Source organism: Mytilus edulis, chromosome 8 (genome assembly GCF_963676685.1).
Source record: "Mytilus edulis chromosome 8, xbMytEdul2.2, whole genome shotgun sequence".
NCBI classification, from domain to species: domain Eukaryota; kingdom Metazoa; phylum Mollusca; class Bivalvia; order Mytilida; family Mytilidae; genus Mytilus; species Mytilus edulis.
The window spans coordinates 87078156-87150244 of NC_092351.1; the positions used below are offsets into that span (position 1 = coordinate 87078156).

Consider the following 72089-nt stretch of genomic DNA (forward strand, 5'->3'; position numbering starts at 1 on the left):
CCCTTGACCTAGGTTGACATTTATTATGTGACTCTGTCCAACATGTTGTCCAACATGTTATCTCTTAATGATCTCTAGTGGCCTCTCCTGGTACCTCTCATGTTTTACATCACTGTATAGGCAGTGATGCATGTGGCTTGAGGAGAAGGCTGATGCAATCATTAACCTTATCAGCATATTCAGGTATTCTAATCCAGAGTGATATAGGATGTGTATGATCGCGTAGAAAATTTAGAACAATTAGCATAACTTACTTTTTAATTTTAGACTGTTATTGAAAACTTTAATGTCAATATATGTATTATGAATTAACTATATAATTATGTATCACAATATATACTTGGTGTACTTTCAGATGAAATAAACATAAATTACAAAAAAAAGGATGTAGGTAAATAATGTTGTAATACAATATTATTTTGATATCAGAAAACAACTTTATTTCTAAAGAGAGGTTTTAGTTTACATCGGTAAAGAAATGATTTGTCCGTGATATAACTTAGAAATTTGTTCACAGACATCTGTGAATATTAACTTTTTAAATGTAAATCTGAGTAATAACAACTATATAAACGAAACAGTTTGGTCTTTACTTTGAAGTAAAAGAAGAAAAAAAGTTGTACTTTATTAAGATTATTTGAACTACTGTAGATATCAGCGTGTCGGAAAAACATTATTTTTTGTATGCACTGTATTCCTCTAGATGTTACTTATTATGCAGCAAATAATGATATTAATTCATTTTGTCGTGCCAAGGACAAAAGTAAAAGGAAGTAAAAAATTTCAACCGATCCTCCGTTTTATGATTTTATCGGTCCTGATTTTTTATTTATTTTTGAATGCATTATTTTAAAGAGCACATAATATAATTGGAAAATCACTCTTAGCGCTTAATAATATATAGCAATTTACATGTATTTAATAGTTATCCCATGATGACGCGGTGTGTCAGTGTAAGATCACCCCGATGGCCGGAGGCCAGAGGGTGATCTAACACTGACACACCAAGTCCGAATGGGATAACTATTTTACATCCCAGCTGTTTTAGATTAGACGAAAAATCATTTACAATTCATAAAATCAAGTTTAGAACGCCACACAACCATTACAATATAATTTATATATTACTATATAATATATACCCTTAATGACCCCCGAGCACGATGAGTAGATATCAAATAATGTCAACTCGCCCCACTGGCCAATCGGCCCACACTATATCGCCACGTTATTAAAAAAAATGCCCAACTCTTTACCGACTCGCCCAAATTTGAAAAGTGTAAAATCAAATTGAACAATCACTCTGACAACTCACTTATTAACGAAAAGGGTTGAAACCCCACTGAATACAGGTCTGCCAACTCGCCCCACTTATAAAAATATCTTGCTTCCTTTAAGTATGTTAAATTACTAATAGGTCGTATCCAGTCGTCCTGGTGTAGTGGAACGTGATGTTGCTTGATATGCTAAAGGTCTTGAGTTCGAATCCCAGCATATACACTGGATTTTTTCTACGTGAATTTTGATAGATAGTCTTTTCCGTATAATTAGTTATAAGTTTTATAGTGGATTTGGCATTCCCGCCAAAATGTTACAGAACAAAGGAAAACATGCATAACAAAGACACTCAAACTGGTGTGATCTGGTAGGGGTGATCCGGCTCAGATCACCCCTGTTAGAACAAAGGAGCTGGGATGTAACTACAATTACATCCCAGCTCCTTTGTTCTACCAGGGGTGATCTGAGCCAAATCACCCCTACCAGATTACCCCAGCTTGAGTATCTTTGTTTTGCATGCTTTCCTTTGTTCTGTAACATTTTGGAGGGAATGTCAAATCCACTATAAAGCTTACAATTTATTTTCCGAATAGACTATCAATTAAGATTTACGTAGAAAAAAATCCAGCGTCTCTGCTGGGATTCGAACTCAAGACCTTTAGCATATCAATCCTTGACACATACCACTACACAAGGACGACTGGCTACCTACTAATAGTAATTTAACGTACTTATAGGAAGCAAAATATGTTTATCAGTTGGGCGATTTGGCGAATCTTTATTCAGTGGGGTTTTAATAGTTATCAAAGGTACCAGGATTTTAATTTAGTACGCCAGACGCGCGTTTCGTCTACGCAAGACTCATCAGTGACCCTCATATCAAAATATTTATAAAGCCAAACAAGTACAAAGTTGAAGAGCATTGAGGATCCAAAATTCCAAAAAGTTGTGCCAAATACGGCTAAGGTAATATATGCCTGGGATAAGAAAATCCTTAGTTTTTCGGAAAAAACTTTAAACGTTTTAACCCTTTTCGTAAATAAGTAAGTTGTCAGACTGATTGTTCAATTTAATTTCACTTTTTTACGGAAAACAAGAGTGATACGGTTTAATATAAAGTGGCGATCTAGTATGGGTCGATTGGCCAGTGGGGCGAGTTGACATTATACAATTATGGCCTGTTGAAAAGGTGAATATCCAAAATTGTCAACACAAGAAGGTTATTTCAATGAGGGCTCAGCCCGAAGTGAAATAACTTTAAAGGGTTGACAATTTTGGATATTCATCGATTTTAAGGGGCCACAATTCTTTTATTTTACCGAACTAACAGTGGAAGGGCATATCAAACACTTACTATAGTGCCTATATTTCTAACATATAACACACAGACTGACGTTTGAAAATACATTTGTGTTCGAATTTTTCGAATTTACAACAAAAGTAGAATCTTTTTGTAAAATATTGATTGTCCTGACAATGACCGTTTATAAGAGATATTATCGGCTGCTGGCACTCTCAGCTCTATTCATGCCCAATGCCTTATTTCCTCGTCTCTCGATGGGCTTCAAGTGTAAAGTGAACGCTGCCATTTTGTTTATTTACGTCTGTGACGTCATTTTCATGGGAGGTAACTCAAGTACAAATCAACAAACTCAAAAGGTTATTCACCGGTGAATAATAGGGCTATTCACCGCTGGTGTAAATTTTTAGGGTTATTCGTCCTTCCTTGCAATTGAATGAAAAGTAACTGAATTATTCCATGTCACGTGATAAGGTTTCACCCATTAGAATTGTTTGAAATATATGTAAGGTATAATAATAATTTATATGTAATCGTGTTCGGGGGTCATAAAGGGTATACATTATATTATAATATATAAAGATTATTATGATAGTTGTGTTGCGTTCTTAACTAAATTTTATGAAATGGTAATGTGTTCTGAAACACCTGGGATGTAAAATAGTTATCTCATTCGGACTTGGTGTGTCAGAGTAAGATCACCATCTGGCCTCCTGACATTGACACACTGCGTCTTCGTGGGATAACTATTACTAAGATATTAAAGCCGTGATAAATATGCAGAATTATTTGAGAACTTTTAAAAAGATAAAAAAAAAGAGATGGACAATTCAAATCTTAATATCTAGCAAATAAAACTATTACAAAAATAACCGATGAAAAACACAAATGTTGTTAATAGTTATCAAAGGTACCAGGATTATAATTAAATACGCCAGACGCGCGTTTCGTCTACATAAGACTCATCAGTGACGCTGATATCAAAATATTTATAAAGCCAAACAAGTACGAAGTTGAAGAGCATTGAGGATCCAAAATTCCAAAAAGTTGTGCCAAATACGGCTAAGGTAATCTATTCCTGGGATAAGAAAATCCTTAGGTTTTACAAATATTTAAAGTTTTATATTCAGGAAATTTATTAAAAAGACCACATAATTGATATTCATGTCAACACCGAAGTGTTGACTACTGGGCTGGTGATACCCTCGGGGACGAAACGTCCATCAGCAGTGGCATCGACCCAGTGGTGTAAATAGTTATCAAAGGTACCAGGATTATAATTTAATACGCCAGACGCGCGTTTCGTCTACATAAGACTCATCAGTGACGCTCATATCAAAATCATATAGAAATTAGATAGAAATTCTATAATATCTAGATGATAATTCCAAATTTACTCTGATGTACAAATATTTTAAAAACTCTGATAAAGAATGTCTGAATAGATTAGTTTTCAGGTTTCAATTTCTGAACAACGTTCACAGAATGTATTTTTGGTAGTTCACTTGGAAAATCATTCAACAGATACTACAAACAATTTGTCAACTACCGATAAGAATAAATACTGTATAATAAAGAGACACACAGGCAGATTACAAACTTTACTGAAGATAAACACGAAATTATATATTTTAGCTATATTCAATTTGAGTTGTTTCAGGCTAACGGGAGATAATCAAATGTTGATCATGCTACATCTATATAAAAATGAGGCGATGTAATTTGATTTCCAATGGGGCAACTATCTATCACATTTCAAATAAAATTAAAGTATCATACATTTCTAAAGCATGATACGTCCAAAACCCAAAGTCTACAATATATAATGAATACTAGTATCCCGTAATTACGATACTTCGGTCACTTCAGGGCATTTTTCTTTCTTCAGACTTAGCTTTGTTTTCTTATTACCGTGTATTGTCAAGCTTGTTTACTCATTACATGTTATTCAGTCACAGAATGTACGATTTTGTTATAAACCTAAGCATCTGAACCTGTTTGTTTACCTTAAAATTATAATGGCGTAAAAACCATGTGACACATTGGATCATCCAGTACAATCAAATTGCTCTACTGTCAATTAGGGGATATTTTAGTCTCAGGCAATTAAATAATGAGTGTTTGTGATACTGCTTTGAAATAGTTAGCAATACATTGGGGAGGGGGTATTTAACAGGACACCTCATTATTATCAATGAAATATGACATAAATGGAATTGTATATGAATATTCAATTATTGTCAAAAACAAATATAGGTGTATATTATTTTTAATTAACTTACTCAATATTAATGAACCAAAAAATGGCATAGATATCGTTTGTTTCCCACAGTTTTTCTTTCATTTTGAATGTTTTTTTTCGCGAGAAAATCGTGTTAAGAGGTAAGGTGCTTGTCATTTTGAAAGTTTAAAAAAAACGATTTGATTGGTCTGTTTGGAGATTGATGACGCTTAATAGAACGTAAACAAAGCAATGTAGGAAGGGAGAAGGATTTTCTGAAGGTCTGTTCAAAATTTTTATAGGTATTCGGAAGTTTGGTTTGAAACGGCCATTAGAAAATCTGCATTTTTGTACAATACTTAAGAGTAACAATGAAAACATATCTTTAGAAATGTGTTTTTCTTTATCTAAAAAAAGTAGAAAAAAAACGTATCTGCACTAATTGTTTATGCTGGTATTAGCGTTGTGACGTCAATGCAGAGTTTTTCCGTGTGATAAGTACAATAACAAAGTGCGAACGAACCGACATGATGACCGGTTATAGACTACGGTAGGGTAAAACAAACTCATAAAAATTGAAGGCGTATAATGTTGTACGCTAGATGCGTGTTAGCCTATAAAGAATCATCAGTGGCGCTCGAAAAACTAAAAAGACCAAAAAAAAGTTTGATGTTAAATTAATGATATCCCTTTTAAAGGCCCCTTTAAAATCTTCGTAATTATTGAACATTAACCCGAAACCTCCTTTTTTGTTATAATTTTCATTTCAAATCCTTCCTTATTTATCCGCAAACAGTCTTTATACATTCGCTTTTATGAAGAAATGATTTGAATTTTGAAAAAAACGACAAAACTCCGCAATCAGTGGTATACTGGTAACGTGTACAAAATTTCACAAACTATTTATTTTCGTTACATTTCATTTTACTGCGGACAGAAAACGAAGGATATATATATTATTGAAGGTTTTGCTTCGGAATTTATATGAGATTTAGTTATAAGAAAGAGTACTGGTTATAACATGTATAAGAAACAGCAAGATAAAGGATAGCGGCGACAATGACACTTACGAAAATAAGTCTTTTCGATGACCTACTTAAGGGAAAGAACGATGTCGCAAGCGATTCAGCAGACGAAAAGACGATAAAAAAGCTGAAAGAAAAAAAAGAGCAGTAAAAACCAAGATGAAAGTAAATAATGCCAGGAAAAGACCTGCAGAGAATGACGGTAATTCATCGTATCACCTCTGTTAAAACCTTGCAGTTTGTTTGAACTTACCGCGTAGAAAATGAGAAACAATTCACACGAGAAAACTAAGAGCCTTGTTATAACTGACAATGCAATTTGTGAAATAAACAAAATATGACAGAATGAGCCAACGACTACTACTGAATCACAGGCTACCGACTTTTAACAGGCACATACAAACGAATCGGGTTAAACATGTTTATGAGCGCCAAAACCTTCCCCATACCTGGAAATATTAGTACAACATTAAGAACAAAATGTAAACACTAGTTTCAATATTGATTGGTATGAAGCACAACTAAACAAACAGAGATTGGGTCAACGTTAAGGGCCTCATTGAGACTTTGAGATGAAGAACATCAATAAAAGCTTTGAAAATTATGATAAATAAAGACCTATCCATGGGTCTTCAGTTAATTATTTATGTCTGGTCCTTTAATAGATTTGAAATGTGGCTAACAACGTCCTGTTGCGTTTATTCATTATATGTGCTAGTAGTGCTCTGCATCATTTTAAATCAAACTATTGTCTATCGCAACAAATATAATAATTTTAATAATTAATGGTCACAGTTTTTTGTGAAAGAGAGGCAAAATATATCAAAAGGACATTTTAACGCATAAGTCGATAATAAACTGACAACGCCATGTCTAAAAGAAAGACACACAGACAAACAATGGCACACAAAGACATCATAGAAAACTAAAAACTTAGCAACATGAACCCCATCGAACACTGGGGTGATTTCAAGTGCTCCGGAAGGATAAGAAGATTCTGATTCTCATATTGTGAGTATCTTTTCAAAAGGGGTCTTGACAATTGAGATCAATTATCGATCTTTTGTGCAACTTCCCTTGTAAAGTTAAAGTTAAGGACAACGGGATAATTTATTGCTTAAGATGTAAGTTTTCAGTAGGGTCTTATGTTTTTTGAAACATTGTTTGTTTTATCCCTCTGCTTAGTAGCATATCCATACTAGACAGACACATTTTAGATTGCTCATGTACAACATTTGTACAATGAACATTTAACATAGATTTTTTTATTTTCTTTAATGGAAAACAATTAAACGTCGTAGGTTGTATCTTGTAAGAAAGACTTTTCAGACCATAACGGATTGAAATAAAAAATGAAAACAATACGTTTTATAAATGTCATGCGTTCGAAGCGCTTTTCTGGATTAACCTTCATCATGAAAGCTCAAAGCCAAATATCTTAAAGCACAGGATTTATAAGTACAAAACAATTGAGGAGCTGTCTGTGAATTTGTTTTAATCTCCAATGTTATTCTCAAAAAAGTGAAAAAGTTCAAGATCTACGGTGCATATACACTCATTTTTTACTTGTATTTATACATGTACGATCAATGAAATCAACTCTGTTAAACTTAATGCTTTCTCAAACTGCTCAATAATCAAATGTTTGATTTTGAAATTTACACGAATGTACATATTCCACACGCGGTTAAACTTATGTAATACAGTACACTGATGACACAAATGGAATAAATGATTTTGTGTTTGAATGAAAGCTTATCGTATGGAACATTAAACACAAAAAGGTTTATTAAGCATTTTATTTAAAATACATATGAAGTGCACATCAGTGCGTTTCAAATGATAATTTATTTTGCATCACATTTTAAAATATTTGACGATCTAATAAAAGGTAAGTTTAACTCTACCTTAAATATGTTAACGATAATCCTATAACCATTGTTATCATTATTATTTTATTATTAATTATAGTACAAAACTCTATTAATCCTTTTCTGGATTAATTACTTGTTATGTAAATAAAATGACTTTTGTCATACAAGGAGCAGAACCAATTCCATTTTATTTTCCTTTTTCGTGAGGGAGATGTCAACTTCAACATGACCTAGATTTAATGACGTCATGTATCATTTGGTATCAACAATTATTTGCTTGCCCTCGATGCGATCAAGCAGCCTATATGTTAAAGAATTCACAGATAAACAGTATCAATGATTTTGCACAAGATGCGCAATAGTCAATCGAACCAAATATATTTGATATCCCAAACTGATCAAACTTAAACCTATTGATTGATAATCATTTAAAAAAATTGATACTTTCAGCCATGAGTCAAGGGAAAAGAATTTGTGTTGAAGCAGAGGTAACTATTACTGCTAATCTAAAGAAAAAGATAAAAAAATAAAACAAGAAAAACGAATCAAATAAAATATTGAAAAAACTAAATCTAGACAACAGACGATTATGAAGATACAAATACATGCTTCTAACAACAAGTGATGGAATGGGATATATTTCTACAGAACAAAGATGGGCGCGTCGTTAGGGAATAAATAATAAAAGTTTTTTATAGATACACACAAACAGCAATTAGAAAAATATATTTCAAAAGAAAATTACGAACGATTGATAGCTATATGACATACAATTGTGTACATTATTCATTGACATGATTAAGGAATCAACAAAATAATGTTGAAAACAAGAGATCAAAAGACCACAAACACCTGACTTCTTCAAAAATTATCCCCACACAGATCAAAGATAAGGTACACCTTTTTTTTAACATAATACTGTTACACACATGGGGTTACGTTACAGTCATTTAACGATGTTTATCTTGCTTAACTCGATTAAGGAGAGACAAATCGTACTAGCTTCATGTTTCACAGTCGCACAATTGAATAAGCTATGTACAATTCTTTAGAAAATTGCCAATTCAAGATTACGTAATTTGGGTTGAATTAAGACTCGAAAGGTAGCGGTGCATGTCTAGTGATGATTTTACCCTGCTGACGTGCAGCGTCTAGCTCCAGTCAAATTGGCACGACTCGTTCAGTTATTTTTGATACCCTGATTTGCATTTATATCGACTAATTTAAATGGAACAAGGGTCGATGATTGTGCATACGTACATGAACTATTTACATGCATTAACATTACGATTGTCATTAGGCTTGATAACTACAATGTATAAAGATTTAAAATAACAAAAATGAATTAGTCGAAATACCAACTAACTGTATTTTATAGAAGATAAACAAAAATATAATTGTCTAACCTAAACTTATAGTGACCTCCAAACAAATAAATACAGTTGTCGTTAATTAACTGATAAAAACAAATCTGGCATATCAGTGTGTTACCGCAAATAACAGGGTTTAGAAGATATCCTGTACACAACGTAGTTTTCAAGATGATAGTGTGTAGCATAAATAAAAGAGACGCAAAATAAAAACAACATCTGATATAACCATAAAAAAACAAATTCAAGACAAACAACAGTACATAAAACCTGAAACTTTATCCGAAACATATACAGCCCCCCCCCCCCCAAAAAAAAAGAAGAATGGAATGTTCTTTGATATGAATTTACATACATAATGCAATCTGGAAAACTTTGTTTCCGATCTTTATTTTATTCTCCGTCTTTTGTATTTTGTTATTGTTCCACAGACAACCGGTATCATATATTCTCGAAATGTTCGACAATAAACATACCATAAATTGAATCTCTAAAATATAAGAAATCAGATGTGAAGCAGGTTTAAGTGTTTGATAACTTTACAATCAATTTTTTTTCAGCCAATGATTGCAAGAAAGGAAAATAAAATTGACTTTCAAAACCGCTTTTCAGAGAGTAAGAAATATATTCAAAATATTGCTGATGTGTCGCTTATGATGGCGAACATTTCACAGTTGCGAGCAGTTTTGGGATTTGGCAAGAGTAATACTTTTTATATTCATCTGCTAACACTAATTAGTGTTTCACTAGTGTCACATACAATTTTCGTTTTTGTCAGTGTAATAAGAGGTCATTATATTAAGAAGCATCATATTGCCTTGGTTCGAGCCCAAAAGAATCAAGAGAAAATACCTGCATTAATTACTAACGTAGAGACACCATCTCCTATTAATGACGAGTCCACTCTTACACGTGATCATGATAATAACCAAGCTGGAAAACAAGAAACCAAATCCGCTAATATAGATACAAGCGAAAAAACAAGCAAACAAGGGACCATTTCAAAAAACGCCCCCAAAACAGTAAGGTTTTGTTGTTGCTGTACAAAACAGGACAGACCCGATGAATACGACGACAGTGATAACTGCCAATGTCCACATTGTCATACCGATCTGTATTTAGGTTATTTCTGTAATATTCTCGTGTTTATAACAATTTGTGCAAACATTGGAATTACTGGGATTGGAATAATAGGAGATTGCAAGCCAAACGCATGATAATCAATTCAGAAATAATGAAAAATAATGATCAGAAATTACGTAATAGAAAAAGAGTTCATATTGATATCGGACAGTTTGTAATTAAATGTATAGTATATGTATATATTTATTATAAAAAGCAATTGTGTTTGATTAACCATAATTCATGTTACTTTAACCAAGAAATAGAAATGTACATAAAACATAAGTACTAGTTGTATAACATGTATAAACATTATTTAGTGTTTTAATTTTGTTCGGCGTTCATTATCCAAACTATCGCTTTATAAAAATCATATCAGAGAGTACGTGCATATTTTAACCAAAGTTACTTTAAATCATGTAACTGATGATTTATTTTGTGTAATATGATTAAAAAGGATCACAATATTAACTTATTCTAACACAAAACTGTTCCAAATCAGTAAACAGGAAATGTTGCACCCTAATGCATATTTAGTTCGTACTGAAGGTATTCAACAGGTAAATGAAAAATTGGAGAACTTATGCACATCAAACTATGTTTGTCTAATACATTTGTTTGTGTTAAAACAGATAACATCTATGTTGATTTAAATGCGGGATAAAGGATTCATTTGATCAGAAATGTGAAACTCGATATGTTACACTTGTTTAAAATTAATATCGTTACTCCCTATTGTTTGTTCTTTATCTCCACATTTTTATTGCAGAAAAAAAATCATTTCTTTATGATTAGACGAATGAAAGTATACGTAATCGAAACAATCAAGACAATTATGAACATAAATACGAGAACAATGGACAAATACGACGGCATCAAACCAGATTTCCAGATGGAATTCTTTCTGATTGGCCCATTTCACAAGGACTGTTAAAGCTTCACTATATCTAATGGATCATGCACTGTTATGAAGGCTATGAATAGTGACGAATAATTTTTACATCTTTTTTTTTTATTTATGTGGATTTTTAAAAGTTCGCAAGGGTACTGAAACGTCTTGTAGTGTTATCAGATTATATATCCACATACTGTTAGGTACGGCTACTTTTTAATATAGGTGTCTTGTTTAATATATAAATATGGAATATGTGACATGATTACAAAATATCAAGGAGATCAAATATTTTGTAAGTTAGCGACAATAGGTCACCTTGCAGCTCATAGTATAATAGAAAGATATAAATCAATCAATAATCAAGGTAACCGTGTTCATAGAGTGTAACGATCCTGCCAATAACATCACCTACATATATTCATACAATTATTGTTTTACTTAGAATAATGAAAGATAATTTCACAGCGATTCGTTGTTAAGAAATAATGTTTAAGTTATCCTTCTTACAACTAAATGATATATTATCAAATATGTTAAATTAACACGAAAATTTTATCATACGTTTTCACATTATTTCATGGTAGCAAGGGTTTACATTCAAAATGATGTTTTGCTTTCAAACATATTTGATTGAACCAATTGCATATTTTTACCTTTGTAGGTGTTCTTTTAGCAAAACAAAATTTGGAATCCTCAATATTTACAGAAATTTAAAAAGAAAAAAAGATATCAGCATCATCATAGCATTAATTTTATTTCTATCAACATGTTATCCCTTTGAACCTGAACGAAGGGATAAGTTATAGCTTTAAACAGTCAAACATATGTCTATATGTTTATTTTAATGTGCGTGTGGATTTTGGGGGAGGATAAGTACCCGATTTGTGTCGAAGTCAAATATGGTGTATCAATAACTTATAAGAAAATACTAGAATGGATACAATTGTGTTGACCGATAAATACCCAGAAGAAAAAGTCAGTATGTGAATTGCATCCAGGATAAATATATTTTTCAGCGTTTCGCAGTATAGCGGAAAAATACTGTCTTAAAGTTTCTATAATATTATGTAAGGGTCAATGATGTATGATTCGATAGGTCTAATAGGTCAATTGACCCCTTTAGGAGTTATTGCCCTTTATAGTCAATGTTTAACCATTTTCCGTAAATCTTAATAATCTATTACAAAAAATCTTCTCCTCTGAAACTACTGGGTTAAATTAATCTAAACGTGGCCACAATCATTTTTGGGGTATTTAGTTTAAAAAATGTGTCCGGTGGCCCGGCCATCCAACCAAGATGACCGCCACGGCTAAAAATAGAACATAGGGGTAAAATGCAGTTTTTGGCTTATAACTCAAAAACCAAAGCATTTAGAGCAAATCTGACTGGAGGGTAAAATTGTTTATCAGTTCAAGATCTATCTGCCCTTAAATTTTCAGATGAATCGGACAACCCGTTGTTGGGTTGCTGTCCCTAAATTGGTAAGTTTAAGGAAATTTTGCTGTTTTGGTTATTATCTTGAATACTATTATAGATAGAGATAACCTGTAAACAGCAATAATGTTCAGAAAAGTAAGATTTACAAATAAGTCAACATGACTGAAATGGTCAATCGATCCTCTAAGGAGTTATTGTCCTTTATAGTCAATTTTTGACAATTTTCATAAAATTTGTAAATTTTTACTAACATTTTCCACTGAAACTACTTGGCCAAGTTCATTATAGATAGAGATAATTGTAAGCAGCAAGAATGTTCAGTAAAGTAAGATGTACAAACACATCACCATCACCAAAAAACAATTTTGTCATGAATCTATCTGCTTCTTTTGTTTATTATTCACATATACCAAGGGTGAGCCACACAGGCTCTTTGGAGCCTCTAGTTTTTTTTAGTTTATCCTGACTTTTTTTTACATAAGTTGTCATCCTGCCTTTTTCTTTTACTCAAAACTTCTGTCCTGTCTTTTTTCAAATTTCACCCCCCCCACCCCCCTCTCCCGTTTTTATCTTAAAAATCAAATAGTATCTCCCTTATTCTTAACTTTGATATTGCTAAAAGAGGGACGAAAGATACCAAAGGGACAGTCAAACTCATAAATCTAAAACAAACTGACAACGCCATGGCTAAAAATGAAAAAGACAAACAGAAAAACAATAGTACACATGACACAACATAGAAAACTAAAGAATAAACAACACGAACCCCACCAAAAACTAGGGGTGATCTCAGGTGCTCCGGAAGGGTAAGCAGATCCTGCTCCACATGCGGCACCCGTCGTGTTGCTTATGTGATTACAAATCCGGTAAATAGTCTAATTCGGTAGGTCAAATTCATGAAAGGGAAGGGGATTGTAGTTACGACGTGAGGAACATATCCGATATCATTTGTGAAATGGTTATTCCATAACGGTCAACCAACTCGTGATGGCGTCCGTAAAATTTACGAAGGGATGATTTCAACTTCACCATTTGGAACTCTTGATTTAATAGCTTCCTTGTGAGCAGTAACCCTCTATCAAGAAAATCATGATAGGAAATGCAAGCACGGGAATATCGTATCATTTGAGAGATATATACCCCGTATGCAGGTGCTGCTGGAATGTTGCTACTTAGAAATGGAAAGTTCACAATTGGAAAGCTGAAATCATCTCTTTTGTCGTAAAGTTTTGTCTTCAACCGACCCTCATTGTCAATTTCTAGATGTAAGTCAAGATATGAAGCTGACTTAACTGTATCTGTAGTATCCTTTATCTCCAATTCGATGGGATAGATGCGTTCCACATAGTCACCAAATTTTGAATTGTTTAGTGAAAGAACGTCATCTATATAGCGGAAAGTAGAATTAAAGGATATTGCTAACTTCTTATCTTTCTTCCTAAGAAGTTCCTGCATGAAGTCAGCCTCATAATAATAAAGAAACAAGTCTGCAAGTAGAGGGGCACAGTTTGTTCCCATTGGTATGCCGACAGTCTGTTGAAAAACACGTCCTCCGAACGTAACAAATATGTTGTCAATCAAGAAATCAAGCATCTTGATAATATCGGTTTCAGAGAATTTTTTGTTTGAATCAGAGTGATTCTTTACAAAGTAGGATTTATCCCTCCCTAAGACAAGATACTTGTATCTACGTTGGCCATTCTTTTTTATGAAGCAAAGTAATACCAGCTCTTTTAATTTGTCTTTAAGTTTGGAATGTGGAATACTTGTGTAAAGAGTAGAGAAGTCAAATGTTTTAATACTGTTACAAGATGAAAGAGAGTTAGATTGTATGTACTCTAAAAGATCTTTGGAATTTTTAAGTATCCACATCTGATTCACGCCACCTCTAGAATAGACAGTTTCACAATAACTTTGAAGCCCGTCTTTGATTGCTGATAAAATGGATGTTAATAATTTAGAAAGAGGTTTTGTGGAGCACTTGGAAGACCCAGCAATATACCGCTGTTTGTAAGGACACTTATGTAGTTTAGGTATCCAATACAGTGATGGAAGATACACATTTCTTGTTCATTTTCATATATTGTTTTGTTTTATATCTTTTAAATGTGTATTTGTGTTCTTCCGTACAGAACATGCAGATTTATTGTTTTCATTAACAGGTGTGAAGACTATTCATTTATATTTCCAGCAAGTAAAAAACTCCGTAAGAATGGTGCTAATGAGTAGCTTATTCTGACCTTGTATGTGTATTTATTGATCATGCGTTAATAACACACTTGATTTAATGATGTATTTATTTTACAAAAATTATATGTTGTGACGGGAGCCTTATTTTTATAAGGCTTTAAATGCCAGATTAGAAATGTCAAACAGACGGAGGTAAAAATCTAGAATACAATATCCTGCATGTGTTTAATGATATGAGAGGATGTAATATGTCTATTCATAAAAGGAAATGTAAGTAAATGGCATAACGCCGGCTTTAAACAATTGCAAAAAAGGAATCTGAAGGAAATCAACGAGTATATACAATATCTGAAGCGCTATATAGACAATAATAGTGCAGACTTGATACATCTGATGAGGCTTGAAACGGGGAATTGCGTGGATTTGCCGAGCTTTTCGTTTCGGGCCGAATCCTTATATCGTTTTTATGTCAGATCAATACACTATTATACTGCAACTAGAAAAAATTACATACAACACTATGGCACACCTGAACCACTTTTATTAATTAATCTTAGATAAACTAGGTTTTTATTAATTTTCTGTTACAAAACTTTGAATTTTTTGAAAAAACTAAGGATTTTCTTATCCAAGGAATAGATTACCTTAGCCGTATTTGGCACAACTGTTTGGAATTTTGGGCCCCCAATGCTCTTCAACTTTGTACTTGTGTGGCTTTACAACTATTTGATCTGAGCGTCACTGATGAGTCTTATGTAGACGAAACGCGCGTCTGGCGTAATAAATTATAATCCTGGTACCTTTGATAACTATTTATCTCAGATAAACTAGGTTTATGTCTGATAAACTAGGTTTATCTCAGATAAACTAGGTTTATATCAGATAAACTAGGTTTATCTCAGATAAACTAGGTTTATCTCAGATAAACTAAGATTATCTCAGCTTAATTCAAATTCGAGAAAATCCTAGTTTATCTCAGGAAAATACAGAAAATTCATTACCTGGAGAAAATCCCGGTTTCTCTCAAAGTATTAAGAAAATCTAGGACGACACACAAATGCAGAAACGTATAGTCATAACAAATGTGAATCCCGGGAAAAGCTTATGATCCCGACCGGTTCTCTGTCTTAAGAGACCATTAACATCTGCTTCAATTTGAAGTAACATTTCAAGAGTTTCACTTATAAAAGTAATATCGGTTGCTTGCAAAACAAGTGAACACATCTCTCCCTTTCCAAAAGTGTACATCATTGCCTTTAAAAGAGGGACGAAAGATACCAAAGGGACAGTCAAACTCATAAATCTAAAACAAACTTACAACACCATGGCTAAAAATGAAAAAGACAAACAGAAAAACAATAGTACACATGACACAACATAGAAAACTAAAGAATAAACAACAGGAATATTTTAATATTTCCCTGATTGTAAAAGATAAGTCGTTGGTCAAGCTAGGACTACCTGGTTAGAAATATACGACGAATGAAATGTGTATAACATCTTGTGGAGTCTGCATCAGGGCAGGTAAGGCTGCCATGATGGTTAACCTGTGTTCTTCATAAGGGGGGAATAAAATAAATGCGTGAAATACACTAATAATTTATTCATTTTCTAATCGCTTTAAAAAAGCGAACGGTATATTGTAAAAAGGAGTCGTTCGTCTTTTATACGATAACACTTTTGTTTCCACAAACAACTGCTTCCTAAATGACATAAATAGAGAACAATAACGTTTTAATCATGCCAAATAATATAAACGTTTTTTTCTACTGTTTTTCACGTGTTTTTGACGTAGTAAATATCAGCTTATAATTTATTCCTAATGAAATATGAAAATATCTCGTTATAAATTATGTGTTATGTGTTTAATTAAGATTCGGATCCACTTAATATTCGTGTGCATTCAAATATCTATACAGGCAAAGAGCATTTAAGTCAAGAATGAAGTAATATAATTTAATGTGATAACTTATTACTAAAAGAGGGACGAAAGATACCAAAGGGACAGTCAAACTCATAAATCTAAAACAAACTGACAACGCCATGGCTAAAAATATTACTAATTTATCATGTTTATATTTTAAGAAATATAAATAAAAAAATAATCATCGTTTAAAAAAATTGTTTGACTTGCATTAAATCTTGAATTGCATGGGTTCACATACATCCGTGTACTTTTAAAAAACAACAACTTGGGTGATTTGATTTGCAATAAATCTAAAATTGGGTTCACAGCTAGACATCTGTGTACTTTAAAAGACAACTTTATTGCTTTAACTTGCAATAAATCTAAAATTGGGTTCACAGACATCCGTGTACTTTAAAAGACAACATGGGTGATTTAAGAATATTTAAACGAAATTCTTGGGATCTATACTTTGAATTCTTGATTTAATTTAGAATGTATATGTTTAACGCAACTCAAGTTACTTTATTTGATTTTAAAGAAAACGATTAAAAGGGGCATTTATAACCAATGAGTCAAGAAAAATAAGACCCCTCCGCGGTCAAAATTAAAACGACGAGAAATAAAAGTCCACAAAAACTCCACAAAGAAACATATTGTTCATTTCTTGAAGACGATGTAAAATAATCAACTGATTTTGACAAATCATGATATATGTTTTCCAATTATTGTAACGGTAACGTTTAAATAATTGACACCTCTGACAAATAAGAATAATTTGACAAACCACAATATAAATTGAATCAAATTAGCTTAATGTAAATTGTGAGATAATCCTAGTTTATCTGAGAAAATCCTAGTTTATCTGAGAAAATCTAGGATTATCTTAAAGTGGTTCAGGCGTGCCATACAACACAATGAAATGTACAGTATCTGTTAAAACCAATCGATTGTGAATTCGTTTGAGTATTGGCTAAAATATCAACAATAAGCATGTAAACACAATGATTTTTAGGTCTTTCCTACAATTGTAAAATAATCCACATTGCAGGTTTAAGCGGGTCGTCATGAATATTTAAATATAGTTTAGGCTCTACAATGTAAAATTCATGAGGAGAAGTAATATCGGTTCGGTACTGTAGATGACATAAACATATACAATTAACGCATTTTGACAGCTCAAATAGAACGATTGCAGTATAAATTCTTATTAGAAAGTCTATAACAATTGTGAATAGATTAAATATCATCAGGAACAAATCAATATCTAGTATAATCACGTCCATGCAGTTTTCGATAGTTTTTAACAGTTACATCCATTAATTAATTCAACAGGGCGGGTGCTACTAGTTAGACATGAATTGCTGACTCTCCTCAATAATTTGTTTTTCGATATCGGTTTTGATACCTGCTGTATTCCTCAGTCTTCAGTTTGTGTTTTTGTTTGTGTTTTGTTTTTATTCGTCTTTTCGATGTTTGTCGTATTGACAATTGTATTGTCTGTTACAGGATTTTCAGAATGATTTATATTCCCTATTGGTACCTTATCAATTCTTAATAGATTTTAATGTGCTTACCATATTTGTGTTATATTCATTATTGTTAGTGATTTCATGAGATTTGATATTTAAGATATTTGTTATGTTGTGTTTTCAATATTTTCATTTAAGTTATTGGCTAAATAAATATTAAGTGTGCGGAAGATGATGAATAAAGAACCAAAAACAATTTTCACTATATAAAACATGAAAAGTATGCAAGACAAAATTGCATTTTTCTGTCACTAATATTGACCGTTATATTACAAAATACTGTAATATAAGATTAATCACAGAAAAGCTGACTTAACATTGAAAATGGATCAGTATTGATGATATACAACTATTTCAGTTTTAAAATAATAATGTTTTACTTTCTTTCACTAAATTACAAAGTGAAATAAAGAAAAACTTATTTTCAAAGGTCTGCACCAAACACTACCTATCGTTGTATTTTTGTATTGTCACATGATTTTCACAAGTATAAATATCTGAACATTAGTGACAATCTTAAGTAGAGCACAGAAGTTTTTGTTGAACAGGTAAGTTCTTATGTATATTATCTATGTGTTTTGATAATGTTGTTTGTTTGTTTATTTTTTTGGTCGTTTGTGGGTTTTTTCCCGCAATTACATTAATCCTTAACAACTCAAACAGGAGGTATATCTATCCTTAATTCAAAATTTCAATAAAAAAAAAACGTTGAGAAAAATAAATAATTATATTTGAATTGGTGAAAGCTCAGAACTTATCACCATATAAAAACATTTATTGTTCTTATTCTGCAGTCGGAATTTTGGTAATAGACAGCATTTCCATTGCAGTAGATCAAATGTATTCTCAACTAAAATTTGTAATTCTCAAATGCTAAAAGAGAATTTTTTGAAACTTTTAGAATTTTTAAGGTAAAATTATGTTGTATTCTACTAAATTTTTCAATGTGCAGAGAAAATGTTACGGCCATGTTCCATATTCGAAATATTTCTTTTATATTGCATTTGTTTTAGTATCAACATATGCTCATTTTACAAAAAAATCATACTGATTCATTTATTTCTTTGAATAGTAGATGCTGCATAATGGATTTTATTGGTTCTCAAATATTATAGATGCTCTCTCGATTATATTAATAACTTTTGTAGTTGTAAAATTGTTTTGTATAAAAAGCATTTCTTATTTCTGTATATAGCATATTTCAAAGAAGTGTCTGCCGGTAAATGAAGAAAAAAATTTAAATTGCATCTTCACCTTTGATAGATGCTGATGTAATTCTTTTAATTTCATATTGAATACCTCAACGTTGGATGCTTGATTCCAATTATTTTTATAGATGCTGGCATCCCATCACATTGGCATGATGACATCATATCAGCGTGGATGCTGGCACCCCGAAATATCGGGATGCTGGAATCCTAAAATAACTGGATGCTGGCATCCCAAAATATCCGGATGCTGGCATGTCAAAATATCTGGATGTTTGCATCCCAATATATCTGGTTGCTGGCATCCCAACATATCGGGATGCTTGCATTCCAAAATATCTGTATGCTGGCATCTCTAAATATCCGGATGCTGGCATCTCAATATATCCTGATGCTAGCATTGCTAAATATCGGGATGTTGGCATCCCAATATATCCGGATGCTGGCATCCCAAAATATCGGGATTCTGGCATCACAAACATTCAGACATATTTAAAAAAAATGATGTGGTATGATTGCCAATGATACAACTCTCCACAGGAGACCAAAATAACACAGAAATTAACACATATAGGTCGTCGTACGGCCTTCAACAATGAGCAAAGCCCATACTGCATAGTCAGCTATAAAAGGCCCTGAAATGACAATGTAAAACAATTAAAATGAGAAAACCAACGACATAAAAAAATGAACAAAAAACGTCACCTGACTTGGGACAGGCACATACATACAGAACGTGGTGGGGTTTTAGTACATTTCTTAAGGTTTTGATGTTTGTTGAATGCACATGTAAACAGTCAAGTAAACATAAAAAAAAACTACTGATGAATTCCGGGAAGATGATATGTTTTGTCTCTGTTCATGTCCAGTGGCCAGTTTAATGCATATTGAGAATGTGAAATCTTGGGTCAGAGTGTGAAATTTTTATTTGGCCAACATACTGAATCGTAAAGTGCTAGTTCACCATGTGAATGCTGGTGTCAACAATTTTATATTTATAAAACTATGTCAATGTACTAAGTTTCCAATTATTGATCAATTTTAATGTTATTTTCTGACTTTGATTACCAATTATATAAGATATGTATACATGTTATTGACTATTGTGGTCTCGAGACCATACATTTGTATATGATGACATCAGGACAACAATTTTCAAGTATGATATATATGTTCATGTTTCGAATGTTAATAGAATAAAATATTTGAAAATAATCTTTTATTGCAATAGCCTGCTGAAATGATATCAAGTTTAGTAGTTCCCAAGGCTTTCAGAAATCAACTGGACATTCCTTTTTACTGGACTAGATTCCATTTTTACAGGATAATCACACATATGATTTTGACAAAATCAAAAATTTTACTGCTCATTGTGTAAGGCATATTATCCAATTAAACGAATTTTATGAAACCAATTTTTACTGGTCTTTGCCCAATGACCACCATCCTTGGAAATGCTTGATTAACTAAGTCATCCAGTACATACACTCTACAAAACGGATTAGTGACGGTACATTTATTAAGAAGCTTAATATGAGGTGTGTTATATGTAAGCCTGCATAATAATCTTATTTTGTGTCTATGAAAAACCCATTGGCATTCAATGTATAAATTAAGGAGATTTGTTTTCCGCAAGTGCCTGTATACAATCAAACATGTACCACAATGCAATATTAAAAAAAAATTAAAAAACATAACGATACTGGTGCACAGTGTCTTTGATCTGTACGTACTGTATATTATCAGTATCTCTGGACTTGCTGTGTACATCTTCAAATGCGTCAATGCATCATGTCAGGATCTTCTAGTGCTGGAGTCTTTTATTTCATTTCAACCCTTTTCTCCATAATGACGCCTTTTGACGCCACCCCTTGTACTCCATAATGACGCCTTTTGACGCACGTGTAGTGCCTCAGTTGTAATGATTTTTCTTCGAAAAGTCTGTATCAGACATTTTAAAGTCTGTATCTAATATAAAATGGATACTCATGAGAATATTTGACTGGGATTTCATTGATGAAATATCTTTTCCGCAATGCATTAATACTTTAACCCTGATGATTTTATTTTATTAAAAAAGTCCTATTCGAATCAAGTATGTAAATAAATCCATGGGGGGAAAGGGTTTACAAAACTTAGGTTTTCTTTATTACAATCATTTTTATCTTTTTTTCTGTATTGTACAATGTTGTAATAATTCAATATTTGTTAATCATTCAATCAAATCAGTTACACGAACTTGAACTTTCTAACTTTCTATTATCATTTATTGCGAGTAATCTGTAATCAGCTGGAATCACAAATATTCTGGAGCTGTTTGGATGTTTCATCGTCCGAGTTTAACCTGTCCAATAACTATAAAGTGTTACGATACATTAATACACAACACATGAATAGTAATCAGAAAGGTGTAGTCACTTCTTATCTTTACAAATTCTAAACTAAATAATATATATGAAAGATTATCAACAATAATTGTTCGTTGTGTCATCACAACACTAGGGAACAGAAAGTAAATATTCATGTTTGATGTCATAATTATTTAGTATTAAAGATTGCTTTCTCACTCGTGATTGATAAGAATAAATACTTGGCTGCACACGAGAAACGCATTATTATTCGAGGAAAACCTTCATTTAAACTTTTTTAAACTTGAGTTTTCCACACCAATATATGCCTGATGTTTCTGTGTAGTCAAACTATTGAAATCACATTATGGAACAACATCCAGATCTATACAATATGAAAGGGAGAAAAGTGTGCAATTTCATTAATGTTTTTTTTTTAGAAATACATCCTGCATGTACTTAGTGATTTTTGTGAAATTTCATTCCCACTATAAGGGGGTATTCGGTTACATGTAACACCTTTAAAATGTGTGTTGGTTTTTTTTTCTTGAGCCTAGTCCTGGAACTTGTGTAGCGATATTAACAGTTCCCTTAAATTTCGTATTTTCTTTTCTTTCATTTGACAAATTTGCTATTGTTTTTATTATCAAGCTTTCACTGAGCTTCGTATTTTAAAAAAAGAGAAAACAATCACGAAAATATCAGTTTAAACTCATTTATGAAAAGATGACACCGAGGTATATTTGTAAGACTAGCTTGACCCATAAAACTATGTTGCATATAATTATTAATTTCTCCCAGTAAGCTAAGTACAAAATGTATATATATATTAGGGTAAATTTATTTTTAAGTCGGTAAATCTGTAATGTATGATATGCGTTTCTTTCTTTTAAATCATCGTATTTTAAACTTTACATTCACTCTGATTCATATGACTAGTATGCAGTATGAGTTGTGTTCATTGTTGAAGGCCGTATGCTGATCGTTAATTGTTTAAAACTGCTTAGTGCTATATTATTTGGTCTCAGTCCTGTGGAGACTTATCTCATTAGAAGCAATTAATCATACCATTACTCAGAGATTACTTGGACTTCAAATGGCTGTTTAACAAGAAAAGCTATGCCCATGAGTGTAGGACGTCAGAGTAATCTTTTACCAGCACAGGTCAACTGGTTTTAGAACCTTGCGTAAAAGGGTCAAACAATATATTCAATTTTCTAGACCAAAAATCAATCTCAAATCAAGTTTTTCATACTTTATATTTCTTGAATTCAAAGGCGTCTTACCAGTGATGTATTTTAATGGTTTCCCTATAGGTCGTAGCGCCAGGGGTAAACAAATTAATGTTGCGGACCCGATATTTTTATCGTCCATAGCCATATGGATGGTTGTTACTAATCTCGGTGGTGTTTACGTCGATCAGTCAAAACTATTTAAATCATACATAACGTCATGAAAGTGTATTTCAATCCGGCAAAATAACAAAAAAAATCTATGTGTATTCCATACCTATCCTATTATTGAAATGGGCTTTTTTCAAGTTTTTTTGGTAATTTTGCACTAAGCACTGTTAATGACAGAATTTGTCTCCCATAGATTCAATGTAAAAAAAACTCTCATATTAAAGTATGTCTGTCTCGGATGCTGATTGCTACCATAGGCAGATCCAGGCCCCTTCACCCTCCTTTTTCGTGTGAAAAAAACTGTTATGGCAGTCAGTGCCCCATCCTATTTATAAAAAGTTCTAGATTCAAATGGATCGAACTGCATCCCTTCTCCTGTTCCTGAGGACATTGGAGTGCGAATCCGAGATTACTCGGACTTCAAAAGGCTGTTTTTCAAGACAAGTTAGGCCCAAGACTGTATGAGCGTAGGAAGTCAGAGTAATCTCAGACGGGCGCAGGTCAAATCATCTCCTATAGAAAAATCGACATCCGATAATATATTATATACGAAACCATAACAGTTGAGTATAATTCCTAATAAATGGCTCATTCTCAGACATCTCGGACTACTGTCTGAAGTGCATGTAAAACAAACAAATCAACTTACCTGTATAAATAGCATTCTATTGCGTACATGTTTCTGTTATATTATATGATAATAAATAGCGGCATCCTAGCCAAAGAAGTGTACTTCGTCCTTCCCCTTGCAACCATGTCCACTTCGCCAATTTTAAACAAATTTTTACATGACGTCATGCGGGTGGGATTTGCCGCAATAACATGAATAAGCGCAGAAAAATAGTGCAAGCGCTTTCATTATTAAACATAAGAAAAACTAATGAATAAGAGAATATTAAAAGGGTTGTCTGTTTTCATTGATATCAAAAACTATTTATATCGGTATAAGTGATTCTAAAGAAATGATTTCTTATATTGTTTACAGTCTCTGCATGAATCTCTACGCATGATGGTAAATCACATCCTACGTCATAATATCCCTGACGTCATTAGATAAAGTGTTGGGAGGAAAACAACAAATGGATTTTTGTTGTTGTTTTGTTTGTTTGTATTACACAAAATTATGCATTGGAGTACATGTATAGAAATTCGGCCAACAGTATCAAACAAAACTTGTAAGATTACTGCATTCGGATATTTTGCGATGACTGCACTCCTACAGTTTGGGATGCCATCATCCCAATAAAACGGGATGCCAGCATCTCAATATGACGGGATGCCAGCATTCCAATATATAGGAAATCAAGAATCCTAAAAAAAATAAAAAATATTAAAAAAAAAATATGCATAACTAGCATCCCAGTAAAAGAATGATGCTGCAGTACATTACTATTTTAACAACAGCATCTACATCAAATTTTAATGCTGGAAGCATATAAAATGAAACATACAGCATACGTACTATAAAAAGATGCTACCTTATTCAAAATATGAAAGCAATTAAAAAGTTGAGAAATAATTTGACAAATTATTCGAAATTAGCATCTTTTCATTGAAATATGCTATTTCCTTGTTATTTCACGGAATGTATGAAACAAATTGTACATGAGAATTTGAAATTCTAGTTGATAACCCATTCTCAGTACATGTACATAGATAATAATATAAAATTATGGGCACTATTTTTTTTTAAAATTGCAGTTGTTTCGTTTCGTAAGGTTTGTGATTTCCAAATAGCTATCATCTCTTTTTTTTTATCACCAAAAGACAGTAAATGTCTAAATGCGACTTAATCATAAATATGTTTTACCATAGAAATGTGACATTGTCCAAATATTGAACAGAAACTGCTCTTTTTGGCATTGTATTCTTGTTATATCATTAAGAATAATGCTGAAAAAAATAAAGAAAAAAATAGTAAAAAGTCTATATCTGTTTTACTCTCATTGTATTTAAGGACTTACTTTAAGTAGCAAGCGCAAATAGCGCTTCTAAATTTAAACCTTTGTTCAGTCAAGCTAGGTATATGACTAGGTTCAACTCACTTTTGTGTTCGAAAAATGCCTGTACCAAGTATATATATATAACAATTGTATCATCATCTCAGCAGTCACTTCTCAAATGATTTATAACCAACCTTCAAAAATTGTCAGTTTCAAAATATTTATAAATTATTCAGAAACTAAGGTTTCAACTGCCTTTGGTAAAGTTATTTTATATGTATTTGCTTATTATGTTCATGTATGTGCTAGTCAGATAGCTCTCAACGGTTTATGTTTGAGTACATATATGGCTTTCGAATACTTGGCGTTGATCTCGAAGTTGAACTTCATATCAAGCTCATTATAATTAAGGTATTTTTCTTTTTAGAAAAGATACGTTCCAGGTGTTCTAAAACATCAACACAGAACCACAAAAACGGCTCTATTAGTATAAGAGCAAGGGACAAAAGCATTCTAAATAAGTTAAATGATAAATGGTGGTAAATTTAAAGTCCTCTTCTTTTTATCTTCTTCATCATGACTGTTGTTTTAAATAGAATACCTGTGAACATCCAAGATCGTGTTTTATTTCACTCAGTTGATAAAGTGATTTGAAAGATACCACAGAGACATCCAAACTAAAAAGTCGAAAAGGATCACCTCACATCACCTCGGTTTTCTTCGAGTTCGTTTTGATCAGTCTCTAGTTCTCTGTGTATGTTTATGTAGAATGATCGTCGTTTTTCTTTAAAGCCATAGAATTATCTTTTTATGTTCAAGACATTGTTTGTATGATCTCTAGATGCAATTGAAACAATTATTCAACAATAACCAGCTGACGTTGATGTTAACTACTTTAGTTCACAGTGTGTTCGTCAATTTCAAGCAAAACTTAAACTGCAATATGTTTCCAATTTCAAACAAATGTCTGAAAGTCATGTTTTTGTCTTTTATTCCTGAATCTCGGTGGTGGTCGTCTCGTTTTTTTGTAAAAAATAGTGTTTGTCCTTAGAGAATTAAATGTTTGAAGAAGATCGCTTCTAAATGTGACATAAAATGTCAATGTTTACGTTTTTTTAGTTCATATCTTGTTCTGCTACTTACCGATCCGGCTATTAAATTTACGGCTTTTATCGTTCCTTGTGAATGTAAATATGGATATGCGTTTCGAGTGTAGACAATAAATGAATTTAGTTTGTCAATGTATAAAAAAAAGATTGTACACTGACATATGTTTCTTCTCAAAAAAGCTTCATAACTTCATAATCAGACAATTTCATAGCTATTTAAGGATGTCTGCTGGTCATGTTTTTGAATTCTTGTCATATTTTCGATTTTCTCAGATTTTATCCATACAAATGTATTAAATTTTTTTTTACACGAGACCCCACTTTTGTCTTCATAAATCTGTTCAATAGATCATTTATGACCATTTGAATTTTTGTCATGAAATACTTGTTATTTTTTCTTGGTTTAAAGGGTAAAAAACAATTCCAATGTTAACAAATAGTAAAGTCTGAAGAAAACCCTTTTCACGCCATCTTCTAAATGTCTCGTATTTTGAAAACTACACACGAGACTATCGATTTTATTACTTTATTTTGTTTAAATATCAAAGTTGTTTTCATTTTAAGCAATCACATGAAATCCTTGTTATTTTAAATTAAAGCAGCAGACATCCTTAAAACGCGATAACCAAAAGTGTAAGTATCTCCCAAATAAGCCACAATAACTTACGACATTTGAATAGAAACATAATTAAGAAGAAAAAAACAGACAAAAAAGAAGGAAAAAAATAGGAACTAATCGCATATCTACCTTACCTTAATCATGATCCTATGATTTATAATTTGGACAATCCACCTAGATATCTCAGAAGTCGAAGATAGTACCTTCATTTAATTTGACCAAACCTGCTTATTATGTTAACACAAAATGAAAAAGTATTTTCTTTATTTAAATCTTAATCACAGTACGCATTTTGTTTGGTAGCATTAACAGACTAAAGGGGTATTTCTTCAATATATCAACGACAATGAAGACAATATCAATGATGACGAACATTAAGACAAATGTAAAACTTGTCTGATCAAATAAAAAAAAACTGGAATCTATGTTTACTTGAATTAGAAAATTCTTTTTGATATTTTTTTTCAATTTACCCTGTTTTCATCTCTAAAATTGGCAACCGGGGAAGTGTAAATCAAATTTTTGATAGAGAAAGAAAAGCTATGGATGAATTATTTGACCAGCATAAAAGATATTTGTACTATGACTCATAAAATTTGGACAGTTATTCGGTTTATAAATGAGTTCATCGCTCCTGATTTACATCAATAATCTCGAGAAAAACATGTTTAATCCTAATATGAGGCAGGCATTACCTGTAAATGGGGACGAAGTCTGTATGAATTATTTCAAGTTTTGTTACTTAAATATTTGTTAAAAAAAAAAACCGGAAATACCGTAACGTTTCCGATTTTGGTTCTGTTGTTAGGGATTTTAGTTGTGACGTTATTTAAATTATGACGTCATATGCAATGTAAACAAAGAAACGCTATCATCAGGTAACGTTTTTTCATATCAAGGAATTATTAAAAATGAAATTGGTATTGCGCGTTTCTTCCTATTTTATACTAGACTGATAAATATATATTTTACTCAAAGTTTCATACAAACGAGACCGGAAAAAGAAAGTACATTGTACATTTCTGCGCATGTCCGGGATTTCAAAACATGACATAAAAAAAATTGAACGATTTTGAGTTCATTAGTACAATGAAAAATTCGGGAAATTTTCCCCAATTTTTTTTTTATTGAATTTTCTACTGTTATTGGGCATTTCGTCCCCATATAATATTCACAGTTTTAAAATTCTTATAGTTATCAAAGCTGTAATAAAAAAAAATCAAATTATCTTTTTAACCGTCTCAAAATTTCTCGTGTTTCTTATTCTTTCATTGACGAATCGTTTTTTTTTTTATCAATTTTAAAAGTATTTGTATTGTTCTTTTTTCCACCTAAAAAAACATTGTGCAAGATTTAAGATCTTATTTGCAGAGGCTTAGAATTTAACAACATGGCAGAAATTGCAGATATAATCGAGGTAATAGACGAAGCAGCAGATGGAATGGCTGACGAAGCCGAAGGAGCTGAGGCAGATATGGACCCTGCAGATCAGGCAGAGTTTGAGGAAGAAGTAGCAGATGCGACAAAGGAGGTTCAAGAATTATCAAAAACTGCAGAAGTTTTTAAGGACATTATGGAAGGATCTCTTAAAGTTTTGAAATCATTTGGAATATTTGTGCTGAAAAACATTGCTGTTGGTGCTATTATGTATTTTGTCAATGTTGGTTTATCGAAACTTATCAAGGTTACAAAGAGCAAAGGACAAAATGGCAATGAGAAAATATTAGCTATTGTCAAGGCAATTATTCAGCTTATCAAGACAGAATCCAACTTGTGTAATGCCATAAAAGATTGGTTGCAAAAACACAAGGACGACACAATTACCTTGGAAGGCATTGAAATAAAACTAGAGTCTATATTTGAGACAAAACTGAAGCCTATATCTGATGTAAGTTTAACGTCGATATACTGCTTCTATTTAAAATTTAATTCTGTCGCAATGTAGTAAGAGTCTAGTGGCACTGTTATCTGAATTGGACAAAACGACTGTTTTTATATTGAACTTAAATATCTAACCACTTTGTCTAAACTTTTGACGACATGGTGTGTCGACACTTTTCTATCTTGAACAACTATATGCTGAAATAAACTTTTTTAAGTTGTTTTATTACGTTTAGATTTTGTCTCTTTGGTGTTTAACTAACATTGCCACGATATTTTTTTTATTAATCCTTACGCTTTATCATCAAGCATATTAACACTTTATCAAACTAATTTCGCAAACAAAAAGCAATTATTAAAATTGTCACTTTAAAAGTAAAACAATATTCATCCTCATAAAACAGTCTTCTTCTCTCCTACACTCGCGTGATGCTATATGTAATATTGAAATAAACAGCAAGATTACGCAATATTTAACAAGAGTTTTGTTCACATGACAAACTCATCTTTTATACTCAAAGCTTGAAAACAGCAATGTTTGTGTTTTCTTTGTAACAACTACAGATGAACAGGTAGAGTTTGCCAACAGGTTGTCGGAATTCCTATGGTAATAAACTGTGCATCCCCTTGCCGAGCTTTTTTCTTCTTCACACAATTCAAAGTTCCTTCAGATACTTATACAAAGCAAGACGATAAAAGAAGCTAGATTAAATTCACATACAGACATATTGATGATATTCTGTCCATTAACAATCAGAACTTTTCTGATTGGGTCCAATTAATATATCTTCCTGAACTAGATATTAAAGAAACCATAGATAAAGCTTCCTTCGCATCATTTCTACTATTTAAAACTATGTGAAACGTCATCGGTGTCTGAGGAAAAACATATTGAGCTAGGGTTTTGTCAATTCATCGAAAAATACCAAGACTTAATAGAAAAAAAGTGTCTTCTTCGCAAATTATACAAGATGGTTTTTAGTAATAGATTCTAGTTGTGTAATTTTTTTTACTTTCCTGGTGCAGGTAGCTCCTGCTTTGCGATTCAGACACAAAGGTTTTTGACGGTGTTGTTTCTATTTTGTTTAGCCTTGTATTTATATTTACTTAATTACTTTATCGAGAAGTGTATATATACGATATGTACTTGCAACGACAAAAACCTTTGTTTGCTGGCGTCATTATAAAAATCAATATTTACTACACCTTTTTTGTTGGCGCATTTGTTTGATTAATGGCTATGTTTGTTTGATTTTTTTAGTCAGTTGTGTTGTATGTATGTGATAAATGTTTGTACAGTTTTGGTTACTGGATCCCAACCATTGTCACATTAAGCTATTGTGTCTGTTCGGGTTGCTCACCCAATTTTGTCAATATAACGGAACTATAACTGTCGTTAAAGTGGAAGGTTTGGTATTTTTGTTATAGTTTTGTTTTGTCTCAGAATAAAACGTGTGTTTGAACAAGCCCCAGGTAAACTTATGACGTTTTTACACAAGTCAGTAGACATTCCATTTAGAAATTCCATTTAGAAATTCCATTTAGCACCTGCTATGTAATTGATTGAATACATGATTCCTTTTACTTTACATGCTTAGAATATAACCAATGTCTATACACTCAATTTAGTTTGATTTCACAAGTAGCAGAGATGCAGGAAAGATTATCAATAATACTTACATAGTTTTTTGTTACGACAAACATACTGTTTTTATTCTAGCTTTATCATTATTAAGTTTAGGAAATTTTTAGAACAGTAAAAAAGTATAATAAAATTACAGAACTTCTAGATAAATTCAAAAGGTGGAAGTTTATAAAAACTAACAAAATCAAACGTCGCATGTTATCAACCAAAAGAACGAATGGAAATCAACCGTCATGTTTCTGACTTGGAAGTAACAAAATATAGTTTTATTTCGTATTGAATGAAATTAAACCATGAAAATATTTTAAGTATTGTTGTTTTGTAGGCTATTGAAAAGACCTATGATACTGCAAGGCATTTAAAGACAAAGAAAGATGGCAAAAGGTCATTCAATATTCCGACAGTAACCGACATTAATAGTTTGTTGGACGGATCGGTTTCTTTCCTTACAAGCATTAGAAAGCTCAGAGACTTTGCAGAACTAAACAAGGGAAAGGTTGTTAGTCTTAAATCCTTCCTTGAAATAGTTACTCCAGAAGACCTTGATGAAATACAGAATCAAATAGAGCATTTAAAGAAAATGCCTTTGGAATGATGAACAGAAACAAGACTTTAATTTTATATATTTATGTAACTTTATGAGATAAATGTATTTCGAACAAGTATACACTTTTATTAAAAACATAAAGCTTTCTGTTTTAGTGTGTATCGGTGTTTCTTGATAGCTTCAATTATTTTGAAAAGAAATTTCAAGAGGTCATACATTTAAATTTAAATCGGAATACCGAAAAAGAATGTTAGTGGGAGAACCAATAGAGTTCAAATCCAACTTCTGAGGTTAGTTTTTATGATAACAATAGTTGGATATTTTATCAACTGAGAAAGTTTCAATAGCAGTATCATGATAACCAATGATAATCATCTAGGCAAATGTTTCATTGGAAATTGTCTATCCCCTGCATCGACAAAGGCGCATTGGTAGTAATTAAAAAGCAGAACACAACTTACAAAATTCTCAACTAATAACAGAATAAGACAAACAATGGTAAGACATTCATGTCGATTTCTATTTTCAGTATTATGGTTGAATTTTTGACTTACCCATGGTCGAAACTAGATTTACTAGTCAATGAAGTCCGATGAATTACGTATCGATGCTAAACATACAGTACTGTTTAAAGGTTTAAACACAAAAAAATGCCGAACAGCCACTAATTACTAGTATTTAAACAGGTAGACATCATCAGCATTACGTGTGATCAAGTGGAAATAATATACTTATTACGTTAAGTTTTCATGTAATGGTCTTGACTGTGTATTCGTATTACCCATCAAGATTTACAAGGTATAATGACATTACTGTAAGCGTTTCACTGATAGTAAAGGCATTTAAAGCGGAAGCAGGCGGAGCATTGGAGATGACCCATCTATTGGCGTATTTGCATAACTATTTTTATTTTTAATGATACTGCAATAAAAACGGTCATCAGCATTACGTGTGATCAAGTGGAAATAATATACTTATTACGTTAAGTTTTCATGTAATGGTCTTGACTGTGTATTCGTATAACCCATCAAGATATACAAGGTATAATGACATTACTGTAAGCGTTTCAGTGATAGTAAAGGCATTTAAAGCGGAAGTAGGCGGAGCATTGGAGATGACCCATCTATTTGCGTATCTGCATAACTATTTTTATTTATAATGATACTGCAATAAAAACGGTCATCACCATTACGTGTGATCAAGTGGAAATAATATACTTATTACGTTAAGTTTTCATGTAATGGTCTTGTCTGTGTATTCGTATTACCCATCAAGATTTACAAGGTATAATGACATTACTGTAAGCGTTTCACTGATAGTAAAGGCATTTAGAGCGGAAGCAGGCGGAGCATTGGAGACGACCCATCTGTTTGCGTATTTGCATAACTATTTTTATTTATAATGAGACTGCAATAAAAACGGTCTTTAATAGGTTACAACCATCAGATAAACGAGGATAAGACATTTGTAAATGATCTCGGAACAGGTTATGTCGATTGGTAGTTTCATTATAAAGATTATTTTCGTTAATTATGGCATTCGATATTATTAAGAACTTGTTTTTATTTTCGTTTTTAAATATTTCGATGAGTTACATATCGATGCAAATATCCTTCATAAAAGGTTAAGACCAAACCAGAAATCAAACCATGTCAACAGTGGTTGAAATGGCTACAAGTCTCTTATGATAACCGGTGTGATCAAGGTGAAATAGTATACATAATCAAAAAAAGTTTTAATCTGATTGTGGTAAACTTTTATGAGCCTATTTCCTCCAAGGTTAATTATGTATACCCGCTAGTTATGTAAGAGTTTTTTTTTCTAATGAAGTCGGGTATTGGAAAGTAGACTTACCATTTCAATTTGAGTCGAGAAGTTAAGGACAGAGATTCCTTGTTTGACATATTTCTTTCCTTTCTTATAGATATCATAAAAAGTATCGAACGGAAATCAGTCTTACACAATATGGGTATAGTTATTGGGATCATAATTGACGTGGCTGTCAGTGCAGCTGTGGCAGCAGCAGAGGCTGCCGCGGATGCAGCAGCAGCGGCATTAGCAGAAGCCGCAGCAGAAGCAGCAGCAGAGGCCGCAGCAGAGGCAGCAGCAGACGCAGCGGCAGAGGCATCAGCAGATGCTGCAGCTGAAGCGGAAACAGAAGGAGCAGCGGAAAAAGCTGCAGAGTCAGCAGCGGAATCAGCGGCCAAAGGTTCTGGAGAAGGCGCATCTATTGCAGCAAAAGTTTTAAGAGGAATTGCGAAGTTAAGCAAGTTAATTAAGGAGTTCTTTCTCGTCGATGCTGTTTTTAAAACTGCCATGAATATCATTCGTGATATAGAAAGTAGCTCTCCAAGAGTACAAAAACTTGAAAAGTACCTGAAGGTTTTGATAGAAATGGGGAAAAAAATGAGTAGCATAAAGGAATGGCTAGAAAACCACCAGAAAGATACCGTTAAATTGGAAGGAATAGATGTGCCTGTTGATTCCGGTGTACTGAGCAAATATATGTCTCCACTTACAGCTGTAAGTAAAATATTAAACACATTTTTGATAATTATTTATAACAAAAGATGTTACGACATTCTTCAATGAGATAATAATATAAATTTCATTAACGTTTTGCCTCGGGAACCTGCTCAAATCGGAAATGGATATTAGAGCCATTGTATGAAGTACAATGTCTGATTTTGGTAAAGTTGTAGATACAGTATAGCACATGTAAAAAATGAATATTTTTTTCCTAATGCGAACGTATTCTGTTGTGTTCCTTTCCTTATAGGAAATATATAATATCGTGAACTTCATAGCAAAACATACACAAACACGAATGAATAGATATTTTATGAATAATTACATATATTCAGATGATATTCGGTAACATAATGAAACATCTATAAATATAGCAGTAAAACGTATCTACTGATTATCTACAAAAAGGCCATTACTAAAGATATTTAAACGATACCAAATGAAACCATAAATGACCCCTATATGAACACTTGAAATATTTTTACCTTTTCTTAATTTGTTTTAGGGAGTAGGAAAATTGAAAAGCATATCTAACGATGTTGAAAACCAAAACAAACAGAATAAAGCGATGACGGACACACAACTTGATGCCATGAGACGTTGTCTTGTCAAAGTAAACACAACATTCGAATCATTGGCAACGTTTATGGATAAGAAAAAAAGCATAGTTAAAGTGTTGTCGTCCTTTCCAATCAGCATGGGTGAAGTGAAAACTTGGAAATCAGAGCTTGTGAATTAATGGATAACATGAATAATGAGACAGACAAATTGTATATAGAATGCTTAAAAAAAATACAGTCGTGTCAACCACAGAATCCTGTATGTAGGAAAATGTGTTTTCTATAATAAAAATTGTTATCACTGATTAATATAATATTAAGGTAAATGAATTGATTTACATGTGTGCAGTCATAAATGATTTGTAGAAATCGATAGTTGACACTGAAGGGGCAATGTAAAACCGTCAGTCGATGAAAGACACTTAAGGATGAACTTAGATGATCGTAGATGAAATTAAATAATTAAGACTTTAAAATTGATGCTTTTAGCTGGATAAGTAAAAGTTAGGGAACAAAATAAGCTAAAATTATTGATACATGTAGGTCCTTTTTGAGATATTTGATTTATAAAATATGACGGGGAAAAAGCTTACTCGGACTTTTACCTTATATCTACATTAGTATAATTTGGGTCTCAAATCAAAAGAAAGAAAATCATGAATCTGCTAAAATTTGGTTAAATGACCTGTTAAGAGCTATTAAATCTTATATGAAAAGATAAATGAGTGTTATGTGGCAAAATATTTTACCTTGTATCGTATACAAAACAACACCAAGGAGTCCGAACATCTGACACAAATTCTAAAACCTCACCTAGGTAAATCCTTAAAGACAGAAAAATAAATACATGTATTGAGCGAAAGTGTAGGCATTGACACGTAATGCTTCATCTGTTAAAAACGTTTCTATATGACATATCCAATTATAAGTCGACACGCTTTAGTCAGTTGGTACATGAATGTTGTCTAATTATAACACATTACCAAGTTCATAACCAACCATACGCTTTTGTTACTCTTGCAAATAAAATGATACGGGGACACCATAAGAAACACACGGTATATTTTAAAGCTATAAAAGTCTCTGACATGAAGAAAATAAACAATTATTTGTTATGTGGCGGATTGAAACTTATGTGTTAGCGTTCATCCAATCCCTACATAAGAATTAACGTTAAAAATCAGACGAGTTGAAAAAGACTTGAATTATCAGATCGACACAAGGCACAAGAATCAGCTAACAAAAAGAAAAAGAGGCAAAAGAGGCGTACTTCATGCACAAAAAAATCTGTCATTTTTGCAAGTTTACAAAATGTTACATTATGTGCTGTTCGCTGTTCTGAACAAATGTTTACACAAATAAAACATAATCGCAATTTCTTTCGGGACTTGAGCCAAACTATTAACAGCAAATAGGTCGGCTTAGAAAGTTGACACCTGCATGTTAACAAGAAATTGGTGAATATATAAAGACAAATATAATCAGTAAAGATAAAACAATAACATCTAAATTGTTGACTTTGAAGATCGTGAAACAAACACGATTAATGATACAAATTCAGCAATCCGCAGAGGAGTCGGACCTTTGTTTCTTACAATCTACTTTTTAAGAATGTCTTATTTTACATCAACTATTTGTTTCAATGTCTAAAACTCTTGTGGCTTATTGGATCGTCATCATTCGTTTCATGATATTATTATGATCGTGGTTACTTTATAAATCCATGTTAGCTTTTGCTAAAGGTTAATGAAATCGAACTCAAACAATTATGTCGTAATTGACATTCTTTTAAATATTTTGGTCTGAAAATTTCAATATACCTTAATTGCTGATTTTCATTTGTCGTCCTAAAAATGCATATATTTTTTGTCAAAAGCAAACAAAAATTAATCAATCATTTCAACAATGCAAAATAGAAAACAAAAAAAAGATAAAATCCTGTCATTCATGCAGCACGAAAAATTTAGCCTAATCATCTCTTTAACCAGAGACATGCGACCTCCTTAGACAAAAATGAAGCACAGAGTACTCGTCGTTAAAGAAATCTAGATTTACTTAGAAACACGTATCAAAGACAAAGTACACAGGATTAACTTTTATTACATCGCAAATAATCCCGGAAAACTTGACCATGAGTAATGCCAAACAAATTAGTATCGACAGAATGTAGTATCATAGGCGTTAATACTAATTTAGCAATGACGGTTTTGTTTTAACTTTGAATAAGTACCGATACTGACAATATTTAAAGACCGAATTTCAATGTTTAATTGAATTCGAACACCTTTGAGAATATGTTGTAATCCAAGCACCCATAAGCGTACAGGAATTGTATCAATACTATTTTTGAATGATAGTTGATTGTTAGGAAACTGAGTTGCTCAAAACGTTGAACGGTGGATAAACAGGTTAACCAGTGGTTAAGTTTAAGCCACTTGTTAATTATTATAGCTCAAAACTTATCCATTGGTTAAATATCAATTTCCACTGGATGAATTTAGCCAAACAAAATCAAGTAGTTTACTTTTTATCCATGGGATAAATACAATAATGGTTGCAAGGTTCATTCATAATGTTGGCAGACAACACGACAAGCAAAGAGTTCATGGCCGTTTTGTAGGTACTGCTTCAAAAACCATATCATTTACTTATAGTTGTGTATTTCTTAAAGTACTATTCTATAGCAACATAGAGGGGATACGAAGGAAAAGTAAGAAAAGCTCCTAATAGCACCCAGTATTGCTTATTCTGAAATGGAATAACATTCACTTACATGTAGTATGAATAATCGGCAGAAATAAGTTGAAAACTGGGTAACTGACGTGAATTGGAATAATTCGTCTGTTATACTTCAAGCTATCAATTAAACCAGTCTGAACAAATACTTTTCACTTCTGTAACTTTAAGCATCAGGTAGAATAGGAAGGCAGAACAATAATGTTGGTACATGTATCATGTGATTTGATAACAAGTATATCCTTAATCTCGTTTCAATCATACAAAGCATCATCAAGGAAGCAAGGTATTATTGTTTTTTCTTGCCTCTCCAGGGTTACAACAGAAGTAGGACAGCATTACCGTCTGTCGACCTTTATACAATTTACGATTTTGCTTTTATTCAGTCGCGTCGCTAAAAGAATGAAATGACGCTGACATATTAGATATTCAATTTAGCATGTCTTTATTTAGCAAAGATCACTATGGCATCCAAATAGTGCTTCATAAGTCTAGCAATTAATTTATAGTAGATGTAGGTCTTCTTATGTTTCTTTGATACATATTTGACGTGGCTCTGTACTTATAAACCCCGTCAGATATTGTACTTTTATGGAAAATTTATTTATTCTTGTCTTTAAATTTTGTCTATCCCAAATTCATGTGTGTAGTTTGATGTTGTATTTGTGGTTCTCGTCGGAATTGATCAAATTTGTTGACGTATTTTCTATTATATTCATGTGTTATGGTAAAGAAAATTAATCACCGCCTTCATTTATTAGATTTTATTTTGTTCAACGTAATCTACGATAATTTACGTTTGAAGTTGGATTCAAAACCAACTTGACATATATATATTATAGTTAATTGCTATTAATAAGTATTGCATTGTGCATTGTGTTTAAATGTAAAATCAGTATTGAGTTCTATTATAATCTTCAATCAATCATAATTCGATCTTACTTTTGAGATATAGTTTTTCAAATGTGACGTCATTTTTGTGATGTTTCAGTAATTCATGTGACGTAATTTTTCTGCCTTTTCACCATTCGTATGTGACGTCATTTTTATGATCTTTTGCGTTGAGGCCTGGACTCAGTCGAGTGTGTCTATTTTTCTGTGTTGGTCTTTGCATTATGTATTCGGGTTTTGTTTTCTGTAATTAGTTAATAGTTCAGTTCCATTATGTATATCTTTTGTATTCATTTAATAAAATTTACTGTTTGCATAGCATAAATTGTTCTAAATAATAAGGATGTTCTTATCCCAAGCATAAAAACATAGCCGTATTTGACACAACCTTTTTCAACTTTTGATCTTCAGTGCTGTACAACTTTGTACTTCTTGCACTTTCGATCTTTTATATCTGGGCGTCACTGGTGAGTCTTGTGTGGACGAGGCGCGTTTTTTGGCGTATTGAATTTTAAACCTGATGCCTGTTGTTATCTATTAATCATGTGTTTCTTTGTCTAATACGTTCTCCTTTTTATTGGTATTGTCGTCCTGTAATATTATGTTGTCATTTCAATGTTATATTTAACATTGCCATTAAAGTACGAGGTTTGGCATGCCACAAAACCAGGTTCAACCCACCATTTTTATCTTTAAAAATGTCCTGTACCAAGTCAGGAAAATGGCCATTGTTATATTATAGTTCGTTTCTGTGTGTGTAACATTTTAACGTTGTGTGTTCCGTTGTGTCGTTTGTTTTCTCTTATATTTGAGTGTGAATTCACATTACTATAAGACGTGTCACGGTACTTTTCTATCCCAAATTAATGTATTTGGTTTTGATGTTATATTTGTTATTCGCATCGGACTTTGTATAGTGCTTAGTCCGTTTCTGTGTATGTTACATTTTAATGTTGTGTCGTTGTTCTCCTCTTATATTTAATGCGTTTCCCTTACTTTTAGTTTGTTACTCCAATTTTGTTTTTTGTCCATAGATTTACGAGTTTTGAACAGCGGTATACTACTGTTGCCTTTATTTGATAATATGCTTGGTGTATATGCCATTTTGTGCTTCTTTGTGAAATTTATTTTAGTGATTAGATTATTAAACATGTTGACTGCTGTTCCCCTTTTATGACATTTTTACTTAATACCTCTGTATGTTTTGTTCATGCATCGTTGTCAATATAATGGAATATGATGCGACTGTCATACAAGTGACAGGTTTAGCTAGCTATACAACCTAGTTCAATCAACCATTTTCTACATAAGAAAATGCCTGTAACAAGGCAGGACAATGACAGTTATTTTGCATTCGTTTAATGTTTTTTGTGATTTTGATTTTGTCTTCTGATTAAGGACTTTCTGTTTTGGATTTTCCTTGGAGTTCAGTATTTTTGCCAATGTTATTTTGTAAGAAAATCTGGTACATTATCAACTTTGATGAACTAGTTATTTTGTCACGAATAAGGTTTTTGCCTATAAATTAACCAATCTCTATGTAATTAAATCTTTATGCAAAAAGTGGTTTAAAATACACCATCATTTATAGTTGCATATTTCCAGAATAGTATTTAATGTATTCACCTTATATGAGACATTTTCTTGGAAATTATACACTTTAATGTATCAAGATGCCAGGGTCAACATTTTTTTTCAACCAACAAAGATTTGGATAAATGTAGCTTTATATATGGTGCTTCCTTTTCAACTGTGATACTGAATACAAAATCTGTAATGGTCATTTAACTTGAATAACCAAACGCACCCATCAATTATTGTCCTTTCTACAGTTTAATTCAACAAACACGACTATCATATAACAACCATTCCTAATAACACAAATATATCTCAAAGCTTCAGAAATTCTAAACTAAACAAGAGATAAACGTGATAGTAACAACAAATGACCATTATTTGAAAATGCCTGTACCATGTCAGGAGTATGACAGTTGTTGTCCATTGGTTTGGTGTGTTTTATCATTTGATTTTGCCGTTTGATAAGGGACTTTTCGTTTTGATATTTCCTCTGAGTTCAGTGCTTCTGTGATTTTACTTTTTACTACAACCAAGTCGATGAGAAGTTTCTTCCTAGAGGAAACTTTACTGCTGTTGAATTTTTCCTTGAGGGCATCAATAATTTGGTAGTGTCATGCATTATGAATACAAATGACTCAAAGAACAAACCAACTGGGACGTCGCCAGGGTTATCAAGGTCCTCTTGTGCTGCACAAAACACTGTAGCATTTGATTTGGGTGTTCCACGAAAATATTTCTCAGGATATCCCTGATTTGACGTATTTTCAGACAGAGGGTTATTACATTTTATAAATTCAGATACTTTTAATAAATTGAAGCCTTGTTGCATCAATATTTACGACTGTTTAAAGACATCTGCTACAAGTGAATCAACACCTATTTGTCATATTTTGTTAATAGTGAACAAAAGTGTAAAACATGCTACACAGAGAAACAAGTGGTCAGTATGCTAAAGTTTCTTATAGACAACATATTTGTTAAAGGAGGTAGACCTTTCAAAAACATGTCGGCATTCCAATGGGAAAGAACTGTGCGCCTCTCCTTGCCGAACTCTTCTTCTTTACATATGACAGTTGTTGTCCATTCGTTTGATGTGATTTATTTTTTTATTTTACCATTTGATTAGAGACTTTCCGTTTTGAATATTCCTCGGAGTTCAGTTTTTTTTTTTTTTACTTTTTAATATTTAAGGCATTTGTTTATATGGAATGAACAATCGACATTTGAAGACATTAATATTCTATGCCGTATTAAGAAAATTTAAACTCGATACTAAGCGTTTTTTTTTTTTTTTTAACTTTCAACGCTCCAATATTGTCATTGTCAATCTTTTTTTTTGATAAGTCAAATCGATAATCTCTACAATTAATCCATTTTTACAGAATTTTTCATGGTTAACTAGGTATATCATTAGATTATTAAAACCATTTAATATCACCTTAAATCTTGACATAATTAGTCAGTGACCTTCGCAATGCAATGCAACTTCATTTATAACAATCTTATACCCTCACATAACGATATCATATACAACATTCGTATGATCATTATCTGTGCTATCAAATAAACGTTAGAGGGCGTCCATATTCAGTATAATGTATTTTTAATAATAAATCAATTTAAGGCAATTTCTAAAGCCAATATTATTAGTAAATAAAGTACGTGTTACGTTTTTAAATAAAATGTTGGCATTTCCAGAAAATCATATATAAATTAACAAAATTAACTCAAGGAAAAATGTCATGGTGATAATACATGTATAAGTATTTTCTTGACATTATAAACTATTTTAGTCTAAGTATTTTTTCCGTTTGTTTGAAATCCATTTAAAATCACTTGAAATCATGACATATACCTAATTAGAAAGTTTCGTACGAGTTATATCTGTACTTTATTTTGTGTCTGATCTCAAAATTGTTCAATGGTGCAAATAATTATAAATCCAGATCAGAGGGTACAAAAGGAAAACAAATTCAATATCTTCATATATATTGATTATTCCATCTCTGCCAAGAACATAGTTCAATTGTCTCATGCCTTGAGCAAACGTCATCTATCTTTGGTTACTTAATATTTTAATTTTTATCTTAAGTATATAATACTGGCTTCACACATCAGTGTAAAGCTCCGATGTACGCCAGGCATATTTAAAAATCATATACGCTTCCAATACGCTAGAATTTTTAGATGCATTCAACCTGTCAATTATATCTGTAACGTGTTAACAACGTGCTTTAGGCGTGTACTGGGTGTACGAGAAGCGTACATAAGCGTTCAAGAAACATATGGTTGCGTAAGTCTGGGGTATGTCTAATATGGATGGAATGCACGCTACGAAAAAAAAAGTTTCTTGAACGTATTTCAGACGCGTCCCGGTCGTATCTTGGATGTTCTATGATGAAGTAGTTGTTACTAACACACCCTCCCACGTTTAGTTAAAGTCGAACAATCTCAAAGGAATACAACGTGCCCTAAACGTATCTCAAACTTATCTGTAGTGCGTTTAAAAGCGCTTATAGCGTAAAACGTGCGTGTAGCGTACAAATATACGCTAGACACACGCTTTAGCTGGATGAAAATGTTTTAGCTGCATAAAAGTTTCCTCGAGTTGTAGATTTAACCATGCGTATACCTTTGTATTTCGAAGTACTTTAATTGATGCTCCGCTCGTTTAACGATTGCTTAGAGTTTTTTGGCGTGCAACTAACGTATACCGACTTTGTCGTTTCACCCTGCATGGCAGACCTATTGGTGGCCTTTAGGTATTGTCTGCGCTTTGTTCGGGTTATTGTCTCTTTTGTCCTTATTTCCATTTTCAATTTCTATTTCATACTTCAAGCAGTTGCGGATAGTTATGTTCCAAATGCATGAATATGATGAAATCATAATCTTTCAGTCAGTTTAAATGAAGTCTGGAGCTGGCATGTCAGTAAACTGCTAGTAGTCTGTTGTTATTTATGTATTATTGTCATTTTGTTTATTTTCTTTGATTACATCTTCTGACATCAGACTCGGACTTCTCTTGAACTTAATTTTAATGTGCGTATTGCTATGCGTTTGCTTTTCTACATTGGTTAGATGTATAGGGGGAGGGTTGATATCTCACAAACATGTTTAACCCCTCCGCATTTTTGCGCCTGTCCCAAGTCAGGAGCCTCTGGCGCTTGTTAGTTTTGTATTATTTTAATTTTAGTTTCTTGTGTACAATTTGGAAATTAGTATGGCGTTCATTATCACTGAACTAGTATATATTTGTTTAGGGGCCAGCTGAAAGACGCCTCCGGGTGCGGGAATTTCTCGCTACATTGAAGACCTGTTGGTGACCTTCTGCTGTTGTTTTTTTTTATTTGGTCGGGTTGTTGTCTCTTTGACACATTCCCCATTCCATTCTCATTTTATGTTTATGTATCCGTATTTAAATTTGGGGTAATCGGTGTTCTTTTATTTTGATTTGTCATTTTATTTTACAGATGACAGACCTATGACCTGCATTTACATGAATACGTGAACATTGAGCTAGGAAGAACTCACTGATAACTTATCAGCTAAATAAAGTTATTTGAATGCAAGCTATTAATTTTCCTTGGTATAACATATCATAAAAATTCTAAAATAACATCCGACTGATGGAATATACATAAATTCATTAAAGTTCCGATCGTTTTAATCTATTTCACAATAATAAGTAATACAATATCTAGTTCGGAATACTTTTAAAGCAACTTGTATGCTTCAACTTATTAATGAAATTAAGTGGGGTTGTTCTTTTTTTGACATACAAGTATTAATCATTTCAATTCTCCATTTTATTTAATTGTTGCACGTTGTTTTTTTAAGGACAAAAATTGTTGACCTGCAAATTTTGTTAAGACCTGATAACACTAAGTAAACTATCAATCATACATCTTATATCATCTTCTTTTCTATATCTAGTATTAAAATATCTTACAAGCAAAAGCAGCGATTCACTAAAACAGAGCATATAAGCTATTATATACAGATTCTACCACTGCATCGAGTGTAATACGATATTTATCCACTCGAGACAGTTAAATTTTCAAATTTAAAGTCCGAGCCGCCTCGGCGAGGACTTTAAAATTCATAATTTAACTGTCGAGAGTGGATAAATATCGTATTACACGAGATCTGCAATCTGTTTCTCTAATGATTTTCTAACATTATGCTGGCAAACTTATTCCTTCTTTTCGAATGATCTGCAAAATGATGTGTTCTTTCTATGTGACGTCGTCAGGCATGGTCGCTTTTTTTTATGCCGTCACAATAGGAGATTCAGTGGAAAGCAAGAACACTCGACGTCACAATCGGATTTTAACCAATGAGGTACTGAAATCAAACAAACCACACGTTGATTAAAATTTTTTATACAATGGGTGCAGAAAGGGATAAGTTAACGAAGAATTAGAGAAATAAATATATATTATTTCACAAATTAAAAAAAAAAGATAATACAAAAACAAATCATTGACCGTTTCGAAATAGATATCATTCGATTAAGCCGAAATTTAATTCCATAAAATCTGAACTAATTATTTTTTGCATTACGCATGCATGGAAAATATACATTAGTTTTAAAACCTATATACACGATTTCCAACGTATGTGTATATCACAACTGTTACAATCTTCAACAGTATACTTAATAACCCTCGCTAGTTTTTAAAACTTATGATGTGTAAAGATGTAACATTTGGCTAGTGAATTAATAAAAACCCATTTAAAACAGATAGTGAAATAGTGTTTAATCAATATACAAAGAAGATTTGTGTAATTTGCGTATTGCTATTAAATTTATCAACGATCATATTGAGCGTATTGCTATTATCAACGATCATATTGAGCAGATGGTGCATCATACACGCATGGAAAAGTATGCTATATTTTAAGACTAAGAAATCATAAAATTTCCTAACTCACTATTAATGACATATTAGGATTATAATTGTGTATGTACAACATACTAGAAACAAACACTGCAAAAAACAGCACACGAAAGACACTTTTATCTGTTTATTGTATTCTAAAAAGACACGAGCAAGGGACTTGAACTTACTCTATCTTCTAAACCTGAAATTTTCAATCAATCTTTGAAATTGATGTTTCAAGTAATTTTGTTTTCATTTATCATCATATATTAAAATATGTGCACGTTGTATGAATTTAAAAGAGATAACTCTCCACAAGAGACAACACTTGTCTTCTTTATTAACATGTTATATGAACTGTGGTGAACAATTGATCCCTAAATATATACTTTGCAGGATTTACATTATATTTTCTTGTTTGTCGGTAGTCTTTTCGTTGCTTCTATTTTACAACCTTCGTGTTCTAGATCTGGTTTTAGTAATTTATTCTGTTTTGTTTTTTATAGCTAGCTAAAACTCTCAATTGTATGACCTTTTTTTTCAATTTCATTATAATAAAACAAAATAAACAGACAAAAAAGATAAAAATGACAAAAAGGGGTACAACAATCAACACTATGTTATCATCTTAATCACTATAAAACAAACAAATATGAACATTCATATTGGCACACTTACACAATGACGGGATGTATAAATACAGACCTACGCCATATCACTACAAACCATTAAAGTCGGAAATGGCCTATATCTGTACTCGACTGTACTGATTTTTACTCGACAAGTCTGAATTGGTCTGACTTTTACTTGACATTACTCGACCCCAGTCTGAACCATACTCGACCGTACTGAATCGTACTTGACCCTTATCTTTGCCGTTGAAAATAGTCTGAACTATTACTCGACCAGTATGAATCAGTCTTAACCCATTCTCGACATGAACTTGACCTAATTGTCCAGTCTCAACCATACTTAACCAAAGGTATGAACCGTACTCGACCAGTCTGAACGATACTAGACCAAAAGACTTCTACTTATTCAACTGTTAAAATAAATTTCTTTTTATCTGACATAATATATAACAACAGTCAACAAACTGTTTATTCTTATATTAGAAATATATCTATGATTATATTTAGGATGAAAAAAAAATATATTATGTATATCTTATATCAAAAAGGGATAAAATTAAATAAATAAATAAAATTGTTTGTTCTGATTAGTGGTGAAATATAAAGAATAACCTCTGCTTGGGGAAAAACTCATGTATAAGATCACACCTGGTCAGAGGTATTAAATTATAAATAACATTGATTCAAAATTGCAACATCCTGTTTTAGTTAAATAACAAGGCCTTTCGAATATACATGTATGTGCTACACGTACTAGATAAGTAATACACGAATTTAAGAAAATAGGGCTTTCTTTTTACCTGTAAAACACACATGTACTGAGGTAATTAGAACATATTAAAGTGCTTTATGTATGCCATGTTTATTTGACAAAAAAATTACTTAAATTAATCGAAATAAATTTGTACTGTTACTTTAGAATACATTTCCTTTTTTAAAAATGTTATCAAGGATTGCTATGGAAATTCTTTTATCATGATAACATTAAATCTTGGTTCGATAAAACAAAACAAATTTAGCTCTCATTTTTTGAAATTTAATAAGTTGTTTTATATACTATTTTATATATATACATATTAATTTAAAAAAAAACATTCACTGCATTATTAATTGAACTCAACTAAATCTATACTAGGGTTAGGTTAATAGTAAAAATAGTCCGGTTACCATAAAATATTATATACACTTCCGAAATATTCATAATTTTTTCATAAATATTGAAAATATTAGTCATTTGTTAGTCACAATTCGTGTTTTTAGATTATTTGATCAGCTTGTTTTTTTTTATATTTTTTAAAGTTGATATCTTTTATTACGTAAGTGTTGATTAATATTGTGTTGAAGTAATATTATGATTGATTATTGTGAAATTTTAATTCCAATACTGTATTGAATACATTTTTAATTTCAAGTTGTTGTTCAAATTTCATTGTTATTTAAAAAAAATCCTAAATTGATAAGATTCATTTGATAGATACAAAGAATAGATCTAGGTTGGTTAAGACTGGGTCGAGTATGGTTCAGAGTAAGTCGAGTATGGTTCAGACTAGGTCAAGTACGGTTCAGACTAGTATAAAATGTCTAAGTACTGATCAAGTACACATTCAGACTGTTAAGTATGGTTCAGACTACAGTCTAGTATTATCAAGTAAATCTCAGACGAATTTAGACTGGTCGAGTAAAAATCAGTACAGTCGAGTACAGATATAGGCCATTTCAGACTTTTAATGGTTTGTAGTGTATGTAACAAAGAAACACAAAAGGCATATAGACAAAGCATATCAGCAAAAATGAAATTTAACAATACAAAAAATATCATAGGATTATAAAACAATGACGGGATGTTTACGTACAGAACCATGTCATATATGTATTTAAAATAGATACACAAAAGGCGTCTTTGAGACAATATCTGAAAATAATATACTTTCCATGTTCCACCTTTCACCAGCAATTATATTTTTATTAAGCATTTTGTTTTTAGAAAATTCTTAAACTTAGTATTAACTAGAATATATAATGCACCAACTATTGCCAATTAAACACTCTTTCTTATAACTCTTCAAATAAAATATTATATTCATAAATGATGTCTACTCCCCCCTCTCCCCCCTAAAAAAACAAACCAAAAAACAAACAATAATCATGTTGCCCGGATTTGTCTTCTGACACCTAAATCACTCAAACAATATCTAAATTAAGTAAAAAGGCCTTACATTTTCACAAATATAATAGATTATATAAAAAAAACTTGTCCCCTACTGGTCTGGCTTTGTTAACTATAGCATGTAATGTAACTTTGCATTTTAAGGGACTTTTAAATGTTGTCCCATAGGGGAAATTTCATTCCTGTTTTTTTTCACCTGTGTAAACGTTTCAAAGACCAATATTTTATTTCTTGTAATGCAATGTGCATCATTTCGTGAATGTATGACTCTATTATATATATAAGTGAATGACAGCCAGTTTGAAAAATCCCCACTTACTAAAGATCAGAATTTAGAGATTGTTTTTCTTCTCTCTTGTTACAGCTATTTTGTTTACCTTCTGAAATTATCTCATTGTCAGTAAACGTGTTTTTATATTAATTATCCTATTAAATTAATATGTAGATGGAAGTAAACTTCTACACAATTCAAATACAACGACAAAAAGTACTGTGTTATTCCTTTCTGTTAGGTTCTGTCATGATACCTAACAAAAAGTAAAAGCATAACAATAATCAGTAATAGGAATGATATTAAAAACAATTTCATTGATGAATCACAAAGGTAAGCTACTGTATGCCATCCGTTTCATTTAATACAAGTTATGATCATCATATTAAATAAACTTCAACATAATATACAGTATTTACGTTTGATAACAGCAGAGAACATTGTGCAAATCTAGTATGGTAGATAGTAACAGATAGCAATTTATTTCAATTTTTTTCATTAAATAGGCAGATTTTTCATCTTGCAAATACAGTTTCAAAAGATAACTGACATTGTTTGCTGTTATATTCCAATTATGACAAATCTGAAATGATGTATTTTTCTTCAACTAAAAAATAAAGCAATTGTTTTAAAAAGATCCTTCCTGTTACCAACTCTGTTCTTTTACTTGTCCTGTTACTCAATACTCTTTCATGTTGCCGACATATCGGACTTTGTGTAAGTATATTACTTGACCTTCTGTATTGCAAAGGCTAAAATAAATAATTGGCATTTGATAAGCTAATACAGGATATGAAAATTGATTTTCTATGGTGACACGAAAGTACTGGATTTTTTTGCCATTGTTACAGACAAAAGTTCCTAGATCCTAGGTGTGTGTTCTTCGATTTATGCTATGAAAATACCAGTTCTAACGGCACTTTTTTAAAGTTATTTCTATTGCCAAAATCTAGACTTTTTTCATATACTGTCTCAAATATTAAGTATTTATAAGCAAAAATTAAAGACATGAATACAAAAATTATCATAGAACAATAACTCAAGGACGAGATGTCTAAATCCTGAGCAACGTCAAATGGATGACAAAAAAAGACTAAACAGTTAAGGTAATATTTATAAAGACAATTAAAAGAATAGTATAACACGTTATTAACATAATAAACAATGTTTGAACTATTTTACCAATGACGAATTTCAATTGATAATGTGGGCCGTTGACGTTGAAATAATAGAAAGTGCACAATCTAGAACGTCAGATGTATATGTGACCTTAAACTATAGTTCAATGTCATAGAGCATGGACCTCAATTAAAAGTCTCCACTATATATGAGAAACAAGCGTTGTCCCAAAAAGCTAATTTAAAGTATTGGAAAGGAAGAAACTCCCATCAAATGTCCACATCCCCTTTTAGGCAAAATATCAATAGTGTACATGTAGGAAAAAATATTTGGTGGATGTTTTATAATCCATCCGTTTAAACTTCAAATATATGCAGCTATTTGGTGTAGACAATCAAATAATTTTGAAAAAGCTTTCCGGGGTGTATTTTGCAACATATGCTGAAGACGTCAAACAAACCAAAATTTGTTCAAACAATCCTTTTAAATTAATAAAGCATTCCCTTCGTACAGTCAATGAACCTTGTCAAAACAGTCCTTAACTTCCAACAACAGGAGATGTGCAAGTTAAACTAAAAGGTGTACTGTAGAAATTATAATATACCAGTGCATAGGTTATAGTGAAAAAGTCAATGTTTTCAGTTCCTTTCAAACTAAAAGAAGGGGGTATTTAACTACGCTGGCTACCTATGATGACACACGAAAGAACGGAACAGGTAAACAAACAAAAAGATTAATGTACAAAGTATGTTTTTGGCAATTGTTAACGAAGGTACAATCATATATTATAGTGATTTGTAATGAAGGTAGAATGAGTTCCGAATATTTTCGTTCAAGCTCGTTTCTTTTTAGAATACAAACAAAAATGTATGTCAAAAGTTTTTTGTTTGATTGTTTCTAGTGTCTTGTACATACACTACTGAATCTAGTATACACAGTAAATGAGGAGCTTTTCTGAGTTGTTATTGCATAGTTCTATATTTTACACCTTCTGTTGATGATCATTTATCACCATGATGAATTGAATAGAAATACAAAATTACACAAATCTTATCTGTCTATTGATTTAACATGTCTTACTCTCGGTTTAAAATTTATTGATAATTTGTCAGCCAAACGTTACATATTTACACATCGTAAATTTTAAAAACTTGCAGATATGTGAGGGTTATTAAGTATACTGTTGAATATCATTATGGTATGGTATACGAATACGTCGGAACGAACTAGTGTATATTGTTTTTAAACTACTATTTGTTATAGTTGTAGGCTAAAGAATCAAAAGTAACAAGTTATCTTTTTACAGGTGTTTGGGATTGCTGTTCGTTTTTATTTAATTCAATCGTTATCCGTGTAGAATCGGCCAATGCATATCTTAACTTGTACCCTTTTTTCCTAATTTGTGGAATAAAATATAAAATCACTTGCATTTTCATTTTTGTTAATCGCTATTTATGCTTTGTAAAAGGTTTTAAAACTATATATATATATTTGATTAGTTTCTTCTGGTTTTAAAAATTGAATTTAAAGATGATGATATTTGTCATTTTCAAACAGCATATACTTATATTGAACTTTATTAAAGATTTTCAACGAGATATTGCATTGTCCAGATTGTGAAATACATAATTTTATGCAAATAGTCGATATTTTTTTCTGTTTACACTAATTGTGACTTCAACATAAATAGTCATTTTTTTTCTTTCTTAAATTGGACTTCAAAATATCCTATAAATGCCTGAAACACAGTATGAATAATAATCCCGTCTGTACTAGAACTGACACTCAGAGCCGGTTTTATAACGTGCTAGATCACAAGGTAACAGTTCAGATAAAGACAAACCACCTAATCCAGATATATTATTATGACTCCGAGCTGCTCTTACGCAATAATAAGAAATAATTCCTTCGTTTCATGCTCTATGCTCATTTTAAAATGGATAGGCATTATATTTGTCGATATTTCACACTGAGCGTTAGCGAGGTGTAAAATGTGGTCAAATATAATGCCTACACATGTTAAAATGAGCATAGAGCATGACACGAAGGAATTATTTCGATTCTGATAGTACAAATACAGTATTTTTATAGGTCGAAGTGTACGAAAATACCGTAAAATGTTTGGCTTTTCCCGTTTCCTCCCTGAGGAGTCTGTGCATTCCATTTTTAAAGTTTAAAAACTACGAGCAAGGTAAATATATGTTGTTTTATAAAAATATATAATACAAGTTTATGCTAACTGCTTAAATGTAAAGATTTAAAAGGATAACGATGGAAATAACGTTAATATACACAGTAAGTTCGTGCGCATGTGTCAAACATATTTTTTTATGCTCATTAGAACACGGCTTTGTTTACAAAGCGTAATAAGGACGTCATAATAGAATGCCGGATAATCAGCAAATACTAATTCTAACGTCTTTGGATGAACCCGGCTTGGGTTCAAACCGATGACACCCGGCACACAAGATGAACATGCTATTTCGAGACCACTTAAGCGAAACATTTTTATATTGATACGAATGAGAGAAAACGACAAGACACAAAAAACCAGCGAACAGTATATCAAAAGACATTTGAAGGTCAGAATACAGTTCTATGATTTTTTCCTTCGACCAATTGGAAAAACAACAACAATAAAAAAGACACAGCAGTATACAACTGTTCAATAGTCACAATAAAAATTGTTGCTGTTCATTTCTTTCTTAACGGTGCTACCTCAAAAGAGTAACATACATTTTAAATAGGGAACTTTGGAGATCTTTATGGCAACGGGAAGTTTGTCAAAGAAACAACAACCCGATCAAAGAGCATATATCAGCCCAGTGCTACCAATGGGTTTCAACACAACAATAAAAGTCTGTACTTGAAAGCGGGCTTCATTTGACTCATAGTATACCAACATTTTAACTTCAAGGGAGGTCGAGGTGATGTGTTTTATTTGCATTTTGTTTTCGACGCTATCAATAGAATATTTTGTCCTTCAAAAATTAACATTTTAAGGTTTTGGAAAAATATGGATTCAGAATAATTGTTTTGTCATCTTCTCGATCCCAAAACACTACCCTTAGTTCACCATTTACCCCTTTTAAATTAAGTGATCGTTCCTTAAACAAAAATGGGTACTAGTTAATATAAAATGAACATCACACTTAACTGTGAAACATATGAATGAAAAAAAAAAAAAGAAAAAAAAAAGACTGGCAATGGCCCAATGTTCCTGACTTTTGACAGGCGCAAACAATGCGGACACATTAAAATGGTTTGTGAGATCTCAACCCTACCCTATACCTTAAGCTAATGTAGTTTATTGCAATCCCCTATTCATAATTTATCCCTACTTAAACAGGAACAACCAGGGGAGATATTTTGACCCAGGTTAGTACCCTGCTCAATCAAAGATGATAGAGTGGTTGTAACATTGATTCAAAGCATCTAAATGGAGTTGTAAAAAAAAGAATGGAAAAGGTTACCGTTCCTACTAACCGTCTCGTACCGTTTAAATTTGGAATTAACAAAATAACTGAAGAGTGTGGTCTGATAGAGCAGACAGAAAAATGAAGACTCTATCTTCATATTGATGTCAAACTTTCTAAACTTTAGAAATGGATAGATTGACCACAGACTTTTCTAAATTAGGTCAGAAATATTAGAAATTGGAGGTGGGGAGTTGTTAGCTGCTTAAATTGCGACACTTTATGATTAATAAATGGGTTTAAATGGTTAACAAGTAAGAGAAGGTACAATCAGTTACTGGGTGCTGTCCAGAACAAAGCGAAGAGATTGAATCATTAACGTGCATTCAAAACAACAATCGACTAATTACAACAATCGATACAATACGTTGGAGCCACAACGAAATATTCTATTATGTTTTGGATGCATTACGCAAGGTCACAAAATCGCAGATCTAGTTGATAATTCTAAAAAGTTAGAAAATCATTAGCTTTTACCATGGCCTACATATGGACTCAATTCAAGCTAGTCGTTTGATGGGTAAGTGCCCGATACATCTGAAAAGTGCAAAAACTTTACAACTTATCACTGTGTAGCTACTTAACTATTCTTTGAAGTACATTTTTAAAAGTAAGACAGAAATATTTGATGAACATTTTCATTTGGTCTTTTAATGTAAATTGCCATTTCACGCCTCCTCTTCTTCATATTTAAATAGATGAAAATACAGAATTATTCAGACGATTGCTTATGCCTACAGGTCGCTCGAATAAATTGAAGTGGCCAATATCACGACCAACTCATATGATAAAATGCAATACATATACTGAAAATGATAATTTCGTGATATCTACGTATTGACAATGTCCATTGCCATGTGATTATGGACTTTCCAGTTAGATTTTTCTCTAAGTTCAGTTTTTTTTTTGTGAATTTACTTTTTAAAGGATAAGGCAAATTTAAATATTTAATTTTGGCCACAATAATTCCAACGTTTTAGAAATTGTCTCTCTTGGTTGCAAATTATATTGCTTTCTTTGAACTGTCGCAGTTTATTACAGTGAAATATAAATACACATGATTATCTTTAATAAAGCTCGTAAAATGATTTATTATGCCAGTTAAGACAATAGATTAGGACTTCACGACGTGCATATTATTTGTTAAAATATTTTCGAATAACATGAATAAAGGTAAGTTGTTTTTAACTTGGGTTTTACAAAGGTACTTCGAATATCCTAGTAACCAGTACTTTTATACTCACAATAGTTACCATAGATATTGTCATATGTATAAATAAATTATTTGTAAGGACCACCCAAACCCTTCCCCCGGAATATAACACGTTGAATAATTGTATGCGTCCGCAGCTCTTTTGCGGATTTGCCTTCATTAGGAACGTTCAAAGTCAAATATTTGAAAGCCTAGCATGTATAAGTACCAAAACAGTTCAAGAGCTATATTAAAACATATCTTAAAAAGGCCAACTTTGCACGATGAAGTTGAAACCTATGTTAGACTTAGCGTCTGTTTGCTTGTGCAGGATGTACAAGAACATAGCAATATCCGATCAGGATGAGATCGTCAAATATAATGCCTCGTGTATAAAGAGCGCCAAACATGTAAAAACTCGTCTGAGGGGTACTTATGTGACCTGTTTGAAGGCTAGATTTCCTTTATCTAATATACACCCGATTCCTAGTGACCTTCATCCTCGACTGCCTCTTTTACAGCCCTAACTGTTCTACCTATTGTCACTTTTTTTTTCTAGCCCTGAAAACAGGCATCACATACATTTGTATTTGCTACTGGACGTTAAGCAAACACTTATTTGACATTATTTTCAATAAGGTCTTTTCATCTTCCGGAAATTTGCTTTGCCGTATACATAAATTAAAAATATGTTGTATAATTATAGTGAATATAGAAACCCAAGGTAGTATGGATATGTCAGCTTAGCCAAAAACATAATGTTTCACATGATTGTCAACATTTCTATTATACGTTTACCTTACACAAACAACAATTGTTCCAAAGACGCTAACAGAGTAGACAATTAACATACAAAATATTAAGAAGAGGAAAACGTCTTTCCCGCATTTTATTTTTGGTATTTTCAGCCCGACGAAAGTTTTAGATATAAGCTCAATTTGCAAATCAACCCAAGTATAGTGTTCAAACAAAATGAAATACTGATGTAGAATAAATAAACATTGAGTGAAGCGTTGACGATATGTAGTAAAATTCTAGTTTGATCATAAAGAATTTCCGACAGTACGAGGGCATTACAGCCAGTCAATGTAGTTTAACAAACATCATCATACAGATTTTACTACCCTTTTTAAAGGTGTCAGTTCTGTACTTTTTTGAGTGCCTACTATATGAATGTCATAAATAATCATCGAGTGTGGCATTACATACTTATTGACTTGGTATGAGTGTAACAGTAAGTTTATTGTCCCCTGAGGTGCAACTATTGTTATGAGGCGTATCCGAGGACAATTGTTGTGTCCGAGGGGAAAAGAGGGGAGACTAAACTTAATATTCCACGACAATTTAGTCAGCAAGTGTTTTATTTTATTGAAAAATACAAAAGACAATAAATCACAGTGATAAATCAACTATCGTTATATTAGAACAGAAACCCATCCATTATGATAAGGCTACGTCTGGCATTGCCGTCAACCCAAGATACAATAAGTAAAAGGTGACGTCGGTACTCCTGTGGTATTTTCAAAATCCTCCAATTCTTGAGTTGCATTTGAAATTGCGAGTTATAATATAACGCATGTGGTCAAATAGTTTCATCGAGGTACAATAGCTAGAAACCTTTGACTAGTCCAATAGTTTAACGCTTGCAATTTGAATAATAGTCAAAATAATGTGTATCTATATTATATAGAAAACGATAAATGAGGTATAAAAAAGACATGTCTTAAACTTATAAATAGGAAATCATTCATGTTATTTTTTTATTCAATTTTGACAGTTGCAGAAGATTTTAAATTTATGATATATGTAATATCAATATTCACAATTAAGAAAGTTGATATTCAAATACTTTCAAGTTGTTCTCATAAATGCTTATGCTCGTGGTAAAATAAAGAACAATTATAAGTTCAATAAACTATCTATACCTGAGAAGCCATTTATGTTCATTTTTAAAATGAATGTTCAATATTGAATGTTTCGAGAAGGTTTAAAATATATGATACGATACACATTTGATATATATTGAACATATATAACGGAAAGCAAGTCTGACGTATATGTTAACAATCTTAGTATCTTTGTAAAAAAAAATAACGAACTCCTGGGGAAGTTCAAAACGGAGAATCCTAATAAAATGACTAAATGAAAAGCTTAAATATATCTTACGAACTGAAAACAACTGTTATATTCCTGACGTGGTATAAGTATTTCCTTTTGTATAAATTTGTGGATTAATCCAGGTTTAATAGCAAGCCAAATCACTGACTTGTATTACAGCGGCGTTAAATTTCATTGTATTGACAATCATGTGTGAGCAAAACAAACAGACATGATTCTTATCAATGTCAACTAGACGGTATGGGATTTTCCCTTTGACGAAGCCCCCGTGCAGTTGCCTATAATTGCTTACAACTACTTTATGTGGTGCATAGTTATATTATTGGCAATATTACATGATCTTCTTATTTTTCATTTGTATTTTTAAGTAGTCCAATTTTGCTAAACAATTTTCCTACTTCTATAAAATATATGCTGTCTCCTAGATAAAAGTTTTAAATAGATTATTTTCACTTATAAAATTCCACATCCATACACTGCTTGATCAGGGGTTAAATAATTCACTTAGAACCCAAACCTATAGATCCACAATAATAACCAACGATCGATGTTAAGCAATCACAATAAAATTTAAAATGGAAATGGACAATGTGTTAAAGAGACAACTACCCTACCACACAGCAGAATAGCTGACGGCCACCGATGGGTCTTCAACACAGCGAGAACATCACATGGAGGTGGGCTTCAAAGTATATTTCTGATTTAAAAAAAAATTACATTATATTTAAAAATTCGTTAGTTCTTTTTCCTATTGATATTACAAAGAAAGCTCATTCTACGAAAAATTACGGATATAAGATACATGTATTGCGTATGGTAACCGTAGTTTACACCGACCTGATGAGTGTTCTGATGAAACAGAAACAGGCGTCTGCCAAGGCAAAGAAGCAGGTGTCTCTTACGAGTTCTTATAAATTAATTAACCTCATAAACGATTGTACTAAATTAAGGGAAATCGGGTTAAAAACACAAACTGTTGAAATAACATGAACTCAAAAAAAAGTGGTTCGTCGACAAGTTTAATGTCAACTGCGTTGCAAGCTTCGATCGTTTTACAAAAACATATAGTATCGGTCATTACATTACTAACGATGACCCATTTTCTCATTTTACATTTAATAATCATACCATTATTACTTTTCTTTCAGACAACCTTTTAGGTCTGCAATTTCCATCTTCTTGACTAAACTATATCGTTTTCTCAAATATACACATATGACAGAACAATATAGAAATAACTACTTTAAATTAGTGGCTGTCAGTGTTGATATCGCATTTATTGTTATCAGAAAGTATGTACGGGAAATGATTCTCGGACCAGATAATTTTGTTACATTTCTGAATAATGAGAAACATACATTAGTGCATATTCATCAAACATCTCTATGTTGCGAATGCATGACAAACAAAATACATGGAGAGATACTGATATCAAATAAGCAGTTATTCATACTGTACAAATCAGATGAACGGAAACAGATTCGGGATCACAAAAAATATACCGGAAACAAATTGACCCAAATTTGCATCTGTAAATATTCTGCAAAAGAAAATGTCGATGTCAGAGTGCTTGATATTACACTAGCAAATTATATAATTCAGAAATAAAACACGAGTTAGGATTAGATAATTGGATAGAACAAATCAAAGAAGTGCGGAACGAAATATTCTATCTTTCTGATATACAAGAAATGACAGATCAAGTATTTAGCAGAAGATGGTCAAAACTAGAAGGATCCATAATGGGAATAGCTAATGTTATAGGTAGTGCATTTGCTGTGGAAACCGCTCGTGTATGTAACAACGTATTAGATTTTAGCGAGAGAAATTTATGTATTACTGAAAAATTATTACACCAGGGTTTTCGATATCACTAAGTGGTCAAAACATTTACTAAATTTTATCATCGGTATAAGGAAATAATTCGTAAATATACTTCAACACGCAGACATCTTATACGTTCAGGTATTTCACATCCAATCTCTTATGGTAATATTCTTTACAAAGCACAAAATGTCAGTATTCACCTCAAAAGCTTACAACAGACTTATTAAGAAGGGATATAGTTACGATACTGTTGTCAGGTCATTAAAGATTGCATATGTTGGCTTCAATATCGATTCACTTATAGGGTCTATGCATTGGAACTAAACACATTTATTTAAAAAACAAAAAACAGTTATTGGCATGACACGGGTTATGTTCTTCTCATATAGTTTATGATAGTATGATATTAAACCCCTAACGAGAGGGATTGTGCCTGATATTCATACGATGAAGACATAATCTTTCAATCAGTTTAATTGAGGTCTGAAGCTGGCATGTCAGTTAACTGCTAGTAGTCTGTTGTTATGTATGTATTATTGTCATTTTATTTGTTTTCTTTTGTTACATCTTTTCACATCGGACTCGGACTTCTCTTGAACTGAATTTTAATGTGCGTATTGTTATGCGTTTACTTTTCTACATTGGCTAGAGGTATAGGGGAAGGGTTGAGATCTCATAAACATGTTTAACCCCGCCGCAATTTTGCGCCTGTCCCATGTCAGGAGCCTGTAGCCTTTGTTATTCTTGTATGATTTTTGATTTTAGTTTCTTGTGTATAATTCGGAGTTTAGTATGACGTCCATTATCACTGTACTAGTATACATATTTTAAGGGGCCAGCTGAAGGACACCTACGGGTGCGGGAATTCTCGCTACATTGAAGACCCATTGGTGGCCTTCGGCTGTTGTCTTCTCTATGGTCGGGTTGTTGTCGCTTAGACTCATTTTCCATTTTCTTTCTCAATTTTATTTCGAACCATTTGGTAAAGACGAATTAAAGTTTCGACAGCAAAAAATGCTGAAATAAGGCAATGTTTGTCCTTCGTGTGTGTAACGATTTTCTAGCTGTAGTTGTTGGCAACTATGTCCATGGCTGGTGTTGTAAAACACCAGAATTCGAGACAGGTTACACATATTAAATAATGAATAGATGGAATCTTCTAGTTCAGTAACTTTAGATAAATGAATAATTGGATCAAACTAATACATAAACGACATTTGTGAACTATCTGTATGTGCAGCTTATTCATGTATCGTAGTCATACAAATATGTTGTAGGGGCCCTGTTTAATTGCATCAACAAAATAATATTTGACTAGATCAAGTAACTGCATTGCTAATGGCATGCCCTGAGGTCATGCCAAGCGTCATATAACTTCAATTATGTTAAGATTATTACTATGTCCTCTTCCACCTAATCATAAAGGAGATGTTTGAGTCGAGAAGTTTTCATTCCAGTTTAGATATTTGAAAAACGCCAGTATCTACACGTCATTCAGAAGGGTATCACAGTTACGATTTTCTATATTTTCTTCGCTAATCTGTTAATGTTGAGAGAGTCAATGTTGCTTTGCTTAAGTATAACATGTATAAAAATGTGGCATGTAGCAAAGGACACTTAGTGTTACTGATGGTACGTCAAAACAAAACTCTTTGTAACTATATGTAATGTATATGTGTTGATTTTGATATCATATGGCGGCCATCTTGGAAAAAGCCGCCATTTTGAAATTTTAACTTTGTACATAGGTATTATTGTACTAATGATCCAGGACTACTCACATCCCAAATTTCAACATGTATAATTGATATTTGCTGATTTTGATTTTTTATGGCGGCCATCTTGAAAAAAAACCGCCATATTGAAATTGCAAGATGTATCCATAGTCTATACTTTTTGAAACACCTCTCACTACTGTCACGCCAAATTTGGACATGAAACTGACCTTATATAAGTTATATATGCAGATTTTAATATTTTATGGCGGCCATCTTGAAAAAAGCCGCCATATTGAAATTGCAAGATGTATTCATAGTCTATACTTTTTGAAACACCTCTCACTACTGTCACGCCAAATTTGGACATGAAACTGACCTTATATAAGTTATATATGCAGATATTTTATGGCCGCCATCTTAAAAAAAAAGCCGCCATATTGAACTTACAAGTGGGTCCATAGCTAATATTTTGTGAAATACATAGAACTACTACCATGCCAAATTTGGTGCTTTTATCATCAAACCCACAATGTTTTTTCACCAATCGGCTGGACTAAAGAGATAACACCCCGACCCAAGAGCAGATAACGACGAAGGCTACCAATGGGTTGTATCACGGCGAAAAAATACCGGACTTGCTTGAGCCTTACATAATAATGTGAACTAGTTCAGTGGATACGGACATCATACTAAACTCCAACATATATCAATGGACTAATATTGAAAACTATACGACTTAAAAGGCCAGATGCACCTGTCTTGGGACAGGCGCAAACATACTGAGTGGTTTAACATAGTGTGTGAGATCCTGTTAGATCATTGATTCATTTGATATATAAACTTAAACGTGTGACTGACGATATATATATATGGAACTCAGCAAAGAGTAAACATGAAACTACGTATAATAATTGGAGTGTAAAAGCGTTTACCGTACTAAGGCATCATTCTAAAATTGAGCGCATTGTCAACGCTTTTACAACCCTTTAAAATAACTACAAGAATCACTCAAGTACTTATAGTTACATTTGTTTGCTCGGATCATTAATTTGGAGACAAGTATCGCTGACGCTCGTATCATCATAAATGTTACATTTTATTTGGAAATGAAGATCAATTCTAGAATGAGGCAAATTGCTGTAATCCAATCAAAATAACGTATTATAATAAAAATCCATGTAATGTTATGATTGAGATATGAATGTTTTCCATTCTGATTAGATTGGTAATATTCATAAACTGCAGGTATAATATTCTACAGTTTAAGTTGTAGAAGTATACATGCATGTGTATATGAGGAAATAATAGATATCGACATCAATGTTTAAATTACCAACTACATATCTGCAGTTAGTAAGTTATTTTAAAACTCTAAAACGAGTTTTTTGAAGCACGCATACATTCAAGTGTACATTTATATATAGTATAATACATGGCAGAAACTCGACCAATACCAGCCCTCTTGACCTTCGGCTCTCGGGACTGCTATTGGATTCTCGTGGTGATACAACATGCGATACGGATTTTGCATTGTATTATTCTGTTTATAATACATTTTAATAGCATCAGATTCCAAGGGATATCCCTTTTTTTTTTTAAATCGTCCGACATTATAAGCTAGAAAAGAACATTATGATTTACCTGTATTTTTTCAGCTGACTTGTTTATTTTTATAGACTTCCTTATCTGCTTAATATCCACATCGTAATGTCCCCTATTACCTTATTTAATTCTCAATATCATGTTTTAAAATGCATCTACTAGTACTATCGATACTGTCCTAAGGCTATTATTTCAACTAAAATTAATAGTTATCAAATAAATATCAAAAAATGAAGAAACGTTAAAAGTGTTATTGTTTATTTTGCGATGATATAACTCCTGATCATTTTAATCTTCTGACGTGGTCATCATGAACAGCAGGAAAACTATTTCTTTAAAAGTTTTCTATCTATTCTAACCAAATTGTAAGCGTAAACATTGCATTTGTGTTTAATCCATGAGGTAAGGAAAACAAACTTCACGAAAATTATGACAAAAGGTATTGAAAATTAAAAATAATAAAATGTTACTGGGTAATATTCATTAAAAAAATATCGATTTTAGTTGAAATGATAGGCCATTTTTTTTAATTGAACTCATTTTTTTCCATGCCAGGTAATACAGCAACTGGACGTCATAGGTCAAACGTTGACGTCATTCGAAGTATGACGTCACACCAGGTATGCGATATGGGTTTTGCTATGCGATTAAGAGGTATGCGATACGGGTTTAGCTATGCGATACGGGGTATGCGTAACAGGGTAGGTGATACAGACTGGAAAAAAGAACTTTTATTAGATTTAAAAAATTGCTGTATTTTGTTCTAAATATATGATAAATTATTTTAACATACACTTGTTCTCCTTTCGTAATATCGAAATCAACATCAAATGTCGATTGCTAGTACGTATCGCTTGTTTGGTTACGTACTGTATACTTGCAAAGTTTTTTTGTAAATGAAGCACACCTCATTTTCGCTACAATGAATGGATTATAAAAATGAGAATTTTTAATTACACTTTTCACAATTTTACCATTTTGGCAGTTGCATCAGTCAAACATTTGTTGAATATAGAAAACCAACTCTAGCATCCGGATTTTACTGAGTTTAAGAAATAAAAAAAATTTCACAACATAATCACATTAATGCAATAGTTACATGATGATATACGCAAAGAAATGTTCACCTTAAACTAGCGACTTTGTTTTAAGCTATATTTAGATCATGAGTGGTCATAAATAGACTGCGCTTTATTAAGGATGTATTCTTCTGACGTTTCAGTCTCGTTGAAATCTCGTTCTTGAATTATTCCCAAAATAGGTGATTCAAGTGGAAAATATCAATGAATTCTAAAGATAAGAATAAAAAAAGTGGTCATTCTGGTGACTGATTTATCATCTTTTGAAGAGGTTTTTACAGCTTTCACAAATAAGTGATATCAGAATATTGTAAAGTATTATGTTTATAGATGAATACATTTATCATGTCTTCCTTTCTGGTGGTTTTATTCGATAACGTGCTACGTTTAATGGTCTCAGTCTTAAGTGTCACAAATTTCTTTTTTGCTACATCCCCTATTTTAACAGAAATTTAAAAAAAATGATGATATACAATTAGCACGGAAACTCAATAACAATTTGATAAGAATAAAAAAAATGGTCATTCTGGTGACTGATTTGTCATCTTTAGAAGAGTTTTCTACATCTTTCACAAATAAGTGATATCCGAATATTGTATAGTGTTATGTTGATAGATGAATACATTTATTATGTCTTCCTTTCTGGTGGTTTTATTCGTTAACGTGCTACGTTTAACTTCAGTTGAATGTTTTTTTATGTTTAAAAATTACACGTTCATCTAACATATCGAAGTGTTGAATGTATTCACATATCAAATGCAATAACAAGTATACACTAAATTATACTCGCATGCGATATATCTTGTAAGTGCAGCTTTAAATTTGAATTTTGATTGATCACTTGTTTGTCTGTTTGTCTGTTTTAGCCATGGCGTTGTCAGTTTATTTTAGATTAATGAGTTTGACTGTCCCTTTGGTATCTTTCGTCCCTCTTTTTTTAGCTAGAAATGATGGAATTGAAATGAAAATAAGACAGAATGGGTATTGATGATTTTCATTTGACAATTACAGTGTTTGCTTAAGAACGAGAATTTTTAAGACTATTCATTTTGTTTTAGGTTTTGTTTCAGATAACTTTTACTTTAAATTAAAACTAACCATAATTGATTAAAGTATCCAGTAGAAATATATTCTAATTCAACATAGAATTGATTTTTATATTTCATATGTAATTTGAGTGAAAACTGTCAATTTATGTGTTTGTCAATGATATGTTATAAAAATTAAAACTTTGAACCATGTTGCAACTGTTCCTCAAAAGGTTGTCCAGTCAGCTCGTCTGAAATTAAAATATCAATACAATGTATACATGTCAATACGTGGTATGAGACAAAGTTGAACACATGACCTTTAATTCTGGAATGTACATTTAAGATTTAAAAATTTGCCGAACTTCATATAATATATAATTTAAAATTTATTGGCCGAACTAACTTCAAGTTTCCCGCCAAAAAGAAAGTTGCTAAAAATGTAAACAAACAATGCAATAGTTGACAGAAAATAAATAACTGCATGGGCAGTTCGAGATTGTTAAAGTCTGTGCATGAAAATTTAGAGGGTACATTCTTTTTTTTTGTATCATTAAACACACTTTTTTTAAGAAGGGTATTGCCGAACTTGAATAGTTCTCGGTAACCTATATGTATTTCAAAGTAGTTATATAAATAGCAAGTGCATTGAAGTACAGTTCACTTCTCGGAAGAATTCAATTGAGGAAATTTCCATAGTATACACACTTTCTGTAAACAAATTGACCAACTTACTTTATTTATAAAATTTATTGAAAACTGCGAGAAAAATGTATGTTTTTAATATTCAAATGTTTCATTTATTTCCATAAAAGGATAGTTTATAGAACATGAATAAAACCAAATTAAATCTTAAAATTATGTTAAAAAGAGTTCTTTCAATCAATTGAGGTCTATTGCTGGGATGTCAGTAACTGCTAGTTGTCCTTTCTTAATATATGTACCAATGTGATTTTTTTCTACATTGCCCAGTGGAATAAAGGGTGGGTTGATATCCCTAAAAGAGGTTTTATGTCCGCCGCATTTTTGCGCCTATCCAAAGTCAGGAGTCTCTGGTGTTTGTAAGTTTTGTGTTTTAATTATAGCAACCTCAACGCAGTTGGGGTGACACATTATTATTCTACGTTTCTTTTTTGTTCTTTTTATTTTTTTTTCTTCCACACTTTTTTTGTCCACAAACAAATGGAAGTTTTTAACGACCTTGACTGGCTATACAGACCTTGCACGGTTGGATTGTTGTCCACTATGGATCTTGGAACTGAATGGATCCAAGAGGATGAAACTATACGATAATGTAAACCACCATCTGAAGATTTGCAATTGGGGGTTGGCCCTTTCAAGATGGCCACTGACTGTTACCATGGAAAAAGTAAAAATGTCCCAAAACTAAAAATGCTCCAAAATTATTGAAACTTCACACAAATGTTACCCGGCTTATGGGTTTAGAATTTCCAAAGTGGCCGCCGTTAACATGAAAACAGCAAAAAAATTCAAAATACTTCAAACTTAATGAAACTTTACAAAAAATATAGATTGCATGTGTAGATGGACTCTGAGACTTTGGAACTTTCAAAATGCCTGCCGTTACTCTGGCAATGGGGTAACGGTCCCATCTGTTTTTGCTAGCAATTAGAAATCTAGTTTTCTTTTCTTTTATATATTTTTGAGTTTAGTATGACATCCATTTTCATTGAACTAGTAAACATTTTTATTTAGGGGCCAGCAGATGCATGTCTCTGGTGCGGGATTTTCTTGCTACATTGAAGTCCCATTGGTTGTCTTCGGCTGTTATTTTCTCTTTGGTCGGGTTGTTGTCTGTTTCACACATTCTCCATTTCTATTCGCAATTTTATTAGATAGAATATCACTATGAGTACGAAAACAAAACAGTTTCCTTTCAAGACATTCAGTTAAATTTCTGAAATGTCGAGTCTCAGATCAGTGTGGTGTGTCTTTAAGTTGATGTTTTTTTGAGTTTTTTGTTTTTTGTTGTTGTCGGCATTGATTAAATCTAGTGAATCTAGTCTATTTTACTATGTTTTAAAGTTAGTGTTTACTTTGTGATATTGTACCAGCAAATAATTGTACGTTTATTTTGTCGGGACCTTTTCTAAATTACTACGATGACTTCTTCTTTCAGTTAAAGGCTGTACTATGACATTTAGTTGGAAACTTCTACATCAGTTGTTCTCATTTGAAAGTGATATATTTGTTTTTGCATATATCCCCTTTTATAAACGAAACTAGAAGAAAATGATAGACAAATGGCGCTGCAACTCACTGCCAATTTGATTAGGGTTTAAAAAAATGTCATTCTGGTGATGAGATTTCTACAGCTTTCACAAATAGTGATATCAGAATATAGTAAAGCATTATGTTTATAAATAAATAAATTATAAATGATATTCGCATTAAGTTTTACTTCTTGTCGTTATATTCGATAACGTAGTACGTTTTACCTCAGTTTAAGTTTGTTTTTAAATGAAAATGACACGTTTATCTAAGTGTGAAAGTATTCGCCAATTAAATGCATTAATAAGTATACACTTCCTTACAAAGTTATACGATATCTTTTTTCAAATGCATCCTTATAATTTGAAAATTGATTGAGCACTTTAAGGAAGTAATAATGACATATAAATAAAAACGAAAACATGCTCATTGATTAATTTCTATTGACAATTATAGTGTTTGCTTAACCAGGACAAATTTTCAGAATTTTCAGGATTTTGCTAAACAAACCATATACTTTAAGGTATTATCACGCATGATTAATTGAACACAGACTGCACGAACATATTTTAATTTGACGTATTGATTTTTAAAATTGCATATGTGATTTAGAGTTAAAACTGTCAATCTATGGGTTTGTCAGTGATATGTTTTTACAATTAAAACGTTGATCCCCGTTGTAACTGATCCTCAAAAGATTATCAATCATATCGTCTGCTATTTAAATACAAAAACAATGTATGCATGACAATACGTGGTATTAGACAATATTGAACGCATGACTTTTACTTTTGGAATGTATATTCAAGGTTTATTATTTGCGGAACATTGAATGACATACATCGTAAATTTATTTGGCGGACCACACGTCAAATTTCCTACCAAAACATGAAAAACAGTGCAATATGTGACAAAAAAATTAAATACTTCATCGCCTGTATGATATTATGAAAACCATGTGTTTCCTTCTGTTTTGGTTTGTAACATGGCTTTGTTTTCTCTTTTGGTTTGGGACCTGTGGATTGAAATACAAGAAAGGAACAGTTATCAAAATACATCCATATTCGTATCAACGAGTTAAAAATATTTTAACAAAATTAATATTGATAAAGAGATATCAAACACAAATTTACGAGAGCACATAGAAGATATAACATACATTTTATTGCAAGCATCATTTTTTCAAATGGAAATATTTCAAGGTAAATCATCATAAGCGGAAAACAGATTCTCTAGATTATATGCCCATATCGTTGAAGTCAATTTTTTCCTACATATCGTTCGTTCCCTGTCATGATTAGGACAACAGTTATTATAATCCATTTGGCACTTACATTTATGATAAGGCCATCACCGAAAACAATGAAAATTGGTACCCCACGAACAAAAAATTTCCACGGTATATTAAACTGTTATTTATGAATTAAGGACTTTCCCTGTACTGGTTGTTCGAATGTACGTTTTGTAAATCAACTAATTGAAGTCAAAATAGGGAAATTATTGAGATCTTGGGCAAGCGTGTTTGACCCTGCCTTTGTTCATGTGCCTTCCCAACGTTGGGATCATCGTAAAAAATAGTCGTATGTGATATCTTAATGTTTTTTCCTTATTTAGATGATATAATAATTGTGATTGTCACTATGCAATCCATTCATTTCTTTTTTGACTCGGATAAGAGCATGACATAATGTATATAGTTAAATACAATATGTTGCTCTCTAGAAGTATTTTAGTTATTTTTATCAGGAGAGTGTCAGGCAATACCACCTATCTATACAATCTTCAAAACCAATACTTGCTCAAAATGCATTTTAAATCTATGACATTTCTCAGCAGTTTGTATTTTGTAGTTTTGTAAAACAACAGAGTTAAAAACTTATCAAATATAATTATTCACTTTAATCTGACGTATACCACATAACTTTGTCACGATAAAGTATAATTGTCTATGTTTAATGGATAGAAATTGCACTAATGTATATACCATTCCGTGTCTCATACGATTGCTAGCACATCTACTGCTCTATATGGATTGCCGAGAAAATATCCGATCGGACGGTTAAATATGTAGTGTTCACCAACGTGAACTGTGGTAAAACATATTTTGACATTGACCCATATAGCTGTAGTCGTATACAAGGCAGGTACTGTCTTTTGTTCTTCTATTCTTTCATTATGTACCTTTGTCCTGTAATATGCTCTCTTTGTCCTGAAATTCGATGGAAAATAATTAAATGACTATTTGCATTTTGTTTTAAGATATCGATGAATTTCTGGGAAAAACCGACACATTGCTACACGGAAAAATTTATTTCCTGATTATGAAAATTATATTGTTATGAATTGCACAAAAATAAGTTGAAATAAAAATGTATTTGCAATTGTAAAATATATGTTATGAACTGCACAATTATTTGATCATAGTTATGGATAGTGAAATATTGGTTGTAATGCCTTAAGCCCCAGTCCCACTAGACCACGATCGCACTTCGCTCATCACGATCTAAAATAAAATCAGATCGTGGTGAGGTCGCGGAATGAGCGGCATGAAAATGTACATTTTTGTTGTTTTCACGATGCTACTACGTCCTCATTACGCTTCTACAACGATCCCTCTACGATTATACCACGTACTCACCACGCTTATTCTGCGACCTCACTACGCTTATCAAGACCTTTCTACGCTCTTCACGTTCTCACTACGACCATACCACGATTTATGCGATTGCAACACGACTTTACCACGCTTCTACTGCGATTATAGCACACGCTCGTCCCACGACCTTACTACGACCATACCACGCTCATACCACGATCCTACTACGCTCTCAACAATAATGTCAGCACCGAACTCCATATAAATACTGTTTCATTCCTTCAATTTCTCATTTATAAGAATATTTAACGGAAACAACACAGACACCTCATCTTTATATTCGTCAACTATTGCTCGGCAAACCTCGGGTAAAAATGTACTTATAGAATTCCGAGCAACTCTGAAGTCATACTGCTAGGTCAAGTACTTGTCACCAGTAGCTAAATGTCTTAAAGTGATGGCAATTTTAAGACCAGGCGATAGGGATCTTCTAAATAGCGTATCCGTCTTCTTAACTCTTGGACCAACTCGGTTAACAATTTCATCGAACATCACTGGAGACATTCTTAAAAAATTAAAGAAGGGAGGTTCATCCTCAATTCTTAACTCGTTCATCAACTGATCATAATGACCAAACTAGAGTCTCCTATCCGTTGCTAACCAAGGACGAATCCAAAAGGACATACGCCGTCTAAATGTTTTTCGAATCCTTCTTCTTCGCTCTCTCATTAACAACATCATGGCTTGGTCGTTAAGATTTTGTATCTGAGTTATTGATTGAAGAAGCATAACTACATGTACATGGTATTGTGTTTCCATGGTTCAATTGAAATTGATGTTTCAAACAAAAACTGAAGAGCTATTATACATTTATGTGACAATGACAATGGGCATGACAAGAACTCGAAATAGTCGTGGTACGAACGTAGACAGATCGTAAGAAGAGCGTGACGAGGACGTCATGAACGTACTAGAATTGTTCTATGGTCTTGAACAGCGTGGTGTAAACGTGGTATGGTCGTAGTGGGAGCGTAGTTGGGTCGCGGTGACAACGTGATGATCGTAGAGAGGTCGTGATAACGTCGCTGTGAGATCGTAGCGTAATCTCCCCGAATTAAATCACGCTCTCGCTACGATGGTACAGCGACCTTTGCGATCTTACCACGACCTTACTACGCTCTCACTACGCTTCTACTACGGCCTGATTTTGCCACGACCGCACCACGCTTGTTTGAACATGTTCAAAGTTGGCCACGCTCATCACGATCTCCAAGATCTTCCCACGACCGTATTACGACCTCACTGCGATCTACACGATCGCACAAGCTCGTCAAAATTTGCATTTTTTCATAGATCGTGGTGCGATCGTGGCCTAGTGGGACTGGGGTATTACACCGAATAGTTTGTTTTTATTATTTTGAAAGTTATGATGTAATCAACTACAAATACAATAATAATTTAGCAGTTATTGATCATTCAATTGTTTATATTCTCTAAAATAAAAGCATTTTATCGTATAACTGATGGTGATGCTTACTACAGAATAAATATTAGTATATAAGAAGTAATCAAAGTAAATAGGAATAAACCTCTGCATGTGGATATTTTTTGTCCGATTTGGTGTAAATAATAAAAGTTGTAAATAATTTTAGATTTAGAAATGCGTCTCCTTCATGTTAATCTTTATTTGACTTCCTAATCATATACTATGAGATTTGAAATCGGCAAATTACTATTGGCTTATATAACCTACCACAACATTTGGTGTACACTTTGGAAAATATTACCAAAAATGCTTAAATTTTCAAACTGTTAAAAGTTAACGGCAGAAGTACTGTATGATGATCAGATTTCCTGTGAAATTATTTTAATACTATGTAAGAATGATCGTGACGATAGAAACAGTAAACGTTTTTTCAGCCAAATTTCACCATATTTCTATTTCAATTTTCTGGTTTCGTTTTATAGTTGCATTATGGTTGGTTGTTGCAAATCACGTGAAGTAATTGATGATGTTGAAAATGTTGCCGAAATGACAGAAAAAATTACTAAAAAGGCTGGTGGAGTTAAAATAGCAGATGTAGTGGGAAGTGTTTCCAAAGCTGTCAATGCAGTCGACGGAGCTACAAATGCGTTTGAAAGTTGTATGTATTTATCTCAGTAACTATGCGTATAATATCAGTTTAATATATACAAAATAATTAAATAATTAATGGTAAGAAAAATCAAAACTTCATGAACATATCTCTGAAACATAATGACCGGTTTGGTGCTCATGTTCCTGGCCTTCACTAGTAATTATTATGTTAAGGGAACGTTCTTCTGGCGTATTGCCTTATACATCTTTGATGATATTTTACAAACACTGAGTCGATATCACTGCTTTTTCGCACCCTATGTGTTTTATTAGCCTATTAGTCAGCAGTTGTGTTGCAGCATGACATACTGCAATTGGTACAATAGTCTTAAATATTTGAAATACCCAAGATTTTCTACACCAGACATATTTGGTACGACTTTTAGCGCTCATACTATTTAATCAGGCTTTTCAAAAATTTTATACTGAATAATTTTACGTAATTAGTAGGGGAAAAAAACGCAAAACAGTTTAAGTAAAGCTCAACTCGGTTAGGTAATGTGACCGAATAAAATAATGTTGAATATATTTTTTTCTAAATTACATTGAACATGTTGAATCCGCAAACTAAACTGTAATTGTAAAAGTAAAAATACGGAAAAAGTTTGCATATCAAATTGGGAAGTTATTTAGTAACTAAGATAGCAACTTGCATCTCGTGAAAAGTTTATCTAAGTTAGATTTTGTCCTTTGGTTCCCTGTTGGATCGTTCCTTATGAAAAATAATTTAGAGGCACTAAAAGTATAAAATTTCATTAAAAGATATCATAAGTATATTCTGATTGAAGGCAATATCTGCAAAGAAAACCAAGTATTTATTCTGTTCATGTTAGTGTCAGCATTAACCACTTGACGAAAATACATTTAAGAAAGTTCTAATATTTCTCCAATTTGGTGCAATGTTTTCAAAAAGCTTCATCATTAGTATTCTTCTTGACTTATTTGTGCGTGTACTGTTCTTTTTTTTTACATGAAAATAAATTACCACTAAACTTTTACACCTACCTTTTTGGTTGTTGGATTTTTTTTCAATTTCTATTAAAAAAGTAGCAACATTAAATAAACCGTGCTTTACAATTGTATAACACTGCTAAAACAATGAGTTAGTGTCGGATTCAACAAACACTAGGAATCAGCTAATATTTACTGTAAATATAACTATCGGTTTCTAGATTTTCAGTGTGATTTCTTTTAAATGCATACCAGCTCTTTTATCTTAAACCTAGCATGTTATGTTGCATTTATGGAAAATATTTTTGTAGTTATGAATGGTGATATATTGGAAGGCGCTGGTCACATAGCTAATGTAACACAAACCATAGCTGGAATAGCCGGCGCTGAAGATGATGCTAATGTTGCTAACATTGTAGGAGATTCTGCCAATTTAGCTGGTAAAGCTGTCGACATTGGCGGAGATGCGGTTAAGGTTGCCAAACATTGCTGTACTGTTATGTGATTTATTCAATCTGAGAAATTCAGTTATTTTTAATGAATTTGAATAACAAAAATAAATTGTTCAAAGTAACATATGATATAACATTGTAAGTTAGAAAAAAGGAAATTTTGTTTATATGTATTAACAAACTCATAAGCAAATACTTATTAATTTACTATTTTTGATCCAGATTGAATTACCTCTGTCAAAAAGCAACAAAACGACATTAGCGATCAGACTACATCGACTTCTAGATATCTCCGTGTTCACAAAAGCTGTCAAGAGATATAAATATCTTCTCGTTATAGAAAATGCCCGGAGTTCTAACTTTAGACAAACACATGCACATCAGTATGAATTAATTATGAGGTGCTCCTTTATACATTTAAATATAATTCATTAAGTGCATACGACAACATACAAAAAAATAAGGTACGAGTAAAACATGTTTAAAGAATGCCGTATTGGATAATACTCACAATTAAAGAAGAGGGAAGAAAGATACCAAAGGGACAGTCAAACTCATAAATCTAAAACAAACTGACAACGCCATTGCTAAAAATGAAAAATGAAGTTATATGCACTGGTGAGGGATAATTCAGCTTCTTTGCAGATAAATGTAATGCCTTTTTGTAATATTTTAATTATACAAAAAAATACACGAATGACCAATTTGACTAATACAACAAACCGCATCATCCACCTATACAATATAATGAGATCATCCTCTGTTTAAAATGGGTTTTGTGTTGCTCATTATTTAGTATTCTCTCCAGTATATTGTGCCTCGAATTGTATCTAATTAAAATGCGTCTATAACTTATGAGCATATTATTATCCTATGGCAACAATTTTTGAACGAAGATGGCTGTCTTCTTCCCTTCTTTGGTGCTAAATTTGCTTTAAGCAATTTTACTTCAGAAACATGACAGAAACATGACTAAATAAATGCCAGTTGGCAACTTTGTTTGACCGAACACGGCTATTTTCTTCCCTTCTTTGGTGATTAATATCCTTTAAGCAATTTTACTTAAGAATCAGATCAAAGGTCATTTGTTGCAACATTGTTAACACATTGTTAACACACAATTTTATATAAGCAGATAGAGGATGAATAGTATCCTATGTTTATTATGTTAAGATTTCACAAGGTTGTTTGTTTATGTCTTTTCCGACATTTGTATATGACAAAGTAAAAAAGGGACGAAAGATACCAAAGGGACAGTCAAACTCATAAATCTAAAACAAACTGACAACGCCATGGCTAAAAATGAAAAAGACAAACAGAAAAACAATAGCACACATGACACAACATAGAAAATTGAAGAATAAACAACAAGAACCCCACTAAAAACTAGGGGTGATCTCAGGTGCTCTGGAAGGGTAAGCAGATCCTGCTCCACATGTGGCAGCCGTCGTGTTGCTTATG

The 72089-nt window shown here is 32.3% G+C and overlaps 3 protein-coding genes and 1 long non-coding RNA gene across 4 annotated transcripts; all 4 read left to right on the forward strand.

Moving 5' to 3' along the window:
• Positions 1-7620: 7620 nt before the first annotated feature.
• On the forward strand, positions 7621-10657 carry LOC139486531 (uncharacterized). Its single transcript, XR_011655597.1, has 3 exons — positions 7621-7715; positions 8149-8186; positions 9629-10657. It is a non-coding gene; the product is annotated as an uncharacterized lncRNA (long non-coding RNA).
• A 4289-nt stretch (positions 10658-14946) lies between these two features.
• LOC139486532 (uncharacterized) lies at positions 14947-34248 on the forward strand. The gene is made up of 3 exons (XM_071271446.1): positions 14947-14983; positions 32779-33377; positions 33889-34248. Exons 1-3 carry the CDS (start codon positions 14947-14949, stop codon positions 34120-34122), a joined length of 870 nt encoding a protein of 289 aa, XP_071127547.1. The 3' UTR covers positions 34123-34248.
• Positions 18615-31009, forward strand: LOC139486534 (uncharacterized). Its single transcript, XM_071271447.1, has 3 exons — positions 18615-18699; positions 28153-28669; positions 30633-31009. Exons 2-3 carry the CDS (start codon positions 28172-28174, stop codon positions 30900-30902), a joined length of 768 nt encoding a protein of 255 aa, XP_071127548.1. The 5' UTR covers positions 18615-18699; positions 28153-28171; the 3' UTR covers positions 30903-31009.
• Positions 34249-64900: 30652 nt separating the features above from the next.
• On the forward strand, positions 64901-70750 carry LOC139487174 (uncharacterized). The gene is made up of 3 exons (XM_071272147.1): positions 64901-65015; positions 69057-69232; positions 70488-70750. The coding sequence occupies exons 2-3, from the start codon at positions 69064-69066 to the stop codon at positions 70679-70681; spliced, it is 363 nt and encodes a 120-aa protein (XP_071128248.1). The 5' UTR covers positions 64901-65015; positions 69057-69063; the 3' UTR covers positions 70682-70750.
• The last annotated feature ends 1339 nt before the right edge of the window (positions 70751-72089 follow it).

Excerpts from the sequence above, each read along its gene's own strand:
- LOC139487174 (XM_071272147.1), top strand. The coding sequence starts at position 69,064 with ATGGTTGGTTGTTGCAAATCACGTGAAGTAATTGATGATGTTGAAAAT. Across the intron at positions 69,233-70,487 it reads TACAAATGCGTTTGAAAGTT|TTATGAATGGTGATATATTG; the intron begins GTATGTATTTAT and ends ATATTTTTGTAG.
- LOC139486534 (XM_071271447.1), top strand. The coding sequence starts at position 28,172 with ATGGCAGAAATTGCAGATATAATCGAGGTAATAGACGAAGCAGCAGAT. Across the intron at positions 28,670-30,632 it reads AACTGAAGCCTATATCTGAT|GCTATTGAAAAGACCTATGA; the intron begins GTAAGTTTAACG and ends GTTGTTTTGTAG.
- LOC139486532 (XM_071271446.1), top strand. The coding sequence starts at position 14,947 with ATGAGAGGATGTAATATGTCTATTCATAAAAGGAAAT. Across the intron at positions 14,984-32,778 it reads GTCTATTCATAAAAGGAAAT|ATATCATAAAAAGTATCGAA; the intron begins GTAAGTAAATGG and ends CCTTTCTTATAG. Across the intron at positions 33,378-33,888 it reads ATATGTCTCCACTTACAGCT|GGAGTAGGAAAATTGAAAAG; the intron begins GTAAGTAAAATA and ends AATTTGTTTTAG.